Source organism: Trachemys scripta, chromosome 5 (genome assembly GCF_013100865.1).
Source record: "Trachemys scripta elegans isolate TJP31775 chromosome 5, CAS_Tse_1.0, whole genome shotgun sequence".
In the NCBI taxonomy this organism is placed as follows: Eukaryota; Metazoa; Chordata; order Testudines; family Emydidae; genus Trachemys; species Trachemys scripta.
The window spans coordinates 83,023,123-83,074,061 of NC_048302.1; the positions used below are offsets into that span (position 1 = coordinate 83,023,123).

The window sequence follows — 50,939 nt, forward strand, 5'->3', positions numbered from 1 at the left end:
ATTACAAACATTGAATCTATCTCCCCTTGTAAGTATTCTCACACTTCTTATCAAACTGTCTGTACTGGGCTATCTTGATTATCACTTCAAAAGTTTTTTTTCACTTACTTAATTGGCCTCTCAGAGTTGGTAAGACAATTCCCACCTGTTCATGCTCTCTGTATGTGTGTATATATATCTCCTCAATATATGTTCCATTCTATATGCATCCGAAGAAGTGGGCTGTAGCCCACGAAAGCTTATGCTCTAATAAATTTGTTAGTCTCTAAGGTGCCACAAGGACTCCTGTTCTTTTTGCGGATACAGACTAACATGGCTGCTACTCTGAAACCACTCAATATCTAGTTATGTATCAAATTATTTTACCTGAAGGCAAGGGCAAAGAACTGATTTTTTGTTTGTTTAATAAAGTGGGGAGATAAAAGTGAGACTACAGTTCAGGCTCACAGAGCATTCAGAGGAAACAAATTGTTGCCTAAACTTTTCAGTTTATCCCCACAACTGAGACAACAGATTTGCCATAAAATAGATGAGAGCTTGAGGAGCTTTGGGATAATGACTTGCTTATGAGAATGTCAAGAATCCCCTTTCAATCAGAATTCCTATTCTTAGTATTGCCACATTCACAGCAGCTTTTGAACTTCAATTTACCTAGGCCAGATATAAAAATTAGAGCCACAGTGTTTCACTCTGTTAAGATTCATCAGCGTGGTAATTGGTTTGTTAAACAGAGCTTACACAAATCATGATATGACCTCACTTTTTGCCTGCATTAGTATTTCAGGCTAAGTAACTATGCCTATTTCTTCCACGTACTCACTTCAAACCACCAAAATCTCAAAAAGGACTACTAAAAATAAATCTCTTACAATGTAGAATATGTCTGAAAAAAATTAACATGTATTTGTGGAGGTCTCTGTAGCTTCTTAGGACAATCTCCAATCTACAGGTGAAAGGGATGGAACTTACATATACTATCTTTTGCAAAATAAAAATGGCAGGCTTTCAAATGAACAAAGTGTAAGTTCTTCATTTTATTATTAATTATTATTTATATAGTGCCATAGGCAGGCATGGCACTTAATATATACAAACACAAGATCTCTGACCCAAGGGAAGCTTACAACTTGAGCCACATCCTATCATTGGGATTACTTGTCTATGTAAACCAGAAGGATGTGACCCTTAGTCAGACAGCTAACAAATTTCATGGAGAAGGACTGATGCCAAAAATAAGCTGAGGGCTAGGAAAAGCATTTTTCTTTCCTTTCTATTACACTTGCTCAATGTGTTGTATTTATTTCAAATTTAATGGACCAGATCTTCAGTCAGTGTAAATTTGCCTAGTTCCATTTAAATGAACTAGCTAAAGATCTGGCCCTATATCTCTTCACCGCTGGGTGCAGGACTGGTAATGTGCAGTACCCAGGTAGAAATTAGGAATGGAAAGTAAACAATAAGAAGTATCATTAGTGCCTGATTCAGACCTGTGATGTTTTTTCTTTTTTTTTTTTTTTTATTTCTTTTTTTGACCTGACACTTGATTTATACAACATGCATGTATGATATTATAGAAGGAATACAGAAAAGCTGGTGGATGAGAATAAAGGTCCTTTCAATTTCTGTGTGTGTGTGTGTATACACAAGTGCGTGCATATCTGCCCATATAAAATTTGAGATGCTCTGAGCTGCTAAAATCAATCAAGGTAATTTTTACATAATTTTTCTGGGCAGTGTATTGACAAAACAGACTTGATGGATGAGACTTTTTCAGTGTCAGGAGCACATTTGAAAGAAACATGCTGAAATGCCCAAAAGCCAAACCCAATTCCCACTTACTGTATGTTGTTCAGAGTCTCCAGACTCTTCCACTGATTGCATGCTTCCTCTAATGGGAACATATTCAGCATCGATCTTCACATCCATCCTCTGAACATGAGGATTCTCTTTCCTGTGTAGCTTTACTACTTTGCAGACACATATGGATATGTGCTACTTTTCCCTCTGCTGCCAGGTAATGTGTGAATTTTCCGGTGTACTGGAGGTAGGTGAGATAGTCAATAAAGTAACAAACTCATCCAGAGATTTTTAATTAATTTCTGCATTTGGATCAAGATGATCTGAGTCCAAATGGTATTTTTTCTGGTCTGCATCAGAAAAATACAAATCCCCAGACCTAATGTGTACCACATTATTTTTAGAATTGGTTTTTATTTTCACCACTGCAAGTGGAAAATTCTTTCTCACAGTCTTCTAGTCAGCTAGAACCTATACAATCTTTAGATTTTTTTAAAAAATTATGTTTACTAGGGCTGGTTAAACTGGTCAAAGAAAATTCCAGACATACTTGTTTATTTTTACAAAAAAACTTCTCTGTCAAATGAGTTAGCCCTCTGCAGCCATATAATTACACTTGTCCTCTGGCACAGTTTTAAAAAACAAAAATGAAAGCTTTCCTTCACTGCCTTATCATTACTTCCCCATTACTGAGCTAGCACCCATCAGAATGCTACAGGGATGTTACTCCTTTTGTTGTAATGTCTAACTTAGGTCTATGGATGATCAACCTATCAAATATTATCATCAAAATTTACCAGAACTGGAAAATAAAATCTGAGAACCTAGTGGATCCTCCGAAGTGTTTATTTACAGCAAAGTTAAATGGTTTATGTGCAGGCAGAAAAATGGGTGTGTCAAATCAAAATCATCAATATCTAACCAAAGAAATAAAAGTAAATGAAAGGTGCCACTGTGTTACACTGAGACCAATGACCTCAAGAGGCTGAAATAGGGATCAGCAGGCTGTATGGAAGCCTCTGACCACATTTCTTCTGCCAGCCATATCATCTACACCAGCAGACAGGAGGGAGGATGGTGTTGTAAGAGCCCCTATGCCAGCACTGTGGTGATCCTCCAGATAAGCCATCTCCTCTGGCTCATTTCTGCCAACAAAATGCAATGCAGCCACACTGCATCCAAAAATCAAAAATGCATGAAGGTTTTAACCAGCACAAATGGAGCAGATCTGACCTTCATTACAAGAGATCTTGGACTCATTGTGGATAGTTCTCTGACAACATCAACTAAATGTGCAGCGGCAGTCAAAAAAGCAAACTGAATGTTGGGAATCATTAAGAAAGGGATAGATAATAAGACAGAAAATATCATATTGCCTCTATATAAATCCACGGTATGCCCACATCTTGACTATTGCATGCAGATGTGGTTGCCCCATCTCAAAAAAGATATATTGGAATTGGAAAAGGTTCAGAAAAGGGCAACAAAAATGAATAGGGGTATGAAACGGCTGCCATATGAGGAGAGATTAAAGACTGGGACTTTTCAGCTTAGAAAACAGATGACTAAGAAGGGCTATGATAGAGGTCTATAAAATCGTGACTGGTGTGGAGAAAGTAAATAAAGAAATGTTATTTACTCCTTCTCTTAGCACAGGAACTAGGGGTCACCCAATGAAATTAATAGGCAGCAGATTTAAAACAAACAAAAGGAAGTATTTCTTCACACAATGCACAGTCAACCTGTGGAACTCCTTGCCAGAGGATGTTGTGAAGGCCAAGACTATAACAGGGATCAAAAAGAACTAGATAAATTCATGGAGGATAGGGTCCATCAATGGCTATTAGCCAGGATGGGCAAGGATGGTATCCTTAGCCTCTGTTTGCCAGAAGCTGGGAATGGGCAACAGGGGATGGATCACTAGATGATTACCTGCTCTGTTCATTCTCTCTAGGGCACCTGGCATTGGCCAGTATTGGAAAACAGGATACGGGGCTAGATGGATCTTTGGTCTGACCCAGTATGGCCTTTCTTATGGATCTTCGCTCCTTACTGCAAAATAAGTCCAATGGCCAGTGAGTTTTAAGACAGTATCAAGTCAAGTTTTGATTTTCCTCCTGGAAATTAGAAGTTCTTTGTTGAAATGCAACAGATTGTAGGATTGTGAAAAGATAGATTAGATATTACAAAGCTCAATGACACCCAATGGATATGGCAATGAAAAAGTATGGAGGCAACGACAAAAAATCACCGTCCCCCTGCTATCATACAGGCTTCGACAGGGTTAAATGAGCAGTCCTCAGAGTGTACTATTGTACTGCTGGTTCAGACAAATGGGTTTCATTTTATTGCATTTGATAAGGTTTTTCGATTGATTCTGGTGAGTCACCATGCCTTACAGCACAGGTTGTTATTCTCAGAACAGCATCTAGTGCCCTTCACAACACAGTGGTTTTCCTTAAAACAGGCAGGTGTTATCAAAGCTAAAATGATCAGTGGAAGCAGTTTCTCAGATTTTGTGAATCAAATTAAATCAATTCTGCATCAGTACAATAACCATAACAACCAGAAATACCAAGAGACCAAGACAAAATAATGATATTTTTCTCTTCTGTCAATGTTTGGACAGCATGAAGATCCAGTAGAATCCACAATTTATAATCCCAATCCACAGCAGGAATGGTGTCAAAATATGTGTTTTCAAGTCACAAGTGCTGTTCTTAATGAGACTAAACGTACTTTTCACTGGAATAATTAGCAATACCAAGAACTGTGACTTCAGTTTTAGAATGCAGACAACCAGAGTAGAGACTTTGCTACCTCATGTATGACCAAATTCTTAAAAGTGAAGCTAGGATTGTTTTTTCTTCTTCACCCTCACATAGGATTGTCTTTCCCTCTTCACCCTTACATTGAGTTAATAATGATGGGAGGTGAACCTCAAAAAGTTTCAAAAATGTGGATAGGTTTGTAATAACAAAAACAGTGTATCTAATAATTAGAGCAGAAAACTAAAACTCAAAACTCCTATAGTCCACTCTTCCACTGACTCAATAAGTAATATTGGAAAAATCACCTCTCTGTACTCCATTGTTACCCATACATTAAAAAAGGGATAATAATATCTACTTACCTAACAGGAGTGCTGAAAGAATTCACTATTTGTAAAGTGTTTTAGGAACTCTAGATAAGACACAATAAAAATGCAAAGTATTATTATACTGCCATTATTATCCATAGGTTCTGAAGCTTATTTTGAACCTCCGGATTGGAAATATCAAAAGAACAGGCTCTCCAGCAAACTTTGCAGTACTACTTCTTTGCAGGAATGTCAGAACTCCTGCCAGAGTAGTGTCTTTCTTAGTATTCTTACTTGTGATCATATCAAGCAAGTGCAGAGGCCATAAAACAAATTAAGAGTTAACTAAAAAATTTTCAAATCTTCCATTTGAGTTTTGGATGTTTTTTCTTTTATCCATACAAGTTTGTCTGTCCTTAGTTTTTGGCATTACAGTCAGACAGGTGTGCTCTGTAGTTTAGATAAAGACTGATTAAAATCTGCTAGGATTGTTTTAAACCTCTTTTTTCTGGATTTTTCTTAAAACTCCTAAAAAAGTTCCAAACAAGAGATTTAATCTTATTCAACTCCTTCCTTACTGTCTGTTTGTTAGCAACTAGAAACATGTCCAAGCCACAAACCAGACCATGCTTCAAATTTTCCCAAGATTTGAGGGTATTCAGAATGCTGGTTTGGTTGGCTATGATAATAAAGTAAGGTCCAGATCCACAAAGGGATTTAGGCCCCTAACTCCTAGATTTGATGCTACTGTGATCCACAAAACCCCCATTCAACTGCTGCCAAACCCTATAGGTTCCTAAACTCACTCAGCACCTAAATTTTCACTGTAAAAGTTTCCTAGACGCTTAAGTTTCTGCCTCTGGTCATGTGCACTACTGCCTCAGGCAGGTGTCCAGATGCCTATCTCACTCCTAAACCCCAGTAAGATCATCAAAATAAGTGAAGATAGGCGTCACCCCACCTATCTTGCCAGTAGTCCAATCTACCAAGAATACTCACAGTACGCCTAACTCCACACAAAATCAGTGTGTGTGGGGTGCTTTAGCCCAGTGGTTAGGGTACTCACCCAGGCTGTGGGAGACTCCACTTCAATTACCTCATCTGCCTGATGTAAAAAAGGTATTTGAACTTGAATTTCCCACTTTTCAGGTAAGGGCCCTAACCACCAGAGTATAGCATGCTGTGTTAGGGGGCACTCTCAATCGCGCTTGTTGAAGTTGTTCCACTTTGTGACACTAATGAAATATGCAGTGCGGTGAACCACAAAAAGGGGGAGTCTATAGCCCAATGGTAAGGGCACGCACCTGAAATGGAGGGAACTCCTTTTCAAGTCCCTTCTTCACAAAGGGTAGAAAAGGAAATTGAACAAGGGTTTTCCACATTCTGAGTGAGTCCCCTAACCACTGGGATAAAGGTTGTAAGACACCTTTATGTCCTCCCTTCCCATTTTGTGTGGAGTTATACATGCACTACCATCATTCTTGCAAGAAACAACATAGCCGTCCAACACCTGGAGGTGGTCCCCAGCTAAAGATCATAGACAGAGATAGACACCTAACTTTTGTGCCTAACTCCATGTGAGGGGCAGGGTTTAGGACACCCCCTTCTTTCAGCATCTCCCACTGGCTAATTTAAGCAGCTCCCCGCCTAGTGTGCTGGCTTTTGTGGCTCCCATTCTCAGGCACCCATTTCTCCACATGCCTTGTATAAGGGTCTTAAGGTGCCTAATCCTGAGTTTGTGGATTCCACTAATTTTCCAGGCACTGGCAAGTTAGGTGTTGCAATGTCTACATTTCTTTGTGACTCCAGGCCAGGAAGTTCAGATGCAAATCTGGAATTTCCCAGTTTCAAGTTGGTTTGATCCTGAGTTTTAATTCAAGCGCAATCTCTGTTAGAAAAATTACAAAGCCTTAACCTATCATACAGAAAAAAGTTCAGCGCCATCCTCTAGTGGAGCAGGACCTGTCCTTTTATACTCATGGGAAGCTTTACATCTGTTCCTGAGCTTTCCTTTCAAATTAGCTGCTTGTCAATTCTATTACCAAACAAACATGAAGCAGCTGTAGCTCTCAAACTCTGATTAGTATTAAACCCTCCAAATCCAGCCCAGCTTAGACAGCCTCCCTACAGTTCTACTCAATTGATTAACTCCAACTGGTTCGCTACTAAAACTAATCTATTAATTTAACAATCTGAAAAAGCTTCAAATAAAATGCTTCACACCTGAGGGATCCAAACAATAAATTAAGTAAAACATCAATGGAGACACCACAGAAGTGTTTTAGGAGGGATAAGTAACTTTACGTTTTAAATCAGTGAGTTTTCTTTTGCCTTATGGCACTAAAACTGTGGATTATTTTATTGATTTAACACTCATTGTTTTCCTTTGCAGAACACTGGAGGACTAGAATAATGTTATTATTAGTCTTCTGAGAGAGGTAACATAGAAGACTCTAGGAACCACAAACCAATCAGCCTACTATCTGCTGCCTATGATGTCTGTGGCAAAGTACTGAACAATTGATTTACAGCAAAGCTGGATTCTAACCATGCTAAAGAATAGCATCTCGATCTGAACTTTCCACAACATATACCACCTCTGTGCAATCAACAAAATACAGGAAAAGATGACAAGCTATAACCCATTAATTTGCATTATCTTGTTAAGTCATGACATGCAGGGCCGGCTCTAGACACCAGCAAAACAAGCTGGTGCTTGGGGCAGCACATTTTTAGGGGCGGCATTCTGGCACGTGCCATGCCACCCCTAAAAATGTGCCCCGGCCGCCCTAACTCCCCTCCGCTGCTGCCGCTCGCGTGCCACTGCTCACCCTCCCTCCCAGGCTCTCAAACCCAGGAGGGAGGGGGAGATCCTGAACGGCCGCGGCGGGTGAAACAGCTGGTTCACGCGCCGCGGCCGCTCGGGATCTCCCTCTCCCTCCCGGGTTTGAGAGCCTGGGAGGGAGGGGGAGACCCTGAGTGGCCACGGCGCACGCGCTGCTTCTCCCTCTCCCTCTCCCTCCCTCCCTCCTAGGCTTGAGAGCCTGGGGGGAGGAGGCAGGGCTGGGGATTGGGGAAGGGGTGGAGTTGAGGCGGGGCCAGGGTGGGGTAAGAAAAAAATGGGGGCGGGGGGCGGCCAAAATTGTTTTCGCTTGGGGTGGCAAAAATCCTAGAGCCGGCCCTGATGACATGATGTGTAAAATATTATATAGGAAGAAAGTTGGTTACGTACAATATACCTACTGGTCTACTAGTTTGGGGGTGCTAAACAGAACAGTGAGGGGCTGTGTCACTGACTGTCCTGTAACCCTGAGCACCTCACAATGCCTTGCTGCTGTAGCTCCCAACCTCGGGCACTCACAACCAGCCTAAAGCTTGCAGATCACACCCTGAGTGTCTGTGTACTTAGATAACTCTGGTTCAGCAGCTCTGACTACAACAGCCTCTCTACAGCCCCAATGTGGCTTCCATCAGCCCTAGTTACTACTTGCAGGGTGACTCCAACACACTCCCAATTCAGAACTTTCCCAAAACCATGTGCTCTGTAATGTCCAGCCCTCTCCTGGACAGTAATAAGGTTTGATTTTCCTCTAAAGACACAAAAGCACATCAGAGCTTATTAACTTAACTGGCATAAACTTCCATTTAAACACAGCACTGAGTTGGTTTATATTAACAATACAACAAGTTTATTAACTAAAGAAGATAGGTTAAGTGATGCCAATTAAAAGGAATAAAGTTAGAAAGGGTTACAAGCAAATAAAAGTGAAAACACACATCAAAAAGTCTAAAACTTAATCTAGTAAGATACAGGCTTTGTTCAAGATGTTTTTTCTCACCTATATTCAGTTCCCAGAACTTCAAAACACACACTTTGGTTGAAGGGCCCATCGCTTGTGTCTGGCTAGTGGATGGATGCCAAACATCGCTTCTCTCCTTGCTTATTTCTTCCAAAGTTCAATGACTTTGTTTCAAGAGGCAGGATGGCTTCATGCTGTTCTTCCCTTTCTGTGGGCTTCCCACGCCCATGTATATAAATGGGACTGCTATTGTTTTGATTCCACCATCTTCAACTGACATAGGAGATAAGTAAATAGTTACCTTCTCTCCTGTATAGAGGGTACCTGTTTTTAAGTACTTTTAAAAATCTGGCCCTTAGTCTCCTGTGACTCAGTTTCCCATCTGTAAAATGTGAATAATAATGCTTCTCTATGTTGTGGGGCATAATACATTACATACATTCTGAAGAGAAATACATTAAAGATTATGAAGCATTCAGCTGTTATAATAATGGTAGAAGTAGAGAACTATCTTAGATTGAAAAACACTTGGAAAACAAGACGCTAGTTGGCAAAACAACTAACTAAAAACTAACTATTACAAAATGACTAACAATGATCACTGTATTTTTATGACTAAGGCCGTTGAGCAATCATGATCAATGTCCTGTGGTGGCTAGTATCCCATGGGTGGAGGGATAGCTCAGTGGTTTGAGCATTAGCCTACTAAACCCAGAGTTACGAGTTCAATCCTTGAGGGGGCCACTTAGGGATCTAAGGCAAAATCAGTACTTGGTCCTGCCTAGTGAAGGTAGGGGGCTAGACTCAATGACCTTTCAAGGTCCCTTCCAGTTCTAGGAGATAGGGTATCTCCATTAAATAAAAAAAAATTATTTAAGTTCTTTCTCAGGCTAACCCAAATGAAGTTTGTTGCAGTAGTCCAGCCTAGAGGTCACAAATGTTTCAATAGCAAAAAGTAATGCAGCAAGCAGACAGAGTAGCAAAACACAGTGCTTTGTTAGGCTATGTCTACATTTAAACATTACAGCTGTAGTTAATCCACCTTCCCGAGAGGCAGTAGCTAAATTGACAGAAGAATTCTTCCATCAGCCTAGCACTGCCTACACCGGGGGTGGGGGGGAGATTAAGTCATCTCTCAGAGGTGTGGATTTTTCATACCCCTGAGAGATGTAGCTACGCCAATTAACTTTTCAGTGTAAACCAGCCCCGAGAACCTAATGTTATATGCTGGGGGGGCTCTGTTTGTTTCCAAGAAAAGCCCCAAGCTTGCATTCCTCAGGCCAGGTCTACACTACAAAGTTAGGCTGACCCAATTACGTCACTCAGGAGTGTGAAAAATCCATACCCCTGAGCAACATCGTTAAGGCAAACTAAACCCCACCCCAACTGTAGACCGCACTATGTTGACAGAAGCATTCTTTATTCCGACCTAGCTACTACCTCTCAGGAGGGTGATTAAATACAGCAATGGGAGAACCCCTCCCATCACTCTAGTGAGTGTCTACACTGAAGCACAACAGCTGTGCAACTGCAGTTGTATAAGTGTAGACATAGCTCGTCTCTGGTCTCATACTAATATATGTCCTTCTTGAAACCTGATCATCTTTTTCCAGTCCCACTCAACATACTACATCAAAAGTGTGGATTACTATGGCAAGGCCAGGTTCTGGAAGAAAAAGTCACAGCTTCTGAATATTTCAGAAGCCCCAACTGGACTCCTGACCACGCCAGAAACACGGGCTTCCGTGTTCAATTTATGGACATTTTTTTTTTGTTTGTTTCTTTTCTAACCACATTTTTTTTAAAACAATAGCTTTAAAAAATAACCTAACCAATATTTAAGACTATGTGGATATAAGTTCATAATATAAACTGAATTGATTTTGCTCACCTAATAGATTTTCATTAACATGAGTCTTGAGACAGCATGCATGCTCTTGCTCCTCCTTGGTTTGTGCTGGTCTTAGAAACTCAGATTCAAAAAGTTAGACAGCCCAGGTATATTAATTAGGTTTATGATGGAAAGAAAATATTGACAAAACAAAAGCAAAAAGTAGAATTACATGCAGATGATGTCTTGACTAAGGTACAGATTAGGAAATTATATGAACTGTATACTTTTTTCATTCCTGTCACTGAAACAAATGCAGCGGACCATTATTACCATTAGATGGATGTTTGGGTGGAAAATAAATGTAATGGTCTCATTAGTCAAGTCCTTAATGGAAAAAAACGCTAGCACCAACTGACACTGTTAAACCATATGGAGTGGCTCAGGAGTGTGAGTACCAACCTCAGAACAGACTGTTAAGAAGCAGAGCACAAACCCCAAACTGGTTGTGAATTCTATACTTAGATTTCACCAACCAAGTAACAAGTGTAAACTCCTCAGACACTATAACAGCCTACCCATGCGTCTGACAAAGTGGGTATTCATCCACGAAAGCTTATGCTCCAATACATCTGTTAGTCTTAAAGGTGCCACAGGACCCTCTGTTGCAGCCTACCCATGGAGTCACAGACAGTCCCCTTGGGTACTCCAGTCTATCTTGCCACCTAGGCAAGCTTGGCTTTTCTTACATCAAAAATCACAACAATATTCAGGTTAATCCCAGTCCCAAAGAACCAGTCATTTGCCCCAGGTCAACTGTACTTTAAATCTTACACCATAGATGACACTTGTAGCCAATCCTATAATAAACTAACTAAAGATTTAATAACTAAGAAAAAGAAATAAGATTTATTTACAAGGTTAAAGCAGCAGGTAAACATATACACACACATGAGTTACAGTCTTAGGTTCCAAAAGGTGGTAGAAACTTCTATAATAAACAAACACTATCTGTCCTGGAGGGCTAACCCAGGCCAAGCACTGAGGATCTTTAGCTTATGCTTAGTAATCCTTGTCCCTCAGGATATGTCTACACAACAAAGAAAAACCCTCGGCTGGCCCATGCCAGCTGACTCGGGCTCATGGGGCTCAGGCTGCTGAGCTGTTTCATTGCTGTATAGACTTCCAGGCTTGGGCTGGAGCTCAGGCTCTAGGACCCTCCCACGCCACATACCCTCAGAGTACAAGCAGCACAAAGATACCCTTTCTTCTTGTCAGGGATTTTTATTCCCTTCCCCTAGAGTTCAAACTTATGGGACGAATCCACATGCACATCTCCTCTTCATGGGGGTGTGGGGGAGCAATCAACGAAAGTCTTTTGTCCTCTGATATTTCACAATGGTTTGCCTGGTGTCTATAGGCCTTCTTTTGTTGGGCCGGAGATAACGCCTACTATGGCAAACTAGTATTTCACACTGGGTAATGTTTCTCTCATGACTGATGGCATGAGTTTCAGAGTAAACACTTTTACAGTTACAGAGCAAACACTTAAATATTATCTTATAACGTGGGATACAGATATTATAAGTGAGTTTCATGCATGCGGAAATTTACAAGCATTTCATAAACACCAAACACATTTTTATAAACCTAATGCCTATTTTACCTATAACACATCCATGAGCCAGACTGGTTTCCACCTATGCATCTGTCAGTGTTCACTTGAGGCCTAAGGGCCTTGGCATGAGCTGAAAACTGGTCTGCTAGTGTCACAGATACCTTTGCCACAGTCATAGAAGTGAGACTAGAGACTGAATGGACATGGAGAATGAACACCAGAGGTTTTCTTTTCAAGTCAGGAAGCTTGCTCTGCCACTGCCTGTGCTGCGCCTGTTCTGCAGATAATGATCCTTTGGGCTTTTTCCCACCTTTCACAAGTACTAAGTTTCCCCAAAACATTTTTTTTTAAATAAGTTGTTAAAAACTCAAGGATTTCATTCCTATTGGGTGTAAAGAAAATTGTTGTTTTGTGGGGACAGTATCTGGATTCAGGACAAATGACACAGAATCAGAAGCTCTGTAAGATAAAATAGAGGAAAGTCACCTACAACTGCTCTTCCAATTAAAATGGGCAAAGAAAACAATCAAATACCTTGGCAGTGAACATTTTAGTCCAGTTAGACAAAACTGTATAAAGAAATTTTACAGCATTCCTGTGGGACAGCAATCATAATTTAGGAAGAAAAGACTTACAGTTTTATGGCTGGGGAGAATAGCAGCAGTGAAAATGGACAACCTGCCAAGGATTCATTTTCTTTTTAAGCTCCACCAATTCAAGTGTCTAGGGAAACTATAAATGACATCCACCATTGTATCACAAGATTTGGGGTGAGAGAAGTAAACTGCCAAGACTTACCAGTCATGTGCTGTCAAGGAAAAAAAAAGGTTATGGGATGGGCCCTCTACAACACTGAAAAATATCACTGGGCTAAACAACTAAGGACCCTGTTCCAGAAATATGGCCCTTCAAGTAGGAATCATACTAAGTTCTAGGGGATTTTCTGCAAACACAGATCAAGGGCACAGAGGAAATAATTGCTGAGAATGAAAAAACAACTGCTGAGGTAGCAGTTGGTAGTTTGAGGAAAACTTAGGTTATTACAGTAATTCTATCTAGGACTCAGGGACCAAAGCCTTGAAGTACAGGTCGGGCAAGACTCATTTTCTCAGGCAAGAATAAGGGATCCTGAGAAAAGGGGGAAAGTGGGTTTTATATATTCTTCCCTCAGAGAGGGGAGATTGTGGAGGCTGACAGTCTCTCCCAGACCTACAAAGAACTTGGCCTATTTTGCTTCCAGCTGTGAGAAAAAAACCTTTTGAGGAATCAGTCTGATACAATAAAGGTAAACACTGGGTAGCAATTGCTTTGGAAAATCACACAGAAATTAAATTAAAAATAAATAAAATACTAAAAAGAAAAGACTAACCTCAACAATAATGGAATCACATGAAACTCCAATCACTAAATTCTCTCTAGAATTTTAGAGACAGTTGTTTGAAAAGTTGGCTATTGCCTCATTTTCTTTCCCCATGTTTTCATTTCTCCCAGGATGTGAAGCTAGCATATTTGCACAATGAAATCAATACATTGGGCCACAACAACTACCTACCACAGGGAATTAATGTAATTACAACAAACCAAGGGACTGTCAATTTGATTACAATATAATAATGATTACTAAGGAACAGGAAAGGAAAGGCCAATATGTGAAAACCAGGAAGAGTTAGTGGAAAAAAGAACAATAGACTTTAATTTGGGAAAGAGCAGACAATATCATGCACTCACGAGGATAAAATGAAATCAGAAGGGTTAATCCCAGGCAAATCTATAGGGGCCAAAAGGACCATGGAACAGCTGTTCCATGGCTTTGCTGCACTTTGACTCCAACAGCAGTGCTGTGCAGAGGAGGAGCACTATATTTAATGGTTAAGCAAAATTCCACTGCCTTCTGCATTCTCTGCATTGCTCCCTAAAATATTATGCATTACAAAGATATAATACTTCCAGGCATCTCTGTTCTGGTGATATGCCTCTTCCTCCCACCTGCACAACTTCTAAATGTAAGAGGCATGAGCGGTGGGTATAATCGGCCCACCAAACAGACTGTGGTGCACCTCCCTTTAGAGATGCACCGGCAATCTGCTGCCTTTGGAGCACTGCCAAAAGGGCACCCAAGCCATGGCCCTGCCCATGCTCCTTCCCCAGGCTCCACTCCCGCATCCTTCTCTTACCAAGTGGAGCATGGGTGGGGCTTCGTGGAGCGGAGGCTGAGTGGGGGTAGGCCTCGGGGCAGAGCAGGGGGAGGACCATAGTCCAAGCACTGGTGGCATCTCTCATTTCTAGGGAACTTCTGGCGCTGAGGCCCAGCCTCCCCAAATGCAGGAGTCACACGCCACCCATGGTAAGAGGCATCCCTAGGGTTGCCAGGTGTCCAGTTTTTGACCAGAACACCTGTCAGGGCTGGATCCCCACTTTGAACTTTAGGGTACAAATGTAGGGGCCTGCATGAAAACTTCTAAGCTTAACTACCAGCTTAGCTCTGGTTCGGCTGCCACCATTTCAATGGATTCCCTCCCTGGGAAGCCTTGAAAAACCTTCACCCATTCCCTGGTGAAAACAAATCCAAACCCCTTGGATTTAAAACAAGGGGAAATTAACCATTCTCCTCCTTCCTCCCACCAACTCCTGGTGAATCAGTTCCAACCCCCCCTGGGATCTACAACAGGGAGAAATTAACCATCCCCCCTCCTTCCTCCCACCAACTCCTGGTGAATCAGGATCCACCCCTTGGATCTTGAACAAGGAAAAATCAATCAGGTTCTTAAAAAGAAGGCTTTTAATTAAAGAAAAAGGTAAAAATCATCTCTGTAAAATCAGTATGGAAATTAACCTTACAGGGTAATCAAACTTAAAGAGCTCAGAGGACTCCCCTCTAGTCTCAGGTTCAAAGTACAGCAAACAAAGATAAACACTCTAGTAAAAGGTACATTTACAAGTTGAGAAAACAAAGGAAAACTAACACGCCTTGCCTGGCTATTTACTTACAAGTTTGAAATAGGAGAGACTTGTTTAGAAAGATGTGGAGAACCTGGAGTGATGTCTGGTCCCTCTCAGTCCCGAGGACGAACACACTCCCAAACAAAGAACACAAACAACAGCCTTCCCCCCCCCCCCAAGATTTGAAAGTATCTTGTCCCCTTATTGGTCCTTTAGGTCAGATGCCAGCCAGGTACCTGAGCTTCTTAACCCTTTACAGGGAAAAGGATTTTGGAGTCTCTGGCCAGGAGGGATTTTTATAGTACTGTACACAGGACAGCTATTACCCTTCCCTTTATAGTTATGACAACACCCGATTGAAAAGGGACCCTGCCAGCTCCCGTTAGCACTGCTGACTGGGCCGTTAAAAGTCTGGTCGGCGGTGCTGTAGGGCTAAGGCAGGCTAGTTCCTACCTGTCCTAGCATCGCGCTGCGTCCCGGAAGCAGCCAGCAGGCCGGCTCCTAGGTGGGGGGTGGCCACAGGGCTCTGTGCGCTGCCTCCACCCTGAGCACCAGCTTCGCACTCCCATTGGCCAGCACCGTGGTCAATGGGAGCTGGGGGGGGGAGGGTGCCTGCGGGTGAGAGCAGAGCGCAGAACCGCCTACTCCCCCACCTCCCGCCTAAGAGCCGGACCTGCTGGCCACTTCCAGGGCGCAGCGCGGTGCTAGGACAGGTAGGGACTAGCCTGCCTTAGCCCCGCTGCACCGTTAACTGGGAGCCGCCCGGGGTAAGCCCAGTGGTGAGCTGGAGCCGGTTCGCACCGGTTCACAAGAACCGGTTGCTAAATGTAGAAGCCAGTGTAGAACTGGTTCCTAAAGGGGCGGGCAGGTGGGCAAACCCCAGTCCGCAGGCTACATCCGGCCCTCGGGACCCTCCTGTCTGGCCCGCCTGAGCTCCCAGCTGGAGAGGCCAAGGCTCTCCTGGCCCCCCCCCCACTTCCCCCCCCCCCCCCCGCAGAGCCGCCAGAGCCCTGGGGGAAGCGGCGGGCTCCAGCGGCTATTTAAAGGACCGGGGCGGCAGAGGTAGCTGGATCCCCAGCCCTTTAAATAGCCCCTGGAATCCCCCCGTTACCCCAGGGCTCTGGGGGCTATTTAAAGGGCCCATGGCTCCCCTGCTTCTACTGCCCTGGTCCTTTAAATAGCCGCTGGAGCCCTGAAGTAGTGGTGGCGGGGCTCCAGCAGCTATTTAAAGGGCTGGGGAGGTAGAAGCAGTGGGAGCCCTGAACTTTTTAAATAGCCCCCAGACCCTCGCTGCCGCTACCTCAGGGCTCCAGCAGTGGGGCTCTGGTGGCAATTTAAAGGGCCTGGGGCTCCAGCCCCTGCTGGGAACCCCAGGCCCTTTAAATTGCCCCTTGGGGAAGCCGGGACATCCCGGTATGGCGCACCAGCTCTTGCGGGTACGCCATACGGGGGCGTACTGGCTTACTTTCACCTTTGGGTAAGGGGTGGGGCTGCAAGCTCCAGCGGCTGTGTGGCATCCTTACTCAGCAGCATGGTAAGTGTCCAGCCGGGCTGGGAGGAGGGGTTGGATAAGATGTAGGGAGCGGTTGGAGGGGGTGGAGGTTATGGGGAGGCCATCAGGGGATGGGGGAACGGAGGGTTGGGTAGGCGTGGGAGTCCCGGGGGTCTGTCGGGGTGGTGGTGGATGGGGTTGGGGCAGTTAGGGAACAGGGAGTGGGGCAAGTTGGGTAGGGGGTGGGGTCCCGGGGGGCAGTTAGGGTGAGGGGTCTTGGGAGGGGGTGATCAGGGGACAAGGGGAGGGTTGATGGGTTGCGGGTTCTGAGGGGGGCAGTCGGGGGCAGGATGTGGGTTGGGGTCGGATGGGTGAGTGGCGGGGCGGGAGACAGGCACATGGGGCTTCTACTAACCGCGCGGTTCCCTACCGGGTCTTCGTCAGCACTTCGGCGGCAGGTCCTTCACTCGCTCCGGGTGAAGGACCTATCATCGAAAACCTGGAGCGAGTGAAGATTCCCCTGCCGCCGAAGTGCTGCCGAGGACCCAGTAGGGAACTGGTTCTTAGGATTTTGGGAGCTCATCACTGGGTAAGCCCACGCCCCAACCCCCGACCCCAGCCCTGAGCTCCCCACCCCCAACCCAGAGCCCTCTCCTCCATCCCAAACCCCTCATCCATGGCCCCACCCCAGAGCCCGCACCCCCAGCCCAGAGCTTGTACCCTCTCCTGCACCCCAACCCCCTGCCTCAACCCACAGCCCCCTCCTGCACTCCAAATCCCTTGGCCCTACCCTCCAGCCTGGAGCCCCCTCCTGCACCCCAAACCCCTCAGCCCCACCCCAGAGCCTGCACCCCCAGCCCAGAGCTCTTATCCCTTTCCACACCTCAACCCCCTGCCTCAACCTGCAGTCCCCTCTCACACTCCAAATCCCTTGACCCCACCCCGCAGCCTGGAGCCCCCTCCTGTACCCCAAACCACTCCTACCCCAACTCTCTGCCCCAGTCCGGAGCTCCCTCCCGCACTCTGAACCCCTCATTTCTGGCCCCACCCCAGAGCCTGCACCCCCAGTTAGAGCCCTCACCCCTCCCACACCCTGCCCCAGCCCAGTGAAAGTGAGCGAGGGTGGGGGAGAGCGAGCCACCGAGGGAGGGGGAATGTAGTGAATGGAGGTAGAGCCTAGGGGGTGGGGTCTAGGGGAAGGGGCGGGGCTAGAGTGTTCAGTTTTGTGGGATTAGAAAGTTGACAACCCTAGGCATCACAGAGGTTTTATGATCAAAATCTGTCAAATAAGCAAAAATTTACTATTATCTCTTATGTTTTTTCTGATATCCTAAATACTGTATCATGTATTGACTAAAGTTGTAAAATACTTGTTTGAGAACGTTTACTTGTCCATGTAAAAATCTGAAATTAAACTTCTTATTTAACAAAACTGGCAATTTTCAAGGCATCTGTAATATCCAGAAGCTACAATAAAAACATTTTCAAAATATAGTGGACCAAAATGACTCTATTTTGACATCCAGGGGCTGTGCCCTGACTTCATGACTTGCATCATGATATTATGGCGACGCATCAGCATGATCACACAACTACACCTCTACCCTGATATAACGCTGTCCTCAGGAGCCAAAAAATCTTACCGCGTTATAGGTGAAACTGCGTTATATCGAACTTGCTTTTATCCGCCGGAGTACGCAGCCCCGCCCCCCCGGAGCACTGCTTTACCGCGTTATATCCGAATTCGTGTTATATTGGGTCGCCTTATATTGGGGTATTTTGGAATGTTGTGACAAAGCATTGCAAGGTGTCAGCCTGAGCTCCACCTCAGATCAGACTTCCCTCCTCCAAATTACCAAGCAAAATATAAACCTCACACAACCTACCTTTTATGCAGCTTGTTATATCTGCCAAGAGCAAGATATTTTAGGAGGGCCACCCACAGTTATAAAGAAAAAGAAATTGAGCCAACTCCACTATTAAGAGAGTTCATTCACCACTAGAGTTTATCTTAACTTGGAAGATTTCCACATTTCCTAACTATACACTAAAAAGATAGACCTAGACCCATGCGAAGTTCAGATCCCAAAGTTCAAGGATGTTCCAATCTGGGATTTTGGTTCAGGCCCATCTCTAGCAAATGCATCTAGAGCACTTGGCTATATCCATGCAAGCACAACTTCATCTCTTTATTTCCATCACTTCAAAATGTCCTAGAGACATGTTGTTCATAAGGATTTTTTTTATAACTTGAGCTATGATGGTGCCCATTTTGCAAATGACACCTCAGCGAAAATGCCCCATCTGCATGACAGACAGCAAATGATCTCATTCTTCGGGGATCTTTATTATTAAAAAAAAAAAAAAGCCCATACAGCAAATTCCAAACCAGTAACAAAATCCATCTATGAAAAAAAAGATTGATTTGTTTTCTACATTTTCATATACCAAGGCTCCATTTATTTCCACTACCATAAAAAAAATGAACCATTACACTTTTTTAAACAATCATAGCTAGCACATTTTGGAAATGTTTTAATTTCAAAAATACTAACTGGCAAATTAGAATGTAAATAGCTTTCCTAAAATGGCACTATTTTAGACACTGTTTTCTGATTGATGGTATGACTTTGCCCTGAGGGAGAAGATTTCATAGTTTTGTATGTATAATGTAATGATGTATTTTTGCTGTTAGTGTCACTGAAATGAAAAATACTTTAAAATATGTAATTATTGTAAATAAAATTATACACATTAAAAAGAAGAGAACTTAAGTCTCACATTATGGGAGCTTGAGAAACTCATGCCTACATTTTTTTTAAGCACTAGGAATGTATACTCTTAGCACCCTTCTCCAATGTAATGAGGAAAATGAAATAGTAAGTGTAATAAATATGGCCCCAATCCTGCAAAAACTTACACACATGCTCAATTACAGTGCTTAGTTTCTTCATGGACCACTCAAAATGCACAAAGTTAAGCAAGTGTGTAAGACTTTCCAGGATCAGGCAGATATCATTAGCAAACTGTAACAAACGTATAGGCATTATATTTTTCAAAAGTTTGTTAATTTTCATGTATTTTTGTGGATACAGCAACATCTGGTGGACAAATAGCAGAATAGAAAGAGAAGACATTTCAGTTATCTGATAAAAACGAGGAGTCCGGTAGCACCTTAAAGACTAACAGATTTATTTGGGCATAAGCTTTTGTGGGTAAAAAGATGAAGTGGTTTTTTTACCCACAAAAGCTTATGCCCAAATAAATCTGTTAGTCTTTAAGGTGCCACCGGACTCCTTGTTATTTTAGGTGGCTACAGACTAACACAGCTACCCCTCTGATACTTGACAGTTATCTGATGTATATGTAACAAACTGCAATCTGTTATTGCTTGCATTTATTTATAAAATCTTACCAAAGAAAACCAGCTATTTTATTCTGCTTTTGCTAACTCTACAGTCAATTTTTATATATACCTTATAACGCATTATATTCTTAATCAGAAATGGTCAGGACATCTTTGTTTCCATATTAGATACTAACATACTAACAATGGCAAAACAAGTATATAAACACTATAATACAGGATGCAAAATGAGCCTTCTACTCCTCTGTAATCAACACAGCAGAATTCCAGCCAGCAGAGTTATTTTGCATAATGAACCAGCTAATCAACCCAGACTGCACAGCTCAGACTCCAAAGCCAAGCATTGACCATTGTGAAGAGCAGGGACGGCTCTATGTATTTTGCTGCCCCAAGCACGGCAGTCAGGCAGCTTTCGGTAGCATGCCGGTGGAAGGTCCGCTGGTAACGCAGATTCGGCAGCATGCCTGCAGGAGGTCAGCCAGTCCTGCGCCTTCGGCGTACCCACTGCCGAATTGCCGCCAAAACCGCAGGACCGGCGGACCTCCCGCAGGCATGCCACCAAAGACTCTCTGACTGCCACCCTCATGGTGCGCTGGTGCCTGGAGCCGCCCCTGGTAAAGAGCTATCAGCATATGTCATTGATAAGATAAATGTATTACATATGGAACTAAATTTGAAAGAAAATTCCACCCATGACCAGACTGTGTTATTCACTCCACCACCCTTGACTGAGTGCCAGAAGCTGGGAATGAGCAACAGGGAAAGGATTACTTAATGATTAAAAAATAAAAATAAATAAACTAATGGAAACATCCTATCTCCTAGAACTGGAAGGGACCTTGAAAGGTCATTGAGTCCAGCCCCCTGCCTTCACTAGCAGGACCAAGTACTGATTTTGCCCCAGATCCCTAAGTGGCCCCCTCAAAGATTGGACTCACAACCCTGGGTTTAGCAAGCCAATGCTCAAACCACTGAGCTATCCCAGTTCTGTTCATGACCACTGAGGCACCTGGCATTGGCCACTGTCAGAAAACAGGATACTGGGTTAGATGGACCTTTGGTTTGACCCAGTATGGCCATTCTTATGTTCTTAGTGTGGCCCATCACATAATGCCGAAGCTCAAGAAGCCACAAAGACTATTAGAGCTATGAACCTGTGAAATGGATCCATGTTCCTTCTGGCTGGTGAAAGCCAGCGAAGAACTATGCCTACTACTAAAGGAAATAGTCAGTGCCTCTTTCAGAAAAAAACATACCAGTAACTACCAGACTTGTTGAAAAATGCAACGGTTAGTCCAAACTTCAAGAAACCAACATTCAGTCCTGAATCTCTCTCCATCTACTAACCTAACTCCAGCTGCTGTTCCTGGGAAAAATAACTGAGAAAGTAGTAACCACTAAGTTCCAACAATATGTGACATCAGTCAACATCCTGGATGCCTCAGAGTGTTCAGACTAGCGCACATAACTGGCTCTAGTGGCACAGAAGATAATCTCCTCATGACCATGGGCACAGGTAAAATCTCCACGCTCATGCTACTGGACCTCTCTGCAGCCTTTGACGCCATGGACCAGAAAGTACTACTAACTTTCCTACTTGACACAGCAGACAACCCAGCACTAGTGGCTCCAATAATTCCACTCAAGCATAACTCAGAGTAGTGATGGGTAACTACTCTTCTCCCTCTGAAGACCCTCACCTAAGGGTCCTGCAGCAATCCCTACTATCCCCCCAACTCTTCAATATCTACATGAGACCACTGGGAGAGAGAGTGAGATGCTACAGGCTATGTTGTCAACAGTATGACAATGAAACTCAACTCTATATCTCATTCTCAACTGATGCAACCACCACCACTTTTTAAATGTTATAGCATTTACAGAAAATAAGCTCTTGGATGAAGAGCAGCTGATTCAAGCTGAACCCAGGTAAGACCAAAGTGGTCAGAAAGAAGAACAGCTTGTAAGAGCTGGCCAAGTCATTGTCTTCACCTTCCATCAAAGACATGCAGCCCTCATTCGTCAAAGTGATATGAAGACTCGGGGTCCTATCTGACCCCTCACTAAGCTTGGATGACCAGCAAGCATCATTTTCCAAAAATGCCTTCTCTCACCTCCAGCTTGATATGAAACTTTGTCCCTCTCACGCGGACAAGGACCAGGCCATACTGATGCATGCATTTGTCACCTCCAGACTGGATTACTGTAACTCATATGTGAAAATGAATATGCGGATGATGCACTGACTAGCTGGTACAGAATGTGGCTGCCCACCTTCTCCATGGCTCAGGCCACCATGAACACATCAAGCCTGTGCTCAAGTTTCTTCAAGTTCTTAGTGTGGCCCATCACACTAGTTTCTGATGCTAGTTTAAAGCTTTCGTCCTGATTTTCTGAGCAATTAATGGATCAAGGCCCACCTACAGCAAAGTCTAATTTTTGATCTCTGAACCACCGTGACAGCTGCGCTCCTCTGGGACAATGAGATCTGAAAGCCCAGAATAAAGCATGTGAGAGCTGGGGACAAAGCATTCTCTGTTGAAGCGATTTGGCTATGGAACAACCTTCCTGAAGAAATCAGGTGAATCTAGAGTGTGACCATCTTTAGGAAATGTTGCAAAGCCTTCCTCTTTGAGAAAGCTTTTTCAACATAAATGATGCTCATAGTTCAAACAACTTTTTTATTTCCAAATGCCTTCCATCACCACCCAAAAAGAAAAAAAAGAATCAACCAGAGTTTTGACCCCTGAAAAGGAAGAAGGGCTGGAGACCTCATGAAGTCCATTGGGTCTTGGCTATTGATATTGACTGTATGTGGAAGATGCTCAGATATTATGGTGATAGGCTTACTATAAAACCCTTAGGGTACATCTATACTGCACACTCCTTTCGGTGGCATGTAGAATACAGACATTATGCACACCCCTAGCATAGATATATATAGTAGTGTGGACGGTGAGGTACTGCTTAGGCAAGTAAAAACATACCTGAACCCTTTGGTTATGTCCCCTACATGACACTCTACACACCAAAGCAGTACCTCCCACCATCTACATGGCTATTTTTAGCAGTGTAGTGTCCCACTGCCTCCCAGCTGCTGGAGTATTTCCCCTCCACAGGGAAAGGTTCCAGCAGCGGGGAAAGATTCTGGCAGAGGAAAGGCAGCATGGAAAAGCTTTGGCAGCTCCCTGCTGCCTCCCAGCCAGACCCTTTCATTGACATCTGTGGCGACACACTGTAGTGTGGACACACGCTGCTTTTCACTGTGGTGTCTAGTTACACATACTCTACACACTGATGAAGGAAGTTGTAGTGAACACATAGACTATGGGTATGTCTAAGCTGCAATTAAAAACCTGTGGTTGGCCCATGCCAGTTGAGTGGGGCTCATGAGGCTCAGGCTCACAGGGTTGTTTAATTGTGGTGTTGACATTAGGTCTATGGCTGGAGCCTGGGCTCTAAGACCCTGCAAGGTGGGAGGGGGTCAAGCCCAAAGGTCTACATGGCAATTAAACAGTCCCTTAGTCAGAGCCCCAAGCACCGGAGGCAGCTGGCATGGGCCAGCCGTAGGTATCTAATTGTAGTGTAGACGTATCTCTAGCCCTGAGGCTTGCAGAGAAAAGCTGGACAACAGGAACGAGCGCTCCCTAAAGAGTGAAAACTCACAAGACAAAGACAATGAAGCCAGGTCGGGTTTTTTTTCACTCTTATGACTGGGAGCCGAGGGGAGCCGCCCGCGCGCGCTGAGCCTTTGGCGTTGGCAATCTCGCCACCCCCCCCCCCCCCCCGCCCAGCGCGGGCACAAGAACTGCATCAGCCCAGCACTGAGTGGCGGATCTGGGCCTTTTCCCTTCTTCTAACCTTCCCCCCGCCTCCAAAACCCCATCCCGTGCAGGGCCCGCCCCCGCCCCGCCGCTGTGACTCTGCCCGGCCCCCAGCCAGAGCTCGGCCCCTTTGGGCGCGGGGGCACCCCCGCCTCCAGCACTGCTGGCGCCGAGACATTCACAACACCCGCCCGTAGGGGGCGAGAGCAGCCAAGTGAGGGCAGGGGCTTCGATTCCCCACTGCGCATGAGCACACCGTTCGCACGCGTTGACTAAGGGCCGGCTTTTCTTATTTGTCCCTCTGCGGCCCCCGTCGGAGTTGCAGGAAGGGGTGGATTGTGTGTATGTACCACCGCGCGGCGGCCTCTGTAGTTCAGAGATGGCGGAATATACCTGCGTGAAATCCACCAAGCTAGTTCTCAAGGGGGCGAAGGAGAAAAGGTGCGAAGCGGCCGGGACGTTCCTTCCCATTGGTCGCCAATGCGCCGCGATGAGCCCCGTCCCCGGGCATGGACAGGCCGGTCCGTCTCCGTCTGCTGCCCCAGGCCCTGCCCGGGGCTCGCTCCCTTCCTCCCCAGCCGTGAAGTCACTGCGCGTCGGTCAGAGCGCGCGCTATCCCCCGTCCCCGTGTGGACGCGCTCGTTCCGGAGTGAAGGGGCCTTGGCTTGCTGTAGCTTAAACTGACCAGGATCAGGTGTAAACTAAACCAAAGCAAGAGCGTCCACACGGGGACGTGCCCGGCTTTGAGTAAAGCGGTTTAAAAACCGACTTCTGAGATGGGTACAACGTGAGCCTGTGGACAGCGAGGTCTGCAGAGCCAAGGGTTGACCTGTCAGAGTGGAGGTTTGCCCTGGTGACCTGCCCCTTTCTCCCTCTCTCCCCTGTGTTACTGCGTATTAGTGGTGCTGATCCAGACACACACGGTTAGTTAGGGAAGGTTTATTATTTAGCCATTTTGTCATCTCGCTTTGCAGTAAGAAAAAACACAGAGATAAGAAAAGAAAAAGAGAAGAAAATGCAGAAGATCAGCTTGATATTGTTGGTGAGTTGGCTTTAAAGGACGTGCACACCAGTATAGAAGTAAAGATAAAGACAGGAAAAGTTAGGGTGTTTGTTTTGTTTCCTTGTTTGGGCTTCTGGCATGAATACAAAACCCTTCTGTGTTTACTATATTTGTAGGCATGTTTGTAAACCTATAAATCATAGTCCTTGTAGTAAAGAAAAATAAATTAATGACTTTGTTTAAAAAATCTGAACAGAAATCTTTTTTTATATGGAGTAGATGGGAGGTCTGATGTCCAATAGCCTCTGTTTCTCTACACATACTATGTTCTTTTGGCTGCTTCCAAGAAAAGAGGAAAAGGCTACAAATAATCTTTCCAATAGCTAAGTCTAACTTCTAATCACAGTGTGTTACGCCATCAGTTAAATAGGGTATTTGGTGTTTGTCATTTATTCACTTTAAAGGGAATGATGCAGAACACTTTTGTTCAGCTTCTGGATTGTAATTGTTTTACTGCAAGAGCAAAATAATCCTAAATATAATTATCAATCAAGGCTTCATAGCAAACTACCTAAACAGTAGAAGCTTATCATGCTACTACGTATTACTAGATAAGATCTATTTCCTACCCAGACTAAAACTCAACCTGTGTCTCGCTCCTTGTGGATGTCTAGCCATCAGCTGAAGCTCAACATGGCTACAACAGCTTTTAATCTTCCCTCAATGCTCTTCCTGCACCACTTTCTTTTTCAATCACCATGAACAACACCATCTTCCTGCTATCACTCAGGCACATAATCTGGGCATCATCTTCAACTCAGACCTCTCTCTAGGTCCTCATATTTAAGCTAGCTTGCAGATTCTTTCTGCAAAACTTCTCTAAGATATAGCCTTTCCTATCCATCCATGCAGCTAACACTGTGGTATAGGCTCTCATCATCCCAATCATTGGAACATCCTTTTCTCTTTTTAACATCCGTAACAAATGCAATCTTGTCCCACTCATATCCATTCAGAATGCTACTGCAAAGATCAATATTCCTAGCCTGTTTGACCATATCATCTTTCTCTTTGCAACCATCCATTGGCTCTCCCTTCTCTGTCATGTCAAATATAAGCTGCTTCTCTTCACTTTCAAAGCCCTGCACAGTGTATCCCAACCCTACCTATAACTTCACATTCACAGTTGAGATGTTGATTCACATCTCTGATCTGCCATTGATGCCAGCCTCTATCACCCACTTATTAAATTTTCAAATAAGCACCTTAATGCTTTCTCCCATGCTGTCCCTCGTGCTTAAGAGCAGTTCCCCACAACATGGTAAACCTCTCCTTTGCTGTGACGCCTACAAAAAGACCGATGACAGTTAGGCAGTGGTCTCAGCATACCAGCAACCTATCATACTAACAAATACTGTCTTGGTTCCTTGTACTCGTCTGTCTGTCTGTATCCATCTGTGGTCTCCTATCTTATAAGTCAGTTGCAAGTTCTTTGGGGCAGGGACCATCATTTTGTTCTGTAGACCTAGTATGATGGGGTTCTGATCCATGATAGGGCTCCTAGGTGCTATGCTAATTCAAATAATAGTATTTGGCTAAAATCCAGTTGTCAGTGTGCTATGTTATTTCATTTTCTTATATTTTAGGAAGCTGGTGGGCAGTAAAAAATTTTGGTGAAATCACAGGAACTGTGGCAATAGAACTGGACAAGGGAGCTTATATCCACGCTCTTGACAATGGCCTTTTTACCCTTGGAGCACCACATAAAGGTTTGTATCGAGAAAAGAGAAATTTTGCCGTGTTGAGATATGAAATGTATTTTACTAAATGGAGAGTTTTTATTCAAGTCAATAAACTAAAGATTTTTTATAGTGATGCTAGTTAATATACATAATAAAAAATATTATCCTATATGTTTGCATAGCACAGCGAAGAGGATAATAATCCTAATGAATGACCACTAATCAGTTTTTCTAAGCTAGTCTTGATGTTTTCTTTATACGTGCAATTCAGTTCCTTTCCTGATGCTCACCTGTAGGTTTAGGCCTTTAACAAGATGGAAAGTAGTATGACTCTTGTAAGTAACCATGCAAAACGAGTATGAGGTCAATTTGTCTTATAAAAAGAGAAACTCAAGTCAGACCAGGACCCTCATTTACCAACCAAAAACTCCCACTCCACAACAAAGGGTATATCTACACTACGGGATTAATCCGAATTTATATAATTCAAATTTTGGAAACAGATTGTATAAAGTCGAATGTATGCGGCCACATTAAGCACATTAATTCGGTGGTGTGCATCCATGTACCGGGGCTAGCGTCGATTTCCGGAGCATTGCACTGTGGGTAGCTATCCCATAGCTCCCGCAGTCTCCTCCGCCCATTGGAATTCTGGGTTGAGATCCCAATGCCTGATGGGGCCAAAAACATTGTCGCGGGTGGTTCTGGGTATATCCTCCCCCCTCTCCAGGGAAGCAACGGCAGACAACCGTTTCGCGCCTTTTTTCCTGGGTGAACAGTGCAGACGCCATACCACGGCAAGCATGGAGCCCGCTCAGCTCAAGACAGCAGTCATGAACATTGTAAACACCTTGCGCGTTATCGTGCAGTTTATGCTGAACCAGAACCTGCAAAACCAGGCGGCGAGGAGTAGGCTACGGCAGCGCGGCGGCGAGAGTGATGAGGATATGGACATGGAATTCTATCAAACCCAGGACCCGGTGCTTTGGAGATCATGCTGTTAATGGGGCAGGTTATAGCCGTGGAACACTGATTCTGGGCCCGGGAAACAAGCACAGACTGGTGGGACCGCATAGTGTTGCAGGTGTGGGACGATTCCCAGTGGCTGCGAAACTTTCGCATGCGTAAGGGCACTTTCTTGGAACTTTGTGACTTGCTTTCCCCTGCCCTGAAGCGCCAGAATACCAAGATGAGAGCAGCCCTCACAGTTGAGAAGCGAGTGGTGATAGCCCTGTGGAAGCTTGCAATGCCAAACAGCTACCGGTCAGTTGGGAATCAATTTGGAGTGAGCAAATCTACTGTTGGGGCTGCTGTGATGCAAGCAATCACTGAGCTGCTGCTACGAAAGGTAGTGACTCTGGGAAATGTGCAGGTCATAGTGGATGGCTTTGCTGCAATGGGATTCCCTAACTGTGGTGAGGCGATAGATGGAACCCATATCCCTAGCTTGACACCGGAGCACCAGGGTACCCAGTACATAAACCGCAAGGGGTACTTTTCAATGGTGCTGCAAGCACTTGTGGATCACAAGGGACGTTTCACCAACATCAACGTGGGCTAGCTGGGAAGGGTTCATGACGCTCGCGTCTTCAGGAACACTAATCTGTTTAAACGGCTGCAGCAAGGGACTTACTTCCCGGACCAGTAAATAACCGTTGGGGATGTTGAAATGCCAATAGTTATTCTTAGGGACCCAGCCTACCCCTTAATCCCATGGCTCATGAAGCCATACACAGGCAGCCTGGACAGGAGTCAGGAGCTGTTCAACTACAGGCTGAGCAAATGCAGAATAATAATAATTAATGGAGATAGCCCATCTCCTAGAACTGGAAAGGACCTTGAAAAGTCAGAGTCCACCCCCCTGCTTTCACTAGCAGGACCAAGTACTGATTTTGCCCCAGATCCCCAAGTGGCCCCCTCAAGGATTGAACTCACAACCCTGGGTTTAGCAGGCCAATGCTCAAACCACTGAGCTATCCCTCCCCCCAGGGATGGAAAGAATGGTGGTAGAATGTGCATTTGGCCCTTTAAAAGGTCGCTGGTGATCGTAACTGACTCGCTCAGACCTCAGCCAAACCAATATCCCCATTGTTATTTCTGTTTGCTGTGTGCTCCACAATCTCTGTGAAAGTAAGGGGGAGACCTTTATGGCGGGGTGGGAGGCTGAGACAAATCGCCTGGCTGCTGATTACGCGCAGCCAGACACCAGGGCGATTAGAAGAGCACACCAGGAAGCGCTGTGCATCAGAGAAGCTTTGAAAACCAGTTTCATGACTGGCCAGGCTATAGCGTGAAATTTCTGTTTGTTTCTCCTTCATGAAAACCCGCCCCCTTTATTGACTCATTCTCTGTAAGGAACCCAGCTTGCTTTCAAAGGAAATAAAGTCACTATCGTTTACAAATCATGTATTCTTTATTAATTGATTATAAACATAGGGAGAGTACCGACAAGGTAATCTGGGTGAGGATTGGGAAAAGGATAGGAGGGAAGTAAAAGGCCACTGAAAAAATTCAATATAATGACAGACTTTTGGTTGGGCTGTCCACTGGGGTGGAGTGGGAGGGTGCATGGAGCCTTCCCCCTCCCGCGTTCTTACACGTCTGGGTGAGGAGGATATGGAACATGGTGAGGGGGGAGGGAGGTTACACAGCGGCTGCAGCGGCACTCTGTGATCCTGCTGCCGTTCCTGAAGCTCCACCAGACACCGGAGCATGTTCGTTTGATCACGCACCAGACCCAGCGTTGCAGCCTGCCACCTCTCATCTCGAGCGTCCCTCATGACCTCACGTTCACTGGCATCTTTCCTATATTTAGATACCGTGTCCTTCCACTCATTCTAATGAGCTCTTTCATTGCGGGTGCATTCCATTATTTCTGAGAACATCTCGTCTCGTGTCCTCTTTCTCCGCCGCCTTATCTGAGATAGCCTTCGGGACGGAGGAGGGAGGCTTGAAAAATTTGCAACTGCGGGAGGGATGGAAAAAAGGAGAGAAGTTTTTAAAAAATACATTTTACAGAACAATGCTTATACTCTTTCATGGTGAACAACACTATTCACATTACATAGCACATGTGATTTCAGTACAAGGTCGCATTTTCCATCTTAATATTGAGTGCCTGTGACTTTGGTGTTAGAGATCACAGACGCAGGTCCGGACAACAGAATTCAGCTTGCATGCGGCCATGGTAAGCCTTGTCTTTCGGCTTCTGCGCCCTCCTTTCCCACATACCAAGCAAAGCCCGTTGGCTGCTGCGGTTTTCCTGTTAACCTTCAGCAGCAGAAAACAAACTAACCCCTCCCCCCCCCATCCAATTCTCTGGGATGACGTACTGGCCGCGAATGCATCCCAAGTCCTCAGGGCAAAGTAATCATTAAAAAATGCTTGCTTTTAAAACAAGTTTTATATTTTAAAAGGTAAACTCACCTGAGGTCCCTTCCATGGGGTCATGGTCTTGGATACTGGGTTGGAAGGGTACTTCAGTCAGGCTGAGAAAAATATCCTGGCTGTTGGGAAGAACGGAGTGCTGGGTGCTCTCCGCAAGCTCGTCCTCCTCCTCCTCTTCCCTGTCCGCAAAATCCTCAGGTGTAGCTGATGAGATTATCCCCACCTCGGAATCCACGGTCAGAGCTGGGGTAGTGCTGGTGGCCCCCCTTAGAACTGCATGCAGCTCGGCATAGAAGCAGCATGTCCGCGGCATTGACCCAGAGCGACCGTTTGCCTCCTTTGTTTTTTGATAGGCTTGTCTGAGCTCCTTGATTTTCACGCAGCACTGATCTGAGTCCCTATTGTGGCCTCTCTCCATCATGCCCTTGGAAATTTTTTCAAAAGTTTTGGCATTTCGTCTTTTCGAACGAAGTTCTGCTAGCACTGAATCCTCTCCCCATATAGCGATCAGATCCAGGACCTCCCGTACGGTCCATGCTGGTGCTCTTTTTCGATTATCGGCCTGCATGGTTACCTGTGCTGATGAGCTGAGCTATCTGTGGTCACCTGTGCTCTCCACGCTGGGCAAACAGGAGATGAAATTCAAATGTTCACGGGGCTTTTCCTACCTACCTGGCCAGTGCATCCGAGTTCAGATTGCTGTCCAGAGCGGTCACAATGGTGCACTGTGGGACAGCTCCTGGAAGCCAATACCATCGAAATGCGGCCACACTAACCCTAATTCGAAATGACAATATCGATTTTGGCGCTACTCCGCTCGTCGGGGTGGAGTACAGAAATCGATTTTAAGAGCCCTTTATTTCTAAATAAACGGCTTCGTTGTGTGGACGGGTGCAGGGTTAATTCGATTTAACGCTGCTAAATCTGAATTAAAGTCATACTGTAGACCAGGCCAAAGGGTGCTGTAATTGTTATGCAGATGTTCTGTGGAAGTGGCCTGGTAGCTGGTCTTTCCCTCACTCTGGGAGTGAGAGAGGCACAGCTCAAGTAGGGAATCCCTATTCTGGAAGCAGAGTGAATTTGGATGTCTTTCAACCCCAGAGTAAGGTAACGCCAGTCCAGGAATAGCGGCAGTATATCATTCCTGATGTTACAAAAGTGGTGGTGGCTTTCAAAATACCAAATTCTAGTCATGCGCTCAAGTAAAACAGTGCAAGTACATTTTGTTATGAGAAGCTTATATAATGCATAGGCTGAGATTCACAAAGCAATTCAGTGGATTTAGATGCACATTTTCCATGAATTGCTATAAATTCTCAATCCTAAATTTGTTGGGGGCAGGGATTGGCTTTATTTGTGTCTTGTAGAGTGCTAATCATATAGGTGCTTAGATAACTTCTATAAAACTCTTTTTTGCTTTTACAGTAGTTGGATACTCTTTTGAAAAATTTATGTCAATATCTGGCCCCGCATCATAGCCTTTTCCTGTATTGTACACCAATAATTCTTGTTTAATTTATCAGCTTTATTTAAACTTAGTCTCATAAATTCAAAAATTGTATATCTAATGCTTTATACCTGATAATAATTTTCAAAAAAATTTCTCTTTCAGAGGACGATGGCCCTAGTCCTCCTGAACAGTTTACAGCAGTAAAGTTGTCTGATACCAGGTAATTACTCCAGTGGATTTTTGAAAAATTTGATGTTGTGCAGGTCTTACTTCAAGAATGTCTTATCAGTTCTCATTTAGACTGCTATATGCGATCTCTTACTCTGAATCAAAGCTAAATATTCCTCCTTAAAATCTCCTTTATTATAAAAGCTAGCTCTTAGAAGTATATCTAGAACCAAAATACTGAACCTCTTTGATATACTGAATATTTTAAAGTGTTTTAACTTTAAAACATTCTGCATCTTTTTCCCTCATTTCTCTAAGAATTGCACTGAAGTCTGGCTATGGCAAATACCTTGGCATAAATTCAGATGGTCTTGTTATTGGACGATCAGATGCAATAGGATCAAGAGAGCAATGGGAACCTGTCTTCCAAGATGTAAGCTATCTCTAATATTAACTGCAGGTGATGTTCTTGGTAAAAATTGTTGTTTTAAACTTAACATTAATAGTGCTAATGGGATACACTTCCATACAGATGGTAAAGCAATGACATGACAGGTATTGCAAGATTATAAAGAATAGTTAACTTGTAAGTTGCAGATGGGTAAATTACTGTATTTTTAAAGACTTTAAATCAAAATGTTTGTCTGTTTTGGCAGCAATATACAATGTAAGAGTAAAAGAGACAGCAGATCCGCAAGGCTGGCTACTAAGAGTTCCTTAGGCAGAAGATGAGAAGACATCTGTGGTGTCTTCTGGAGTATTCTAGAATTAAATCTTATAATTTTAAGGCGTGTGTCTAAAATTTGTTCACAGTACTAACTTAAGTGGTGGTATTTTAACAGGGGAAAATGGCTTTATTAGCAGCAAATAGCTGCTTTATCACCTGTAATGAAGAGGGAGATATAGAAGCCAAAAGTAAAACTGCAGGGGAAGAAGAAATGATAAAGGTAATCTGTGTGTGTGTGTGAGATATATACTTTATAATTATATTATCCGTTTGAATGCTATAATAGAAAATGCAAAACTATGTACAATCCATAATGTTTATGGAACAAACATTCTAACATCTTAAGTTTACATAATACCTTTCATCATGAATTTTTCTAATTCACTTTACAAACTGCACATAAAGGAGCATCTTCATTCATCACTGAATTACAGACATCTCCAAGATGGTATGGGGCAGCTTTTCAACAAATCTGCTGCCTAATTATTTAAGACAGGAAGATTAATTATACTCAATTGAAATTGCAGGTAGGCAGAATACTCAACAAAACTGGCTTATACCAGGTAACCAGGATTGGAAACTCCTTACTCTTGTGCGAATGCCACAAGATCTCTGACCACAAGTGGTCACTGTCTTTTTCAGTCTGAACAAACCAGATTGTACTTCTGACAGCAAACTGCTCCCTAATAGTATGCTACATTATTTGTTCAACACTTGCTCAGAAGTGTTCCACCTCCTCCTTGCCAGAAACTGACAGCAACTTGGGTTTTCCTTGGCGGTGTCGGGTGCAAGTACTAGATGTCCCTGGTTAGTAAAAACAAGACTGTCACAGTTTGTAATGGAAAAGCACTTAAGCTCCATCTATAATTCCACATCAGTTAAATTAGAAATGCAATGTATTGTAACTCCTGGACATTAAATCAGTAAAAACAAACAAAAAAATTCTTGTCTTGATTTCTAGTTTCTAAAATTCCATAAACTTAATCTAAAACTTGATATATAAAATTTGCTAAGAACTCAGTCTTGTAAGATTTTACAATTTAAATAGGAGTCTCCAAGTCCTCTTTCATCTTGCCAAGGACAGATAATGTTATGTTTTAATTGCATATATATAGCAGAGCATTAACTATTTCAGAACTTGTGTGACATTACGTCCCATATAATTTGTAGAAATACTGTTACGATAATGGCATAACTAAGATGTATTTTATGCAAGATGGGTCATGTGAGATATCATTGGAATGGTTATGATTATGATTATCATATTTGTATGCATGTACATTTTGGTATCTGAAGTTAGGAATATTGTCTATACATTTATTTTATTTACCTATTACAAATGTGTTTACACCTGGGGAACACCCATTAAACAATGCAGTTAGTCTAGATTGCTGGCTGGAAGGGTCATTAGGAAAAACAATAGGTCTTTGAAGATGCTAATATCCCACCTTCCTGGAAAGCCTTCCTGTGGACTCTGCAAATAGACTTTGAGTTATGGCTGAAGGGTCATGTGATCAAGTCACCTTGTATTAGATTCCACGATAAAATCAGTACTCTTCCACTGGCCAAGAGTGGGAATCGCACTGGAAGACAAAGGATTCCAGACATATGTAAAACCTATTTAGGGCAGGGGAGTGACATAATTGTGGTTCATTCTTCACTGAATCCCTGCCCAGGATGACTGCTAGAAACATCTAAGGGTATGTCTTCACTAGCCACGTTAAAGAGCTGCTATGGCTTTAATGTGGCTGTGTAGCTGCGGCACCAGCGCTGGGAGAGAGCTCTCCCAGCACTGGTGCACTGTCTACACTGCCACTTTACAGCTCTGAAATGTGCAGCACTCGGAGGTGTTTTTTCACACCCTTGAGCGAGAAAGTTGCAGCGTTGTAAAGTGGCAGTGTAGACAAGGCCTTAGAAACAAAGACTGGGGGAGGAGGAACTGAGCTGGAAGGTTGTCTAGTCTGTGAAAGAGATACCTGGAGTTTTAAGCTTCAAGCAAGAGCAGCTGGCTTTCAAGAACCTCTGCAATCTGCTTAAAACAACATTTAGGGTTAAAATTGGGTATTTCTACCAGTTACTTTAGGAGCTTGAGCTTAGTTTGTGTGTTTGTTTTATTTGCTCAGTAATCTGCTTTGATCTGTTCACTATCCCTTATAATCACTTCAAATCTATCTTTTGTAGTTAATAAACTTGTTTTTGTTTTTTCTAAAACCAGTTTGAGGAATTCTTAAGTGGGGGGCAAAAAGCTGTGCAAATCTTCCTCCACATTGAGGGAGGGAGCGAATTTCATGAGTTTACACTGTACAGTTCTCTGTGCAGCACAAGACAAGACAATTTTGGGTTTACACTCCAGAGGGGGTGTGCACTTGAGTGCTGGGCAATTCCTTAATTGAGCTTTCCCATGCAGAGCTGATCTCAGCATCTGTGTGAAACTGCACCTGGGTGTGGCCCAACCTGTGTGTGTGCAGGAAGGGAGCTTGAGAGCCTGTCACAGCAGCACAGTGTAAAGGGAACCCAGGCTGGTGGGTCAGGCGAGCTCAGTGGTACGCCAGTTCCAAGTGGCACCCCGGGGGAACTGGTCACAGCATGAATCTTGGCTAATCACTTAAATTTAGTATTAAATATATTACTATAGATTCAGAATATATTTTGTTTGTATATTCAAGAAATACGTGAAATGTTATTTAGTGTTTGTATATTTTATATATAAAATTACAAGGTAGGAGCAAAGACTTTATTAAAAAAAAATTAACCAGAATAGAATAGAACCAACTTTTTTGTTAAGAGATCTTTGGTTATATCCTAACAAGCTGTGAAACTGAAAAGACCCACTCAGAAATCCAACATCTGTAATATCTTGAGTACCAGGAGAAGTTAGAATTTGTTTAATTTTTTCTTACTATCAATTGTAGTTCGTATAATGTACATTTTCTATTTTCCTTTTCCCCAATAACTAGATCCGTACTTGTGCTGAAAGAGAAGCTAAGCAGAAAGATGACATTCCAGAAGAAGACAAAGGAAATGTTAAACAATGTGAAATCAATTATGTGTATGTAATTGAAAGCTATATAGCTGCCAGCCTTCTACATTCACAAAATAAACTATCCATTTCCATATCTGAGCACAAAGGATTTCCCATCTCCCCTTGTTTAAAACAATCCTGACCCACCATCCTTCTAGTCAAATGAAATTCTCTTCAGCGTCTGTCAGCACTGCACATTAACCACCCAGAGAGGTTCCTGCTGAATGACAGTCTTCCCTCTCAGAGGAGCCTCCCCTCCTCTGTTTTCCCCCACACACTCCGCCTGGAGGAGCCCAGGGCTGGCAGAAGCCGCACCATACCTCCCCTTCTCTCTCTGGACCCAACCTGCCCAAGGGAAAAGCATCTGTTAGAAGACGGTTTTGATATGCCCCGTGCAGCTTCCAAGGGGGCTGAGGAGGTACATACTACCTCCTCAGCCGCCCCGGAACCTGCTTGGGGCACAATAAAGCAAAAACTTCACCACCAAACCCCGCAACCAGGAGTCTGGCAGCCGCAGCAGCAACACCTCTGGCCTATTGTACCCGCCACCCATGAACTCAGAACACAGGGTCCCTGGGGAGGGCTAGCTCAGAGGTTTGAGCACTGGCCTGCTAAACCCAGGGTTGTGAGTTCAATCCTCAAGGGGACCATTTGGGGATTTAGTTGGGGATTGGTCCTGCTTTGAGCAGGAGGTTGGACTAGATGACCTCCTGAGGTCCCTTCCAACCCTGATATTCTATGATTCTAATACATTGCACCCACAACACTCAGTGCAACATGTGAGACTATTATAGATTCTCTTGCATCTTGTTCTTCTTTTAGGCCACCAGTCTAGTTCAGGAATTGAACTTTGAAATCCCAGCACAACTATTGCATTTTATTATATAAAGTTTCAATAGAACTGGAGCTATTTTCACACTGTTTATTGTTTCCAGAAAGAAGTTCCAAAGTTTCCAAGATCGTAAACTCAAAATAAGCCAAGAAGACAGTAAAGCTCTCAAAAAAGCTAGAAAAGAAGGCACTTTCCATGAGACGCTGCTGGACAGGTATTTTAAAATCCAAATAATTCCATCTGTTAATTAAATGAAAGCTATTGACAGATGAATCTGTGATATACCTGGAATGCTAAAGACAACTAGAGTGAAGATTGCCTGAATGTTCTCACTATAGTCCATTTTCTGCTGTCTATATATTTTTGAAACTCCCCTTTTGAGCTGAAATTTTTCAGGCCTGCCTGGTTTCTACCTGAAAGAAAACTTTTTATGGAAAGCTTGAGCAAAACTGGTTCAATCAATTGAGTACAAGGAGAGTGGAGAACAATAATACTGTATTATAAAAGCAAAATTCTTACTTTTATTTTTTTCAACAACCCTGACACCAAAACGGGGATAGAAAGTTGCATTTTTGTAGGGAAATAGCCATTATTGAGGATTCTTTTCACACTGTCTAGTGAAAACCAGTCTTGGTTTGACCAAGTTATGAGGGTGTTAGAATAGCACTTTGTACAGGTGCAGTATTTGGGGAATGCAGAATATCCCAAGCACTATTTACCAGTGTTTTAAGCAAAAGAAAGCTGTATTGTATACCTAAAAGTAATTAACTCAGCTGCAAAAAAAATTAAAAGCTGTTTCTACCACTGTACAATTGTTGACATGTCGATTTAAGGCATTAGGGTTCCATAGGAGCCCCGCCCCATTGCATTGACTTGTGCAACTGAAAATTTTATGAACCTGGCATAATGTTTTCTGTGATGTTGGCTGTGTACTCCAATGAAGCCTTTCGTTGTTAAGTGTGATGTGGCATGCCAGAGATGTCCAGCCTAATAGTTTTTGATTTTGGAATCATTTTTCTTTACATTCCCTGTCTTTGAAATAGTCCATTAAAAAAACAGTAAAAGACTAAGGCTTCATGATTCAGAAATCAGAAAACTCCAAAATTTTAAGGTTGCATGTGCAACCAGCAGGCATATTCCTTACGGCTCTAATGCAAGAGCAAATGCTAGCTGTGCAAAGTAACAAAGCCACCAAACAAATCAAAAGTACTAACAGGCCTCTAATGTCATTTGCAAATGTTCCAAAGTTAAGTAGAAGCAAATGTTATAACAGCCTACTCATATGTCTTGTGACTATCACACTGTTAACATTTTATGGCTTTTGTGTAACCTAAATTTTGTCTGTCTTCTCTTTCATATAGGCGAGCAAAATTGAAAGCCGATAGATACTGCAAGTGACAAAAACAATTGGCTTGTTTGCTTGCTTTTATATCCTTTGGTTGTCCACCTGAACATACTATCTGAATAAGACATTTTGCAAAAGTGACTTTATTTATGGAAAGACTTTTTTGTTCCTACTTCTCATTAGAATTACTTTACATGGTATTGAAATTTGGTATGCAGAATTTGATCCAAAACTAAATAGCTTTAGCAAATTGAATTGTCGAAGATTCAGAGAAGCAACTCAGTAATCTGAAGGTCATGATTAACAATAAAGAAGAGAAGAGCTGAATACAAAACGAACTACAAAGTTGCCCTGACAAATTGTATTTTCATTGAATAAATAAATATTTTATCAAACTAATGTCTCTCTGAACATATGGGACTGAAGTCTCAGCTTGACTTCAGTTGAGCTATGCTGCCTGATACCAACTGAAGATCTAGAATGGTTTTCAACATTTATAGAGAACAATGGGTCATTAAGTGAATACTTACATAAACTATGTACTTGAAAAACGGTATGGAGAAATGAAGAAATGTAGAAATTGAGGTTCTTCATGAGAAAAAGAGACCCCTTAATTACTCATATGTTGCTGATATTTTTATGTTCTTTCAGATTTTGCTAACTTAAAGCTGTTAGATGGACTTGTTTCTATCTTTTAAAGTAAAAATGTTAAAGAATGTTGAAAATGCAGATACTGTGCATTCCTAATAACTATTACGTAGAATACTGGTTGCTATTTATGCTTGTTACCAAAATTTTATTTTAATAAAATCCCTTTATGGGAACTATTCCAACTGTACTGATTGCAACACCACCTTCACAATTCAGTTCTAACCTGTCTTCAAAAAGTACTTGGTTACCATGCTCAGCCTTTTCGTCTCAATTCTTACTTCTCGTGACGCCCATAATTTAAGTTACCTTCATGCAACGTGTAGTCTGTATTGTTTTTTGTGGTTTTAAATTTGGAGCATGCAATTGCCTATAACCTAAGGCAGGGGTAGTTAATAAGGAGACCACAAGCCAAATCCGGACCGTCAAACACTTGAATGGCCCCCAAAATCTTTTATTTACTTACTGTTATCTGGCGTCGGGACCTTGACTATATCTTGACCAAGAAATTTGGACCTTGACAAAAAAATAATTGACTACGCCTGACCTAAGGCATAAAAATGGGATCATTAAAAGAACAGGTAGAGTCTGAGCATAAATACACATCCGCATAAGGCTGAAAGACAGTACTGCTAGTTTAAAGTGATGTCATTTCATAGCCAGCCTATGTAAAAATGAAACAGGATGAACTTAATTGCTATGAACTATATTCAGAACAAGTTACAACTGGTGCTGGAGCCCAGTTAAGAAAGAATTGCACTAGTAGAGCCGTATACACATGAAAGCATGTGTCAATGGTGTCAGGGAGTCATAAGACAAACAGGTGCATAGCTTGTGCAGATTTATATTGCTGAAAAACTCTCAGCTGACATACAATTTTACTGTCCCTCATCCCATGAAAAGCTAACTGATTATTTACTATATCAGGATTAGGGACTGGTGCTTGGGAAAGTTTACTAGTTCTGTGCTAACTAAGCACCTTGATTGTTAGCTCTCCCACACGATTTTAATGCCAGGAATCTAATGGTCTGTTTTATTTTATACTATTAAAAAGATAAAGGATCCAAGCTTTAGATAATATAGAGCAGTGGAGTCCAACTCTTAGTTTTTTAGAAAATGTATATATTTAAAAAAATAAAAACCGTAACACTTGTCCATTATATTATCACCTACTTTTTATCCCTTGTTGCTGTTTGTCTAGATGTACCAGATCATGCCCCGTTTAACCTTCATGCAGAGGGGACTCTGCACCTAGGTCTCCCTCATGGAAGGATGGGAACCATCAGCTGTACTGTTCCCCTGTGTTCCCAGTCCTGAAGAGAGCCCTCTGCAGGTCTGAGAAATCATAGGAGAGATAGGGAAGTGCTTGGGAATGCACATCCTCCTGCCCATCTCACACAAAACTTAATATAACATGGGGCTGTATCCTTCCTGTTGGGAAGTAGCTTTTCAAGGGGAATCTTTGTCACATGGCTCATTTGCTGCTGCGCTGTCAAGGAGTTGGAGGGAGGTCAAGAGACCTCCAGAGCTATTGTGGAGTCAGAGGGCCTCCATGCATATGGCTTTTGCGTCCAGGTAGATCTCGACAGATCTACTTATTCCACAGGATGATCAAACTTATTACTCAACAGAAAAATTGGCAGAAACTCTGCCATTTTTCCTTCCCAATCCTTTTTGTGTTAGATTTTGCCTGAGAAGAGGACTTGTCTACATGAGGAAATTTACAGCCATACTACCAATACCTAACTATACCGGTATAATTTTCCATGTAGACACGCCCTTAAATAGTAAGCTCCCTGGAAGGCACATAAGACCTATGGGGTTGATAGAAATAAGTTAGAATACAGAGACATTAACTTAAAGCAAGGGCTGTAGCCATGCCAAGCTGTAAGAATGACTAATAACATGATAAACTAATCAGAACAAGAGAAATTGCCATCACTTTTGTCCATTTCATTCTATGTCCATTTTATTCAGTGTATCTGACAGTATCAAGTAACAGATGCATCAAAGATGAGTGCAAGAAACCCCACAGTAAACAATTGTGGTCTAACCTGACCTTCAGAAAAGTTTCTCCTTAATCTCTGTTACATATGCCCTGAAGTATGAAGGTTTATAGCCTTTCCTAAACATAATTCTAATGCTGGACATTTACTTGAACTATATAAACATCTAATCCTTTTTTGGATGCAGTGACCTGAAGAAGAGCTCCATGTTGTAGCTCCATGAAGAGCTCAAGACAGCTCCATATTGTCTCTCTCAACAGAAATTGGTCCAATAAAAGATTCTCTCACCCACCTTGCGTGTCTAATCCTTTTCTAAATACTATTCAGCTCAGCAATCTCAATATCATTTAGGAATGAGTCTCTTAAGTTATGTTGTCAGGTGTTTTGTTTTTTTAGTATTTGCAGGTATCCATTTTGATTTTGTTGCTTTCCAATTTCACTGAACATCCCACTTGTTCTTGGATTGTGAAAAATGATAAAAGGAGCATTCAATTTATCTTTTCTGTGCTATTTGATTATGTTGTATACTTCCATTATATCACCTACCATTTGTCTCCTCTCTAAACCAACTAGTTCTGGTCTTTTCAATTCCTCCTCATACAAAATCTTGCCACGATCTAGTCATATTCATCACCCATGTCTGAATTTCTATTTCTGCCACATTGTTTTGAGGTAGGGTAACTAAAACTGAACACAGTATTCCAAGTAAGGGGAACTATAGTTTGATTAATGGTGTTATGGTCTCAGTATTATGTTCTTTTTTTATGCGTCCTAATGTATTTTCTTTTGACAGTTGTTGTAGAGCAGTGGCTCTCAATCTTTCCAGACTACTGTACCCCTTTCAGGAGCCTGATTTCCCTTGCATACCCCAAGTTTCAGCTCACTTAAAAATTACTTGCTTACAAATCAGACATAAAAATACAAAAAAGTGTCACAGCCACACTATTACAGAAAAATTGCTTACTTTCATTTTTACCCTATAATTATAAAATAAATCAATTAGAATATAAACATTGTACTTACATTTCAGTGTATAGTATATAAAGCAATATAAACAAGTCATTGTGTATGAAATTTTAATTTGTACTGACTTCGCTAGAGCTTTTTATAGTTAGGCAAATAGCTAGATGAGTTTATGTACTCCCTGGAAGAGCTCTGTGTACACCTAGGGGTAGGCACAGCTCTGGTTGAGAACCACTGCTGTAGAGCACATTGAACTGTCCATGCTGACACTTGGGTCATTCTCTCTCTTTTTTTTTTCCCCCTTCATTTTTATGCACTATCTTGCATTTTGTCAACAACAAATTTCATCTGATCTAGTGCTGCCCATCTACCTAGCTTTGTTAGGTCCCTCTGAAGTTCCTCAGAGTATTCTGCAGGCTTGACTAAACTCTAGAATTGTGCCACCTGCAAATTCTGCAGTATCACTTTTCACGCATTTTACAAAGATAATTAAAAAATAATTGAACTCCAGTCCTTGTACAGAGCCTCATGTTTTAACCTTTACCTGCTTTAACCTTTTACCATGTTGAAAATTGGTCTTTCATTTCTATTCTGTATTTCTACCTTATGGCAGTATTTTACCTATCAGAGTAAGCTACTCCAGGGAGTTTGCAGATCATTTAGAATGAAATAAAGTAGTCATATAGTCACCAAATTTGATCCTTGTTTTTCTAATTATTTCATGGACTTCCCATGGAATTATATCCCTCCCTTTACATAGGGTTCTTAATGCCCCATCCCTCCCATTCCCACAGACACACATCATGTACAACATATTTCTGTTTGGGCTAATTGTAGGATTGCATATGAGAATTTGGCTTGAGTCCTTTGGGACACCACCCTAAGAAAAATTGAAGAGGCGTGTAAAGCCTTAGGCAAGCAGTAATGCAAATCATATACTGCTGCTGAAACCTTAGAGGCAGGGTATGCATGGGTATGTTACAGAGATAACGCCCCATAAAATCAAACAAAAAAAAAGCTGCTTATGTAACTGGTGGATAAACAGTTTTTGTGAATGAGTTCATTTTATATAAAGCTTACCCCATGATGAGATTACTCTGATTTTTTTAAATATAATCTTAGCTATGCCAATCTCTACATGAGTAGCAAAAGCCCAGTGTACATGGTTGTTTAAAAATGTGGAAATAAAGACCAAATAGCCATTTACAGTGTGTCTGGCATTACTACCAATATTTCTCAATTGTCTAAAATGTAAATCAGGCACAGGCAGCTAAATAAAACACTGTTAGGTGAAGAATTCTCAAAAAGTTGGCAATTGTTAGGCTTAGAAAACTTTTAAAAGAAATGCTCAGTTCCTACTTTAAAGTGTGTTTGTAGTCTTAAAATTGTCTGTAAAAAGAATAGCCTGCTACTGCACAAGTCTGCTTCATTTAATGACAAAGTTAAGATCGTCAATGAATATGTGTCAGTGTGAGATTGGAATCTTTTTAATAGCATCCATCGGGGCCACTCGTGCCCTATTCCTCCTCATGCTCCTGTATGAGGACATAAAGGGCAGGGCAGCTGTGACCCTCCCTCAGTTCCCTCTTACCACCCAGTGTAGGGAGACAATCTGGTAAGTTTCCAACACATTAGTTCTTAGTTTCAGAAAAACCTTCAGAACTCTTCTGATTTACTGACATGACTGCTGTGAATGATACCGACCTGTCTGAACTGAATATTGGACCTGAAAATGAACTCTGTGATGCTTGAAAGCTTGTGTCTTTAGCCAACAGGAGTTGGTTTAATAAGAAGTTACTTCACCCACCTTGTCTCTGGACTGAATACAAACCCTCTTGTACAGGGCTCCTCGATATGATGGATTTAAACCTGCAGGCTTAAATCCCTGCCTTCTCCTGTGATGGAATAATTCCATCGAAAGATAGATAAACCAGGGCCTCTTCTGTTTAGGAAAGTCTCATATAGAGTATGCTAGCAAAACTTTCTCAGTAACATTGACCTGCCCAGGTATAGCCACATGTGCTGGGAGGGTATAAAGAGAAAGAAAACAATTGCTGAGTAACAAAGCAATTCTTTTGTGAGTGATCCATACGTTGTTTCCAAAACAGAAAAAAAGATTATTAATAAAGAGCCTGTAATACTGAACTGATAAGCCTCCCTATTACTTAGGGTTAGAACTTTGGTGTCCTCTTCGATTCCTCTTTTCTTCACGCAAAATCAAAACCTTTGTTAAATCCTATCATTTTTTTTCTATGATATGTAGCCTTTCCTCCATCATTACCACTCAGACTCCTGTCTATAATTTAGTACTGTATGCAACAAAAGTTGTCCATTCTTAGATAATACTATAACTATAGTATCTTCTTATGATCTGCGCTCCCTTGATACCATCTAACTTTCATGCTGTCCTGATTACTGCTGTCCTGACCTCATCTTATATGTCCCTTTACTCCTTCTTTAAAAAAAAAATGAGTTCTATTGGAAAGTAATAAATATGCACCATTGTAACTAGCTACAATAAGCATAGAACTCTGACGATATTCATGTTCTGAGGGTGTTAAAGTTTTCAGCACATGCTTCTCTTTTATCTTAATATTTTGTTATTACATAGCCCAATTAGTAGATATTAGTCTAATGCGGAAGCAACATAAGTGACAAAAAAACACAACATTTGTATAGTGCACAATATTTTTTTTTCCAAAGGAATTTTGCCATGGAAGAATTTGGCCCACTGCATCTGAGGTTGAGGCTAAGTTGTAGTCCTGGTTTGATTTAGGAATCTAATATAAGAAAAACAGTAATGCATCCTTATCCTATATGTACCAAGGTTATCTGCATTAACTGTGTACTTGAAAACTGGAAACCAGATGTTCAGCTATTCTCTTTTGGCATTTGATGCAAGTCAGTTTTCCCATGGAAATGGTGTAATATACTCTTGTACGCTAGCAAGATTAAGCTGGCTGGTCTCTTTTCTTCCAGTAGACTAAAACAATGCATCCAGCTACCACCAGTAAATATGAAACCAGTGTTCTGCCACATGCAAGATGTGTTCCCCTCCACCCACCCCCAATGAGGACACCCTAGTAGAAAGACAGCTAGACACCAAAGAAATTAGTGTAGGTGATTTTCTGTGCATTAGGTATTAAAACAAGCTTCCAGAGCCCTTTGATGATGAGACACTCCCGTCAAAGTGCTGAGTTCCCCATAGTTACAGCAGCAATTTTCCCTATTTCTCAAATCTGTACACTGACTTCACATCATTCACATCAGGCTTCTCATCGTTACCTTAAAGGCTTTATGCAACTCCACACCTGTCTGCATCTATTAACTGACTTCCTACACACTGCTGCACACCCTATATTTGCTTCAGGCACTCTAACACTTTGTTCCCTTCATCCTTTTCTGACACTATACCTTCTTCAGTGCCTCCCACTCAGTACAGTAACCCATTGGCATTTGCCAGCACATTCTCTCATTCATACCATCCGGGTTTTATTTATTTGTGGGGCAGTTCAATACCTGAATAACTTGGATAACTGCATAAACTAGCTTATTAAAGAATTTATATCTTGTTTATGTGTGCTTTAATTTATGTGAGGTGCCTAGAAACTGAGTAGGCCATTGGAAAAATCAAAAGAAACAAAATTAAAATGCTCCCATTCCAGAAGGCCTACATACTTAACATTCACACACAATGCCACACTATTGTTACTGTACTTGCAGTACAGTAGAGTGCCTATGTTTTAGTACAAAGCACATAGTATTCAAACAATACTAGTTTTTATTTTATTGTAAACTCTTTAGCATCTGGACCTTGTCTTCTGTTTGCTGAGTTATTTATAGCACTGCAGAACATCAGGTACAGTGATACATAAATAATAGACATACTGTCTAAGGTGGTAGGTCTAATGCTACATCTGTTAGCTTTGTGGCTGCATGCCTGTGGGTCATCTGCCTGTTGCATTCTTGAGCAGGCAAAACAGCAAAAACTCCTTCCCTGCCCCCACATGGCCCCCCACCCCCAAGAGTTTCAGGAGACTAAGCTTCTTTATTACCATAACCTGCTAAAAAGAACTAAGCAAATAGGCAGAGCAACTAGATAGAGCAATGCATACAAAATTAAACCTAGTGCCGCAGGTTTGTTCATACAGGGTTGCCTAACAGCGAAGGTAGAATCCTGGTGTTGCAGCCTCACTTTTGCATAACAGATAGTTGTTGTTGTTTTTTTTTTTTTTTTGCAGTCAGGACACTCTTTGTAATATGTATTTTTATGTAGATTCCATTTTGGGTTAGTGTTTTAAGTTGCTGTATCAGCTGAAAACGAGTCAAGTATCACTCTTTTAAAACAAGCCAAATGCAATCAACTAGAACCTGTTCATCAAGTTTCTGTTCAGTAAAACAAGTATTGTATCAGAGAAAGAAATGTCAAAAAAATAAAATACACTAATGCAGCATTACAGCTGAAATGTTACACACACAAGTTGGAAATTCAGCTGCTCAGACCTGTTGTTCTCAATGTAATAATTTATATTATTCTACATAGTATTAACTGTACTGCCATAAAGAGATACTTTCAGGTTAAGAATGAGTTATTAAATAGAGTTACTTAATACATCTACTTTCAGTATTTATGTGGTCTGTTTTGTTTTTCATTCTACTTAATAATGCAAACAGATTAAAAAGCGTTCACTGGAAATTTGGGAGGGGGATTCTCATGGAAAATTTAGACTTTTTGTGCTTATATGCTAACCAGTATTGTTTCATTGTTCTCTTATGCTCTCCATGAAAGCCTAAAATTTGGGGGGTTTAGATTAAAAGTCAAGATTTTCCATGGAAAGCAAACACTTTCCTCAAAAAATTATTTTGTTGAAAACCTGATTTTCTGTTGAAAAACAGTTGATGGAAGCTTTCAGCCAACCCAAATGAATAATACTGTTTGGCCTTCTACAGCACCTCTAGCCAAGGAGCTCACTCAGATTTACAAACATTAAAGAATAAAATCTTCCTAACACCTTGTGAGGAAGAAAAAAATTATTATTGCTTTGAGGCAGAGACCATTTTTTCCTTTCAGTCTGTATAGCGCCTAACACTGTAGGATTTTGGGGCATGACTAGGGCTCCTAGAGGTTACAGTAATACAAATAAATAAAATAAATAAGCCAAGTTCACCTTTGTGCTTAGAAGTGCCTTGTTCTGTAAATATGACTTTAAGGAGGTGCTGAACCCTCCCAATTTCAGTTGAGATCAACGAGAGCTACAAGTGCTCAGCACTACTGAAAAGCAGGCATCAAGTGACTTCCCAAACAGAGAGAAAATGGAATAGATCTCTCTAATGCAGGGGTAGACAACCTGCGGCACGCGAGCTGATTTTCAATGGCACTCACACTGCCTGGGTCCTAGCCACCAGTCCGGGTGGGGGCTCTGCATTTTAATTTTAAATGAAGCTTCTTAAACATTTTAAAAACCTTATTTACTTTACATACAACAATAGTTTAGTTATATATTATAGACTTATAGAAAGAGACCTTCTAAAAACTTTAAAATGTATTACTGGCACGCGAAACCTTAAATTAGAGTGAATAAATGAAGATTCGTCACACCGCTTCTGAAAGGTTGCCGACCCTTGCTCTAATGAAACCCAAATTGCCTGATTCTCAGTCCTGTGCTTTAACCACAGCCTCCCTCTGACTCATCCTATTTTGAACTATTCATGTGAGTAAGGGTTTGCAAAATTGCACCCTTAGACTGACTTTTTTCATAATCCATGTTATGTTACTTCTTATGCAGTAGCACAATGCCTCAGTGTTTGGAATGCAACATCTACAAAGTATATTTTGTTTGATTTTCATGTTTTTTAAATCACTGCTGTTGAATTCAGCCATGCAACTGCACAACTGGTGGGATAAGTGAGCCACTCACTTCTCATCCTGGTTCTGCCACTAGCTTGCTGTGTAGCTTTGGGCAAGTTACAAGAACTGTCCTGTATACAGATGCTTATAAGGAAAGTACCTCCCCAACTATAAGTATGTGTTTTAAGAGGTTTTCACATCTTATATTTGATAAGGTTTTCATTAGACCTGAGCACCTTGGGGTTGGGTGGTTCAGGGTGTATTACTGATAAAGTTATTAGGCCAAATTAATCCTCACTGTAACTCTTTTGACTTCACTGTACTACAGATAACTATAGCCCATTTTTATTAAACTATTCAATGCCAATACTTCTATAGATACAAAAGAAAAAACACATTAACTACAAAAAAGACTGGACTGGTTTGATCAGGTTCATGCAACCTTCCTATCTGCCCACAGTCCTGCTATTGTGTTAATAATTCTATCCTTATCTCTAAAGGTTAAAAACTATTTCAGCCCAAGGTTGGATTGCTATAATCTCAGGAACTCTCCATTTGCAATATCTAAGTGTTCCATCCTCTGCAGATGAAATGATACCTGTGTTAGATTTCTTAATACATTTCTTCATGTTCATGACTCCCAGGCTTGCAGGAGGCACCACTAAAAGGAGATAAACCACAACACAGAACCAGATCCTACGGAGAAAGATTACGAACCAGTTCTTTGGCTTCTGTTCCAGCTGTTTTGTGCTGCAGCAGCAGAGCAAAACCGCTGGAAAGCTGCCTTAAAGAGTCCGGCAAGGATTCCCATGAGATAAATCATCAGCTGGTGGAGTAGTCCCTATGCAAGTGCTCCAACTGATTTAATTTACAGCATCCCTTGGGCTACTCTATGTTGGAGGGAAACAGTCCACAGAGTAGATTTGAGAGAATGGAAAGGTGATTTAGAGTCATCTTCACTTCCAGCCCAACCTCAGCTGCAAGAGCATGACATAGGCACAGCTGAGGGCTTGACCCCATATGTTTCATTTGACAGCTCAGAGTGCATCCACTGAGGTAGATATGGTCTTCCGCACTGCCGACAGTAGTATGAATGTTTAACCCAGGCAACAAGACAATAGCAAAAGTCTTTGGAGACTGCTTCACTCCTACTTATTCCTATTAATCATTCACTCAAATAAGTCAAAACAGGTCCCCAAAGATCAGCCAGCAAACTAGCAGCTGTATCTTGATAATAAGCCATCACTCGAAGAGTTTGCAGCGTCAAGGCTGTCAACCAAATAATTTGGCAATTCCTGTTTCAACTACTTGAAATATATAATTTTGATACTGTTTCATAGTTCCGAAGCTATTCTACAATACTCCAAAAGCTGATCTCTTCTTGAAAAAGAACTCTGCGTCAGCTGATGCCGTCACAGATCAAAGGACAATGGAGGTCCTAAAACTCTTAGGGGTAAAGACTGTTGTTTACTGTATGTTTGCACAACTAGAACAGTGCAGCCCTGAATTAACTGACTTCTAGGCACTCCAAAATATAAATCTGTGTTAAACGTAGCCCCCTTGGTATTTTGGGGGCTTGAGAAAAGGAGCTTCCAGCAGCTCATGCAGTCAGCAGCACAGAGGATTGGGGAAATTCTACTGAAACCGCTTGCCTGGCTTTTGCTTGAGGGACACAAACTGCTGGTGAGGCCTGGGGACCTGTAGTCTGACTGACAACATGGGGCAAACACATACAGACCCTGCATAGCCTGTGCATGGTTGCTGGGACCATCCTGACATTGGAGCTGCACCAGACAGGAACTCCTTGTTTGGGAGGAGGAGGAAAAGGAGTTACCATGTCAGAACCTGCTTCCATGGCCTAGAAGACCATCTGCAGACCCTGGAGAGCTTGCATATGGCTGGGACCAGCCTGATGTGCACTGAGAGCCTAGACAGGGACACTGTTTGTGGGAGACAGCTGGCTGCAAGGAGTTGGGTTACAGCAGCAGGAGGAGAAGCAGACCTAGCGTTGCTCCCTGTAGCAGAAGGGGAAACAGCCCTTTTGTCTCTCTCAGCCATAGGGCTTGAGACTGAGCTAGAACTCCTAGCTCCACAAAGAAGAGACTGAGCTCCAACCCAGTGCTGTGACTGTCAGAGGCACCCCAGAAGCCTCCCCTTATGGTTGCCAACAGTCCCTTATTACGAGGGACGTCCTTTTTTTTAATCTCTCTACAACAACATTGAGGCTACATCTACACTACAGGGGGAGTCGATTTAAGATACGCAAATTCAGCTACGTGAATAGCGTAGCTGAATTCGAGGTATCGCAGCCGACTTACCCCGCTGTGAGGACCGCGGCAAAATCGACCTCCACGGCTTCCTGTCGACGGCGCTTACTCCCACCTCCGCTGGTGGAGTAAGAGCGTCGATTAGGGGATCAACGATCCCCGAGAGGTCGATTTCTACCCGCCAATTCAGGCGGGTAGTGTAGACCTAGCCTGAGAGTTGCTGAGTGCTGGTGGAGTTGGAGCTCAGTAGGAAGGCTGTTGTCTCGCACTGTAGCTCTACCTTTTAGCTGCAGTAGCCCTGCTGGCATCAGGCACTGTAGGGTTGCCAACTTTCTAATCACACAAAATCAAACACCCCTGCCCTGCCCCCTCTCTGAGGCCCGCCCATACCCCACCCCTTCTCCGAGGCCCCGCCTCCCGCTTGCTCCATCCCCCCATCCCTCCATCACTCACTCTTCTCCACCCTCACTCACTTTAACCAAGCTGGGGTAGGGAGGTTGGGGTGTGGGAGGGGGTATGGGCTCTGAGCTGGGGGTGCAGGCTCTGGGGTAGGGCTGGGGATGAGGGGTTTGGGATGCAGGAGGGGACTCTGGGCTGGGGCAGGGGGTTCCGGTGGGGGGGGGGAGAGGGGGAGGGCTCCAGGCTGGGCCAGGAGGTTGGGGTGTGGGGAGGTAGGGCTGGGGATGAGGGGCTTGGGGTGTGAGAGGGGACTCCGGGCTGGGCCCGAGGGTTGGGGTGCAGGAGGGGTGTGGTCTCTGGCTGGGGGTGGGGCTGGGAATGAGGAGTTTGGGGTACAGGAGGGGGCTCCAGGCTGGGCCAGAGAGTTGGGGTGCAGGGCTCTGGCAGCACTTACCACAGCTCTCCGAAGCGGCCGCCAAGTACCTGCGGTTTCTAGGCACATGAATGGCCAGACAGCTCTGCGTGGTACGCGCTGCTTTCGTATCCGCAGGCACTGCCCCCTGCAGCTCCCATTGGTCGTGGTTCCTGGTCAATGGAAGCTGCGGAGCCGGTACTCGGGGAAGGGGCAGCATGTGGAGCCTCCCAGCGCCTAGGGGCCGCAAGGAGCCGGCGGCTGCTTCCAGGAGCCGCACGGAGCTAGGGCAGGCAGGGAGCCTGCCTTAGCCCCAAGCCTTCGCTGCACTGCTGACTGGACTGGTGTAGGGGAGTGTACTGTACTCCTAAAGCCAACTAATCTTGTTGTCTACCACTTCAGAGCTCACCTCCCTTCCAACACTACAAAATAATTTAATTTAGTCTTACGGCAAGGAACAAAATCACTAGTTGCTTCCAAACTAAACTACAATTCATGCCTAGCTGGGTAGAGTTGGGAAAAGTTTCTCATCTGGGAGGATATTTTGCCAATAATTATAATAAGGTATTGAACTGTTCAGAACCAACTATAATCTCTCAGATACTTTTAGTTATCTGCATACAGTCTTCAAGACCCAGGTAGAGAACAAGTAAGAGTCTCACAGAAATACTAACTGAGAAATCTCTTTCAGTTTGGATGGACTCCAAGAAATTCACCTCTGAAATAGTCTCTTCATGCTCCATGCAGTGAACTCTGAGAATAGAAACTCAATATTATGACTAGGGTTACCATATTTACTGCCTCCGAAAGGAGGACACTCCACGGGGCCCCGCCCCTGCCCCCCGCCCCCAGCCCCGCCCACGCCCCAACTCCACCCCCTCCCCAAAGTCTCCGCCCCCTCCCCTGCTTCCCGCGAACATTTGAGTCGCGGGAAGCCTGAAGCAGGTAAGGGGAGGTGTGGGGGGAGGAGGC

The 50,939-nt window shown here is 43.0% G+C and overlaps 1 protein-coding gene across 1 annotated transcript; it reads left to right on the forward strand.

Annotated features, from left to right (window-relative positions):
• Positions 1–24,031: 24,031 nt before the first annotated feature.
• FRG1 (FSHD region gene 1) lies at positions 24,032–38,248 on the forward strand. The gene is made up of 9 exons (XM_034772394.1): positions 24,032–24,189; positions 24,723–24,790; positions 26,398–26,520; positions 31,493–31,550; positions 31,817–31,931; positions 32,341–32,445; positions 35,183–35,274; positions 36,183–36,293; positions 37,441–38,248. Exons 1-9 carry the CDS (start codon positions 24,128–24,130, stop codon positions 37,475–37,477), a joined length of 771 nt encoding a protein of 256 aa, XP_034628285.1. The 5' UTR covers positions 24,032–24,127; the 3' UTR covers positions 37,478–38,248.
• The last annotated feature ends 12,691 nt before the right edge of the window (positions 38,249–50,939 follow it).

Excerpts from the sequence above, each read along its gene's own strand:
- FRG1 (XM_034772394.1), top strand. The coding sequence starts at position 24,128 with ATGGCGGAATATACCTGCGTGAAATCCACCAAGCTAGTTCTCAAGGGG. Across the intron at positions 31,551-31,816 it reads GTAAAGTTGTCTGATACCAG|AATTGCACTGAAGTCTGGCT; the intron begins GTAATTACTCCA and ends CATTTCTCTAAG. Across the intron at positions 35,275-36,182 it reads CAATGTGAAATCAATTATGT|AAAGAAGTTCCAAAGTTTCC; the intron begins GTATGTAATTGA and ends TATTGTTTCCAG.